This window comes from Homalodisca vitripennis, unplaced genomic scaffold (genome assembly GCF_021130785.1).
Source record: "Homalodisca vitripennis isolate AUS2020 unplaced genomic scaffold, UT_GWSS_2.1 ScUCBcl_942;HRSCAF=3924, whole genome shotgun sequence".
NCBI lineage: Eukaryota > Metazoa > Arthropoda > Insecta > Hemiptera > Cicadellidae > Homalodisca > Homalodisca vitripennis.
This window is the reverse complement of record NW_025777055.1, coordinates 1-72089: the sequence shown is the minus strand read 5'-3', so window position 1 is coordinate 72089 and position 72089 is coordinate 1. Positions and strand designations below refer to the sequence as shown.

The 72089-nt window shown below is 33.8% G+C and overlaps 3 protein-coding genes across 3 annotated transcripts in view; 1 reads left to right on the top strand and 2 right to left on the bottom strand.

Moving 5' to 3' along the window:
• LOC124371109 overlaps positions 1-26452 on the bottom strand; it is a gene marked incomplete at its 3' end in the record, with an annotated part of 59429 nt that extends 32977 nt beyond the window's left edge. The window contains exons 1-2 of the mRNA XM_046829422.1: positions 26325-26452; positions 16726-16879 (exon numbers count right to left, since the gene is read on the bottom strand). Of these exons, the coding sequence (XP_046685378.1) occupies positions 16726-16856 (131 nt within the window). The remainder of the gene's footprint in view (positions 1-16725; positions 16880-26324) is intronic.
• A 14825-nt stretch (positions 26453-41277) lies between these two features.
• LOC124371108 lies at positions 41278-43541 on the bottom strand. Its single transcript, XM_046829421.1, has 2 exons — positions 43527-43541; positions 41278-42113 (listed from the first exon to the last, which is right to left on the bottom strand). Exons 1-2 carry the CDS (start codon positions 43539-43541, stop codon positions 41364-41366), a joined length of 765 nt encoding a protein of 254 aa, XP_046685377.1. The 3' UTR covers positions 41278-41363.
• A 1926-nt stretch (positions 43542-45467) lies between these two features.
• On the top strand, positions 45468-59958 carry LOC124371107 (deoxyribodipyrimidine photo-lyase-like). The gene is given in 12 exon segments (XM_046829420.1): positions 45468-45487; positions 47964-48073; positions 48361-48487; positions 49592-49717; positions 51028-51119; positions 51121-51231; positions 54053-54214; positions 55619-55798; positions 55800-55815; positions 56417-56609; positions 57590-57831; positions 59140-59958. Coding segments are annotated over 11 exon segments (1518 nt in total). The 5' UTR covers positions 45468-45487; positions 47964-47968; the 3' UTR covers positions 59304-59958.
• The last annotated feature ends 12131 nt before the right edge of the window (positions 59959-72089 follow it).

The following is a 72089-nucleotide window of genomic DNA, read 5'->3' as shown; positions in this document are numbered from 1 at the left end:
GGACGTAGTGAAGCTCCACAACAACAAGAGTGGCTACAACCAAAAAAACTCTTTAATTCTAGTGACATCAAATGTGACTTAAAATCAAGGATATCAGCATCGGATGTACAAAAGAATAACCTAAATTTTAAACAAAAACAAAATAACAAAATTCCGTTTTCACAATCAAAATTTTCTGTTGTGCACCAAAACGCACAAACAGCTTCTAATAAAGTTGATGAGCTATCGCTCATGGCTGGTGAGCTCCATCCGGACGTTTTCATAGTCACTGAGCATAGCTTCTCACCTGAAGCGGATATTGTGTTTAAAATTGACAATTTTCAATTGGCAGCAATATTTCACCGAAAACATTGCAAAGGCGGAGGTGTGGCAATTTTCGTTAAGAAAAGACTAATATTCCAACCCTTCAAGGTTGATTACAGCTGTGATCTAGACTTTGAAGTGGAAGGTATAAAAGTCAATCTAAATTCCGTAGGAAAAATTACAATCATTGGCTTATACAGATCCCCAAATGGTTGCTCAATAAATTTTTTTGAAAAATTTGAATCCCTTCTAAATTTTCTCTGTTCTAATTCGTTGAAGTTTATCATTTCAGGTTACTTTAACATCGATGTTTTGGACCACACCAACCCCCTGACCCAGCGGCTACGCGATATTCTCACCTCTTTCGGCTTAGTTTGGTCCGTGAACACGCCAACACGAGTGAGTGCTACATCGAGTACGGCCATCGACAACGTCATTACAAACGTATTAGACGTTTCGGTTTCCGTTCTGGACGCGGCTGTCTCCGACCACTTCGCGCAGGAGGCCGTGATCGGGAATCTCAGTCCGAAGATCGAACCTCTTTCGGTAAATATAAGAAGAGATCTTAAAATTCAAAATATCCAAATTCTTAACAGATTTCTCCAAGAAGAATCCTGGTCTTTTATTGATAGTTTTGATAATGCGGAGGAAGCGTTTTCTGCGTTTACAGACCGTTTTAATTTTTATTTGAACATCACTTGCCCTTATAAGTCATTCAAAGAGCGATCAGACAAAAAACACAACACTTGGATAAATCAAAACATTCTCAATTTAAGAAAAACATTAAAATTTTATCATTCAATTTACATAGAATCGACAAATGAAGAATTCAAAAATTTCTTTCGAGCATACAAGCTAAATTACCGCAAAGAAATAAAAGCCGCTAAGGCTCGGGATATCGAAAATAGACTAATGAATTCTGAAAATTTTTCAAAAAGTGCGTGGAATATAATTAAAAATACAACTCAAACACAAGTCCTAAAACATTTCAAACCTAACCTTAAAATACAAGGTAAAATAACAAAAAACCCGCTTGAAGTAGCAAGTGAATTTAATAACTTTTTCTCCACGGTTGCTGGGCCGGACCCATGTTTTAGTGGGAACAGCACCCGAGAGGACTCATTTATGGGACCGGTCTCGTCCATGGTCCTGTCTCCTGTGAGCGAGGCGGAGTTGGTCCGTGTGGTGCGGGAGCTGAGGCCGAAAAAGTCTGGTGACATCAATGGGATGTCTGTGTGGTTACTTAAGCGCTGCTTTAAGCACATTTCAGTACCACTCACAAAATTGATTAACCTGTCGTTCGCCCAAGGCGTTTTCCCGTCCACTTTGAAGGCAGCAAAAGTCATTCCAATTTTTAAAAAGGACGATCCTTATGTCGCAAGTAACTATCGTCCAATTTCCATTCTTCCGGTCCTCAGCAAATTTTTCGAAAAAGCCTTCCTTCGACGATTAGAAGATTTCTTCAATCGCTTTGAAGTTATTTGTAATGAACAATTTGGATTTAGAAAAAACAAATCGACTATTGATGCTGTCACGAGTCTCATTGATTCTGTTGTCGATGGTTTGGAGAGGCGGGGGGGGGAACATGTGCTTAGCATATTTCTCGACCTCTCAAAGGCCTTTGACTGTGTGCATCATGAAATACTGTTGCACCAGTTATGGTCAAGCGGTGTTCGTGGTTTGCCTCACAAATCGCTCTCGTCATACCTAAATGATAGAGAGCAGTGTGTGCAGATCGCGAATACCCTCTCAGGAAAAGTTAAAATGCCCTATGGAGTCCCACAAGGATCGATTCTAGGGCCTGTCCTTTTTCTCGTCTACGTCAACAGATTGAGTTCATCAATCCATAATGGAAAGATGATTCAGTATGCTGACGATACGACTCTCTGCATTAGATCAAAAACCAAACCAGATCTTGAAATCAAAGCCTTTGAAGAACTCAACTCATGCATTGATCATTTTTTCAATATCAATTTGAAAACAAATTGTTCTAAAACAAGCGTGATTAATTTCTGTTTTCGGCAACATGAAAACGAAATCCGACCAATTGTGATGGTGGATGAAACCATAATAGAAGAAGAAGAATCCACCAAGTTTCTTGGGATGCACCTTGATCGAGGGCTGACATGGGACGTTCACATTGAGAGTGTCTGTTCAAAGGTTGCTTCTGGCATTTATGTCTTACGCAATTTGGCAAAATTCTGTTCATTGGATATTCTGAAGACAGCTTACTTTGGCCTAATACATCCACATTTAGCTTATGGTCTAAGATTGTGGGGTGGCTGTTCTAGATACAAATTTAATAGAGTGTTTAGAATGCAAAAGAAAGCTGTCAGAATCATTTACAAATTAAATCAGAGAGAGTCGTGTAAATTAGCCTTCGGGGAGCTTGGATTACTCACTTTGCCTAGCCTCTACATTCTCGACGTCGTGCTATACTGCCGATTCAAGTGCGTCTCACTTCGGGGTAGCGACGTACACCAATACGGAACTAGAGGCCGGGACAACTTTCGTATGGCACAGCACAGAACTACTGTTTTTGAACGCTTGCCATCTCAGGTTGGTGTGAGGCTAATCAATAGGCTCCCTGAAGAGATCAAACGCGTCAATAACCACAAACAATTTAAATCTCGATTAAAACACTTCTTAGTGTCCAAAGCATTTTACTCAGTTGATGAGTTTGCGATGGGTCGCTGGGATAGTCTTCACCAACATTTAAAAAAATTCCAACTCCCCTTCTGATATCCATGAAAATTTGGCCACTATCGAGAAAACGGCGGCAGGTGGCACATACCCAAAAAGTAATTTTTATTTTAAATTTACTCGAATATTTTTTTACTCAGAATAAAAATTAATTGTGTTAGTTATTAGATTAGGACTTTTATTTCTATATGACGCTTGCAATACAATTATTGTTAATTGTTTCCTGCAATAAAGAATATTATTATTATTATTATTATTATATAATCGATTTGTTAATTACGTGTATAAGTTGTTAAAAGAGGTTTGTTAGCATTGGATAGTTTTAACAGTTTAAATTAATCTATGGTCAAATATCAATGGAATGAAACTTAAATATTCTAACTACAACTATAGAAACAACAGTGAGGTAGTCTCAGGTAAAGGCTCGGGTGAGGTGGTTCCTTCCTCAAAATGGTGTCGTTAGCAGACAATGCAATAGTTTTATTGCAACCGGTCTCGAGATTACGTGTCCCTTCTGAATGGGTCTAATGAAATTACGTGGAAGGGGTTATAAAACTATTCTCAGAAATTCCGTGAGGGTAAAGAGATAAGTCTGCATAATAGCCTTTCTTCCATATTATAACATCTGCTCCTACCTACCAGGTGTCAGCAATAAGATAAATTTCTCAAGCCTCAACCACATCTGACACTGAAAAATTAGCAGAAATTAGGGAACCCCTAATATCCTATATCACACGACATTTAAATACAATAAAACCCTGCGATATAATAACTCTAAATAAGATTCAGTGATTACAAAAAACCCTCAACAATAGTTAAAAACTTTACAATAGTAAAAAAATTGATGATACATTTGAAAATAAATTGTTGCAGATAAAAACAGAAATAAACTGAATGCAAAATAATGAATGAAATTTAAAATAATTTGTTTTTTAAAATATATGTGAGGTTAGAAAAAATATATTGTTAATTAGCCTACAAATTTTACTTACTATTTTCATGGATATAAGAGGCAACGTCATTTAAAGATGCAGCGAGCACAATCCGACGTAAGACCATCGAGGTATATAAATTACAGGCTCGTGCCGACCATCAATGACACTACTGAATTTATGACATCTCATGAAATTGAGCGGCAGATTAGCGAAATAAAAATGGGCCTCGCTTTAAACGACGAAGGGGCTTCAGAACCAGGAAGTGGAGACACGCGTTGCAACGTGTGTCTTACGATGAAGGCAACCAGGATGGCCACACCTTGTGGACACAATGTAGTGTGCAGGCTGTGCGCCGTCTCTATGACCGAGTATGAAATATTTCATCAGGTCACAAATGGCGATGGAACTATTTACAACACATATACGCCTGCCACTAACATGTCCTATTTGTAGAGCAATTGTTGGTGCTTTTATAAAAACCATTTTAATCATATCTTTACCGTTTTAAAACAATGTAACTGTAAAATATATTGTTCTATTAAAAGTGTCTAAAAGAATGGTTTTCTTCTTTGCACAACTAGTTCGTAGTTACCCGTATTACGAGTATGTATCTATATATATAAAAATGAAACTGTTCGTGTGTAACAGCATCACTCACAAACGGCTGGACGGATTCGCCTAATTTTTTTTTAAAATTTGTTCGTCTTGATCTGTAGAAGGTTATAGGATACTTTTTATCCCTTTCCCGATTCAGGATTCCGCCCCACTGGTTACAGAAATACCCGTAAGAAATGCATTGCAGCAAACATATGTTATTAAGTGAAAGAGTCTTTTCAAATTTTTAATCAGCTGTTCTTTGTAAACATATATAATGCGACAAAAAAATATATTTATATATAAATTTCTTTACACTTATAGTTTTAAAGCATAGAGTAAGCTTAAGAGAAACGACAAATTTTGTTTAAACTGTTTCTGCAATCATAATATATAAAAATGAATGTTTGTGTGTTTGTCCTTTATAGACTCAGAAACTATTGGACCGATCACTATGAAAATTTGTATTTTTCTATGTAGAAGGTTTATACGCAATGCCCATTGATGTAACTAACCACCAGGCTGTACTGCAAGATATAAAAGTTATCAAAGCGCCTGCACATTATAAACTGCAATTACAACACAGTAGTTACGTATATTAAAATATCCAAACACTATTTGAAGGCAAAGAAATATACGGGCAAAGCTTAAGAGACGCGTGCGAAGCCGCGGGAAACAGCTAGTATCTTATATTTATTGCAGCGTGTTATATATTTTGTGCTAACTAATGCTATAATGTATATATCTATTATATATAATATAATGTCAGTTTGTTCTCAAGATGTCCTGTGACGGAAATAAATAATATATCTTTCCAGCCCTCATAGGCTTTACTGCGTTCGGCCAATAGAAAACCTTTATACTTTAATTGCTTATTTATGAAACGGGTGTAAGCATTATTAAAGATTTTGAAGACTATTTTATTTCATCTATACTAATAGATCCAACTCTAAATAGCGAAACATTATCCGAAAACACATAAATATTTTTCCAACTTTTTTCCAAACTGCAGACATAAGCATTTTCACAAACTAGCCATTAGCATGAGATTTTTTATAAACAAACACATGTTTTTTCGATTAAATATTAAAATACAAATAATTTATATATACTATCTGACATAATTAGTTTATATAGTTATTAACTATTAGTATAGATGAAATAAAATAGTCTTCAAAATCTTTAATAATGCTTACACCCGTTTCATAAATAAGCAATTAAAGTATAAAGGTTTCTATTGGCCGAACGCAGTAAAGCCTATGAGGGCTGGAAAGATATATTATTTATTTCCGTCACAGGACATCTTGAGAACAAACTGACATTATATTATATATAATAGATATATACATTATAGCATTAGTTAGCACAAAATATATAACACGCTGCAATAAATATAAGATACTAGCTGTTTCCCGCGGCTTCGCACGCGTCTCTTAAGCTTTGCCCGTATATTTCTTTGCCTTCAAATAGTGTTTGGATATTTTAATATACGTAACTACTGTGTTGTAATTGCAGTTTATAATGTGCAGGCGCTTTGATAACTTTTATATCTTGCAGTACAGCCTGGTGGTTAGTTACATCAATGGGCATTGCGTATAAACCTTCTACATAGAAAAATACAAATTTTCATAGTGATCGGTCCAATAGTTTCTGAGTCTATAAAGGACAAACACACAAACATTCATTTTTATATATTATGATTGCAGAAACAGTTTAAACAAAATTTGTCGTTTCTCTTAAGCTTACTCTATGCTTTAAAACTATAAGTGTAAAGAAATTTATATATAAATATATTTTTTTGTCGCATTATATATGTTTACAAAGAACAGCTGATTAAAAATTTGAAAAGACTCTTTCACTTAATAACATATGTTTGCTGCAATGCATTTCTTACGGGTATTTCTGTAACCAGTGGGGCGGAATCCTGAATCGGGAAAGGGATAAAAAGTATCCTATAACCTTCTACAGATCAAGACGAACAAATTAAAAAAAAAGTTAGGCGAATCCGTCCAGCCGTTTGTGAGTGATGCTGTTACACACGAACAGTTTCATTTTTATATATATAGATTAACAGTAAACCTTTTAAGAAAGGAAAAGTTATTTGTTAAAACACCTTTAACATTGCAACATTAAAACAAAAATATTTGAAATGTTACTCTATTTAATCAACTTTTTTACTATTGTCGAGGGAACTGCAGAGGGTAAGTTAACTGTTAAAGGTAATAATTTAAAATTTTATGTTATTGGGGGATATTTTCGTTTTCTAGCCATTTTCCAAGTTCTTTTCTTTACATAATACTATAGGTTTAGTTATATTTAAACCATTTTCATAAAATATGCAAAACATGCTGTATATATGTAGTGATTTTTAATTCGTAAAAAATAAAATAATTAAAGTACAAAACATAAAATTATAACTTTTAAACATACAAATTTTAAAATTTTGGTGATTGTGTATGGAACTGACGAGCGTATCAAGGGAAGTAACATTATCTAATTTAAAGAGAAAGTAATTAGAAACATTTTGATTGAAAATCGTACTTCTAAAATTAATATTAAAGTCGGGATGCTGGTCGAATACTGGAATGGGCGAGATATATCCAGACATTTGTCTACTTCGTAGTTGATGAGAGAGAAATTCGCTTTATTTGTATTACTAAATGCATTGACTGAAATAACCTACTGATTAAATTATATACACCCAAACGTGTTTTTACTGCTCAATTACTAAAATAACCGCATATGTATGTAACGGTTAAAAAGGCTCAATACTTATTACTGTATTTTTCAATAATTTAAGTGATACAATTGTATCAATACTCAATTTTAATTGTTGTTGTCAATTAATATATTTTATTTGTTATTTATGCTAGTTATCTTTTAACAATTTCACTTTTAGTGGCTGTTATTAAAATATGAGTACAATTGGTTGCATGTAACACTAGCTACCCTCACTGATACCCTTAGATTCACACTCAATTTTGCTCGCATGACAGATGCGTTACGGAAACATTCTTTTTAATGGCAAAACAGGCATTTCCGACATAAATGGTGGTTACGAAAGAAAATTCCACGTATAAATCCATTTTCCACTAATTACATATGACAGTAAAGATGTTTTAGAATTCTGAAGTCGGAAGTGAAACATTTCTATTTGCACTATTTAAATAACTGAAATTTTGCTTGCTTGATCAGTTTCAAAGATTCCAATATTAATGAATTGTTAATAAATAATTTTAGATCAATTGGTTGAATACTGAGGTCTAAGTCCATAGCCCTTTTGCAGTGGACTCTTGTAGTATAGAGACCTTAGAGAGCTGGAACGTTAATATATAACATGTCGTAATTCTTTAATGATTTGTTCCTTAGACTAAGTATATGGTTAGATCTCTGGTGATTTGAAAATAATAAATATATTTAGTATTTATATCTTTTAATTTAACTATAAACTGACAAATCAAATAACAAACCCCAAGGATTAGATCGAATCATAATTTTAAGAGCTAATGCTAGAATCACAAACTAGCAAAGAAGAATCACAAAATGCTAGAAGGGGCATTTTAAAATTATAATAACATTTTGTACTACATGATTTCTATATGGTGGTTTGAAACGGAAAGAGAAGTTTTATGATGTAACATATTTTTAGCTTCCATAATTTATTTTTAGTTATTATTAGTCACATTCTAATACATTTAGCATATAACTTTATAGGGATTATTTTCAATTCTCCTTTTTAAAAGATGTATTGACGATACGTTTTGTCGGCATAGTCGAAATGTAATTCTCCTCATTTAATTAATTTTCTACAATGAAGAATGGTTAAATGATGGTAGCCACTTAACCTATTCTTACAGTTAAGATTCTCCTTAGACCACTAGATACGATTATATCTTAATATATTAAATCTTAATCCTCTAAAGAAATTCTCCATGACTTCTTTTTCACCTCAAACATTATTAATAAGCATAAATGTGAATGAACATGTATATATCAATATTCCGTGCAGGTATTAGAAGCATTTATTAAACTTCAAGTATCAAATTTATTCAATCCACAAAGTAAATTATTTCTAAATTAAGAGATATAGATAGAGTTAATAACATATTGAAATTAGAAGAGGAGTGAACGAAAAATAAAAGTACAATTTTGCTGTGAACAGCACTAAAATTCTATTAATTTGTTTAAATATTACAAATAAACTAATTTTATAAAATTATATATTTATTTGGCATGAATTGTATAGTTTATATAGAGAATCAAACTAATTCGTAAAAATGTAAGTTTTAAATAATGAACATTTACGTTTTTAATAATTCATTTTATATAAGCTAAATTACTGATTACTTTCAAAATTGTATGTAATTTTTATCTACTATTATTAATTTGATCTATATTCTTGATATTTAGAATTGCTATTTATCGTTACAATTTCCATTTTTAATATTTATTTGTATTCCATTTTTATCACTCTTACTTGGTAATGTCTTATCATTACTGCTTATAAAGTATATCTGTATCCGGTAAAAGGGGTTTATATTAATATAGTTTTAAATTAATACAAAACAAATTATTACATTTGTAAATTTATAGTGGCAAGAGAATAATTTACGCTACATCAATACGAGCGCAACATTCAGCGCCGTACGACTGGTGCGCGGCAACATCTCGCCACATTGTCCGGCTGCACGCAGTTGACACAAAGACCCTAGTAGACTAAAAGAACCTCTGAACAGTTTAAAGTAGGTCGTTGTCTCAACGACCCTCTTACTATATTTTATCCATTGAGTTGAAAAATGGGTTGTTGTCGCTACGACCCTTCTTCACATTGCTTATACATTTCTCCATTTTGGTCCGTTGACACAAAGAATGGTTGAGTAAAAGACCTGGTTCTCTCAATATAAGCATTTAATATAATTTAGGGTCGTTGAGACAACGACCCATCTTTTGAAATATTCAACTAAACAGGCAAAAAGTGGCATTGTTGCTACGAACCCAGTTGAGTAATTGACCCTTTTCATTCATTTTACTGGGTCGTTGTCACAACGAACCTATGTAGAAAATCTTAAATATAAAAATGGGGTCGTTGTCTCAACGACCTGTAGACTAAATGACCCTGTCTTATTTGTTATTTTCTCAGAAAGGGTCGTTGAGTCAACGAATAGTAGTGTAAAAGACCCGTCACCGCAATGAACATATTGTTTTTAAAAGGCATTCCAAATAAGCCTGAGATAAGTAATCACCGGGCTATTAGTTAATAAACTTTCTAAAGATCTTTGACCTTAGATAGTAACAAGACTATACATGGCATACATATCATTAGTTTTATACTTGGTTATTACTTGATGTACAAGTCAGTAGGCAATCTTACAAGTAATAAATAAATGAATAAGTTTAAATGAACCCTAAAATTATAATTGGTTTTGTATCTAAATACCTACCTACCTATAGATTTATATGAGCACCAAATGAATTAGAGCAACCCACACCAAAATAGTCCAATGGTGGCTGGTCCAGTTTATTCCCCCCTCTATGTGCCTGTGCTCAACACTGCCATTTTTAGATGTATGAAAATTACTGATCTATCTCAAAATCAGAGAACAGCCAGTGGTCAGCAGCAATGATATGGCAATGACGCCTCAAATGTTATAATTATGACTATTTTAGTGCAGGCTGCTTTAAATGTTAGTGTGATTTTAGTGACTGAAATTGACATTCTTACATTTGAATTTTGAGTTTCCCTCCAGTTTACCTTCCTTTAATTGCAGCGTCTGGTATCTGACGCTGTCTAAACTTGACTCCTGGAATCTGGGAATCATGTTCGTCTGAAGAGATCCAAAGACAGTCAAAGTCAAAGTATCTTTATTACATGATCATTAAGAACAGTAGTTTGTCAGATTTTAATACTAAGTTATTATAATACAATTATAATATAATAGTTGTGAGTTAAAAGTTGGTGTTTAAATGTTGAACGTCATGTGGTTCTGGTATATGCAGATTCCAGAAACTCTTCTATAGTGTAGACAGGTTTCTTAAGCAGAAATTCTCTGCGAGTCCTGCAGTTTGTCACCTGTCAGGTTACAGAGGAAGTTTGGAAGGAGGTTTTTAAATTTTCCCCTACGTATAAAGGTTTTTTCGCAGAAGGCTGTTCTGTGTTGTGGAAGGGCAAGCCTTGGGGCATGGCGTGTGGGGTTGGACGTCCATGTGAGTCTGCAAGTGTAATTTGTCTATGTGTGAGACCACTTCATAGATGTAGAGTACAGTGTAAGTATGCCTAGGGTCTGGTAGTTGTGTCAATTTTTATAGCCAAGTCATTTAATTTGCTGTAGGCAATGACATTTTGTAAATTCTTTAGCTGAGCCATTTCTTAAAAGGAGAGTTGTATTGTCTTACATTATGCAGCTGGTACTGTTATTTTTGATTAAAGCTGGGAGATCGTTAGTCAGCAGAATGAACAGAATGGGTCCCAGTACAGATCCCTGTGGGAGTCCTCTTGTAATTGGTTTAGGGTGTGATCTGAACATGCTAGTGGGGTTAGATGTTGTGTGCTTAATCTCCACAACTTGTGATCTTCCTTTTAGGTAACTGTCAAACCACTTGTTTTCTAAACCTCTTACTCCCAAGGCTACAAGTATTTTGGAAATAAGATTGTGTCCCAAACAGTCGAAGGCCTTACTGTAATCTAGAAATAATGCAGTTACAAATAGTCCTTCTTCTATACTGTCCATTATGGACTCAACCAAGCTTATGATGGCAGATAAAGCTGATTTTCCTATTTGGAAGCCATGTTGACAGCCAGAAATTAGGCCATGTTTAGTAAGATGTCATTAGCATCTTCAATACAATGTTTTAATTTTTGAAAATGTAGAAATTAATAATATGGGTCTATAATTTTTGGGACTAGTTGTTGGCCTCATTTTGTGCTTGGGATATACCTTGGAGATTTTTAGTTTTGTAGGAAATTGGCCTAGGGAAAATGATTTATTTATGGTTGATGTAAGAGGTTGAGTCAATTCTTCTGTGTAATGCTTTACAGTTTTGGAAGAGTAATAATCTGTACCACTGGATGATTTATTTTTTAGGCTGTGTATTACTTGTTTTACTTCTTTAAATGTTGTGGACGTCAGATGAAATGGTTGTATTAAAGGGGGGTTTAGATCCTCTCCTAGTCTGCAATCTCCCAATTGTTGGTTGTTTAGCTGTATCGTCAGTTCTGCTATTTGAGTACCTAAAATAAGAGTTTAGTTGTTTAGCTACCTGAATAGGGTTGAATACCACTGCATTGTTAATATTTAGCTTAGGAAAGGTTTTACTAGGTTGTTTAGCATTTATTAGGTCCCATACAGCTTTGGAATTGTTGTCAGATGTCATTATTTTCCGGGCATTTTCAATTTGTTGTAGTGCTTTTAGTTTATTGTCGTACATCTTTTTTATATTTACCATAGTTTCTCTGTCTTGCGCCTTTCCAGTTATTTCATAGGTGTTTAGAGCTCTTAAGTAGACAGCTTTCATCTCGGCTGATTCTTGGTCATAATAGTGAATTGGTTTACTCTTACTTTTATTTTTCCTTTGAGAACAAGCGATGTCAAGGGCAGTTCGCAGTACTCCTAATATTAAATGCTAACTCTGCATCTTCAGCATTGTGGACAATATCCCAGTTTTTAATGGAAAGCAGTGACTTGAGCCGGTCGAGGTTTCTCCTTCCCATTTGTCGCCATAGAGTTTGTGTACTAGTATAATTTTTACTACAGTCCACACTGCACATTTGAGCTGTATGATCTGATAGTCCAGTTTGTAAAATTGTTGCACTAATGTCACGTTCTGGAATATTGGTGCATATACAGTCAATTGAAGTGCTTGTATCAGGTGTAATGCGAGTTGGTGGTAAAGGGAGCTTTCTTATGTTTTGTGTTGCTAGCTCGTTGTCAAGCATTATGTGGTCAGGGTGGTTGGGTTTTAGTCCATCAATATTTATGTCTCCTATCATAATAAACAACTTATTATGTGCTTGAGTATGTTCCAGGATGTGTGATAGAATTTCCAAGCTAGTTTGAATGTTTACCCCAGGAGGGCAGGACATCTAGAAGGTAAAGATGCTTCCCTCTGATTGTTATATGAGCCATTGCAGCCTCGAGTAGTTTTTCTTCACAGTAGTTTATGTCAATAGCTTCTATACTGTTTATTAAGCTGTCCTAACAATAAATAGCAACTCCCCCCAGTTTATGTTATTTTCTGCAATATCCAGCTATGAGAGTGTATCCTTGAAGTTTTGTGTTTTCAATATCACTTTGCTTGAGACCGTTTTTTGTTAAGACTAAGAGGCTGGGACAGTAGATGGTTCAGCCAGTTTATTTTTGAAATTAGACCTCTTATCTTTTGATGGTATATTGTTAGGTTGTTACTTTTCTCTGCTGAGTGTTGCCTAAAATACAGTTTGTTTCTATTGACTCATAGCATTATGAAATGTTGCTACTGCATGCTTCTGTCTTTCCTTTTGATGTCACTGAAGGTGTGATTGAAGAATTGAGAGTCCTTTCATCTTTTTGTGATTTGTTTTGTCGTCTCCCACAATAATTATAGTGCTTTGTCATGTGGTCAATGAAGAAGCTTAAGTTTTTGTCAAAAAATGCTTCATTGCTTACACTTTTATCCTCACTATAGCGTTTAGAGGATGGGATTTGTTTCTTTTGTTTATTGTTGTCCTTCCTGGTTCATTTTGTGTTGGGCCTGGTTCAGAGTTAGAGTGGCAGACCTTTGTATCCATTAGTTTTGCTATTTGCAATGAAACACTGAAGAAGTTTGTTGTCTTCTTTTTGTCAACTAGCATGGTATTGTCAAAAATAGGGAAGGGAGGTTTTTTGTTATGTTTTTTAGTTGGAGTTTGGCTGATTCTCCCAGTTAATATCTTATTGAGTTTGTTGGTCGGGATTTTAGAATATGGACAGTTATCTCCGCCAAGATAGAGGGTATGGTTTTGTTGGTGAGTATTTTCAAGAGTAAAGTTATCTTTTTTGTTGAAGTGGTTAATGTGTTCTTCACTTTTTCCTTTTACACTGATTACATTTGTGTTCTAATAGCGCTATACATTAGTTAGGAGAGATGTGAGATAGGCTTTTGTTTTGTCTTCTCATTTATGAATTTTTTGCAAAATTTCATCATAGTTTAATTTGAGTTTGGTGAGGAGGTTGGTGATGTTTTTCTTCAAGATTAATTTTAGTTGTCCTAATGTTTAATAGTTTGGTCGTTAGTTTTATAACTTTAGAATTTAGAAGAGACACTTTTTTATTTAGAGATATGTTTTGACCTTTAATATTGGTTTTTTTTTATTATCAGCCTGTATTACTAATTCTTCTTTAAATATTTGTTAATGAGTTAAGTTATCTTTTAGGAATCTAATTTTGTCTTCCAAATCAGAACATTTTTTAACAAGGTCTTGAATTCAGTTTTCATTAGATGACAGTTTTTCTTCCATTTCAAGTTCATATGTTGATTTGGCTACTTTCAAGTAGTGTAAATGTTTATTTAAAAAGTGTTTCTTCCATAAGTGTAGAAATTGGTTGTTTAATACTCTGTTTCATTGCACTTGTCATTAATAGTATTTTTGAGTTTAGTGTTTTCCAGAAGTAGAGAGAGCATTTTCCGGAATTGCTACGGAAGTCTCAAGTCAGTTTCCTCAAAAGAGTGGTAATTGTTAGTTTTTTCTAACACCTGTCCTATGTTATTTGGTGTGCAACTGATTGCTGAGAAGTTGTCATTTGTTAAGATGTTCAGGTTATGAGAGCTAACGTCACTGTCACACAAGCATTGATTGGGGTTCAGATATTTTTCTGCTTCATCCAGTGCTTTATTGGAGTTTTTATTTCTAAAATGATCTGTTTTCGGTAGCCCAAATACTTTAATGTTTTTCTGTGTAAGAATATACATGTATTTCATTACGGATTGTACTGTCAAAGGTTCCAAAAAACGATATATGGTTTTTTGTAGGTTTGTACCTGCCACCCTCTTCCACTTTATCAATTATCCCTGGCCAGTGAGAGTATCCTCTGACCTAGGCAAAGACTTTATCGCCTATTACAAATTTAATCATTTTGGTTGTAGCAATTCCAATGTTTTTTCAGTTAACTGTGTATTTTTTATTTTTCTGCAAAGTTTGGCTTTTCTCTATGTTAGTATGTTATAAATAACAATTTAAAATGCAATAAATAATAACAACAGCAAATAATTTAAAACTGAATAAATAAATAAAAATTGAGCAATAAACAAGTAAACAATCTATAATCAAATAAATAAATTAAAATTTTTTCACATATAACTTTTATAACATTTTAATTATAAAAAGTTCACTTCCTATGGTTAAGACACCAGATAAAAATAACTCAGTTCACAAAACCATGTTATTTTATTCCAAAGTCAGATTGATGTAAGCAAAAATATTGTGTCACTGGAGAGATTTGAACCTGGTACCTCAAAAACTGAAGCCTGACCATTTATCAACTGAGCTATGTTGACTTAAGATAACTGATAAGATTAGTTTCACTTGGCCACCAGCAGCTGCTTTACAGGTAGATAATGTATCATTAAGGAAAGTCCAGTCCTATTTCCTCAAAGTCACAATATCAAAATCAGCTGATATCGAAAAAGTGTAAAAGTTTTGTTTTGAGCTTCTTTGTAATTGACTTTCTTTGGATCTCTTCAGACCAACATGAAACCAGAGTTCAGGAGTCAAATCTGAGACAGCGTCATATACCAGAAACTGCAATAAAAGGAAGTTGAAATGGAACTAAACTCAAAATTCAATTGAATCAACCCTTCCCACCATAGCTATGTTATTCTTACATTACTGGTAACTAAGACTCGATGATAGCTCCTAACCAGTCGTCTAGTTGAGTTTAAATTATTGAGAATAGGACCAGCATGAGAATACAGAGTCAAACCTCATTACCTATTTGTTTAAAGTTTGATATTGACAACTGTTGATTCGAAATGATAACAGGATTTTGGACATTTACTGTCAGTACATTTTGCAAAAAGAATTATGTTTTAAGTATTGAAATCCACCTTATTCTTCAGGTGTTAAAAATCCCTAATTTATAAACATGAACAATAAACTAAAAAACTAAAAAGTTGGGCAATGAATAGCCACTAAATAAAATGAAATAATACATGATTAGCAGGGTTATTCAATTTCAAATCAACCAATAACAAAATAATTTTGGATCTTGACACCTCACACTTTAATGAATTTTTTGTATTGGAATTGTACTTAACAAGACTAGTTATGGTTTTTTGAGTGACAAGCTTTTAAAAATCCACAAAAAGAAGTTTTTGGTTATTTTTTAGTATTTTATAAACAATGCAGCTAAAAATCTATTAAAGCTAAGGGGTGCTTAAACTTGTGGAATTCTTTTCAATTTGAAATGCTCTCTATTTGATATACTACATGACTATGCTTTGAATTCTTTTGTATCCTCACAGTTTGAAAATCTCAAAATACTTTCCTTCAATTAAAAATAAGTTAATACACTATATAACTGACACTAACTATGTAGATACAAAATTTCAGAATAGGAGGACATTTAATGGGTTCTAATTAAAAAATATTTTGCTACTGGAGTACACACCGGTTTGGTTTGAACTACCATTGCTATGCACATTAGGTAAGGTAGTTACTGTGTTCTGCAATCACTTAGGTGTGAAATTATCTCCCTTAGCCAGTTAATGTTTTACATCTAATTTGGTTAATAATTTTGAATTTAAGCTTCAAAGCTTTTATTGTAATAGGCTACTTTTTTGTATACATCTTTTTGTACTACTTTTTTGTTTTATTGTTTTCTCTTACAGAAAACTATTAAATTAATTAAAAACCCTTTATATTCATCACAATTATTAAGGTTTTAGACATCTGAAGAAGAGGGTAGATTTAAATCCTTGAAACATAGCGTTTTTTTTAATCCTTTCCTTTTTATAATATATATAGATGGCAATGTCCAAAATCCTATTGTCGATTCCAATTGTTGATTCCTTTCCATACTGGCCTCCAAGAGACTGCATAATATCACTAATTATGTTATAATTAAATATAATCCAATATGTGATGAATACAAGTCAACTTTACAAATCCAAATTTTTACAATAAATTAACGAGTGAAAATTTACATATTGTACAGACATTCCAAAAATAACTTCTTACCAATTATTTTCTAATCCATTAATAGGAACATTATCTACAGTTTCTTGATGATTTAAAGTTGCTTGATTATTGAATTCAACCACTAGGACAGCTTGGGAGTCAGATGTGTCAGTCGTGTCTTCAAAATCCATCTGCCACTTCCCCTAGAACCGATCTGTAATTGGACAAAACATAATGTAAAACATCACATCATGAGGCTCTTAGAAGTGTGCCAGACCAGAACATCCCCTACATCTGTTCCAACTTTTGCAAACCCGACATCTTGTAAAGTGCTTATTATCAACGCTGTTTAGATTTTTATTCTTATTGCCACATTTATACAGGTTTTATTGTGAATTTAAAAAGCCAACATAATGGATATTTTATTTCACAACAGTATTAAAATGTACAATATTTTTAAAAGGAAAGTGAAAAGGTAATGCTTAACAGCTCCAACAGAATGAGGTGCTCAACTTAATGGTTAACCACCAACAAAAGCGTTTTATTAAAACATTTCAAATATTAAATGGAATAACTGCTGTAATAAGTAGAAGGGGGTCATCCTATTCAGCATACTAATGAAAAGGAAGAGAATGCAATAAACTTTCCATAAGTATAATAAACTATATTTAAAAACACACATTAAAAAATAAACAAATTCATCTTGTTAGCTTTTATAATTCACAAAAATGAATTCAACCATTTAAAAACAAATATTACTAGAAGAATCATGTTTAAACCAAGGTAAAGGCTTATCCTTATCACTGGCGATGATATCATTGGATTACACTGTTGGCAACATTTGAAAGATATTTAAGTCTACTGGTATTTTCAATACACTAATAAGATTATTTGGAAATAATATAACAATTCAAGTTAAATTCTGACGGATTTTGAGAAATGTTGTATCATTAGTTTTGAGAATACAGTATACATATGTTATTCATTTATTGTTATTAGTCAAAATCTTCCAATACTCAATCAATTTGGTAATGATAAATTAAAACTGTGCCATTTCATAACTGTACACAGTATTATAATTTTAATTGTCACTAGGCCACTATACTTAATCAAATTGAGAAAATGTTCACCAAATTCAACTCTTGAGTTGGCAGCAACTTTACTGTGGTGGTGAGCCACGTTTTAGCATTTGTACATTTTTAGACTCAAATTAATTTTTAAAAATCAAGATTAATGTTTCTTGCATTATGTATAATTTTTTTCTAAGGAAGATGTAGAAAAAAAAAATATTAGGTAGATAAAAAATTAACGTTTTGGTAACACTAGATTATATATATATATATATATATATATATATAAAACAATATTTACATATAATAACAACTACAATAAGGGAAGACCAATATCTGAAAAACCTCTTCATTCAAAGATATTAAAATTTGTAAGTAAACCAACATCTACAGAATTATATATACACTTTATTTGGTTTCCAAATTAAATTAACACATCTAGAACAGTCACGGTTAGTTAGAACATTAAGCAAACTAGATGGCCGCTCTTAAAGTCCAAGTGTTACTTTGTAACTCGACTTTAATCAGATCAATCCAAACATTTGTTCAAGTATCATCAGCGTAAACATTGGGTATGTTACAAATTTACTTGATTAAAGTTTTAGAGGCCTTTTTAGGTACCCTCTACACCACAGCGACAGTGTGAATGTTAAGCGCTGGGAGCAGGGGTGAGTATGTGGTACGATGACACTGTCAATGCGTTGAGGGTTTAATGTCAACATGGATCATATTGTCCCATCGTTGTATATCTCCATCCTTATTCCTCGTGTATAAAACCTTAACTTATGTCTATCAGTAGATCACTCATTCATCATTCTAGTTTTGAAGTTTTTTTTTGACACTATAGTTTTTATTACAATATCTAATTAGTTTGATACGAAAGCAACTAGTACTTCAGTTTATATTTGGGATAAAATAAATGAACATGAAATATCCTGTTGTATTGGTAATTAGTCACGTTATTTAAACATGACATGGAATAATTTCTGATTGTAGCATTTCTGTCTGGAGGGAGAGGGGTAACGAACAAGTTGATGGTAGTAAGAAGCGGTAAGAGTATTTTAACTAGGGCACCAGCCCTGGCTGTGGTAGTACTGTATGTAAGATGAATTAGGTGACAACATATCTAGTAATCAACCATCTAATCGGGTCTCCAAACCTTTATATTCATGGGTCAAAATGAAATATCTTTGGAGCCAGGCAGTCCTAGAACTTTCATGTGTATTTCATTGAAAGACAATGTGGTAATAAGTATGTATACTAACTACCAAGAACTGTAAGTTCTATAGTAACTGAGACAATGTACAGTTTCTAGAGAAAGCTGCCAAAAGATAAAATAGAATAGTATTCATATTCAATGAAATTAATATTCTTTACAGTTGCTGACAAAACATTAGTTACAATTTTATATTGAGCTTTTAAATGATTTATTGTGTATGTGAGAGTTTTATGCGGTTGTTTTTGTCCAACAATGGTCCAATATTACCAAAACAAATTGTAGGTGTTAAAATAATAAAAAAATTGCCCTATAATTAAAGATATGACACATTATACACATTGTAAATGGCTATACCATAGGAAATAAATTACCTATTGCTATTTTTTCCTACTTTATTGAAATATTATTCTAGCATGCCTATTAATTGTGATTGACAATAACAAATTTTGCCTGTAGAAAAGAGAGAAGGCATATTGAATTTAAAGATACACTGGTTACAGATGGGGAGTGTGTTGTAAATGACCAAGTGTTATGTCTGGACAACTTAGAATGTATTGATCCCATGAAATTGATTCAGGCTTGCTTTCTTCATGACCTGTAGAAACTTGAACAGGCTGTGGTTAACATTCTTTTATTCTGTGCTACTACAAGGAGGTATCATGATATCATGTTGTTTCTGTTTTTGCCAATTACAAGCCTAGCCTCTAAACCGACTCTCATTTGCCTTGACCTAGTTCTCCTCATAGTCACCAGGTAAATACAATCAATTAGTTTTGATGGTTCATGAGTTTTCTTCTTTACTACCCTCTTTAAACATAACCTACTACTCATCTAATAGCCTTGATATACTTATCCTTGCTGTTCATTTGCACAATGTAACAAGTTCATCTGTAATTTTTATCTTAACCCCAATCATAATAACGAACTTGATATTAACAATAAAAATGTTTGTCCAATGTGTCACTATTTTTACAGTGAGACGATAACATGTGAAGATGGTTTCACTCATACTGTGCAAAGTTATCATATACAGAATATTCTCGCTTGTTAAATGCTCGGACAAATGAGTACCACAAGTGGGTCAGCAGGGATGATGACTTTATTAGTGCTAATAATCAACCTTTAAACATATTAATAAGTTATCAGAACTAACAAGCAAGATATCTGGCCTCCCCGCTAAAGTCGATACTCCTATCCCCTTCTTACCGAGGTGGATGAGATGAAAACTCAGGTCAATAATCTCAATGGCAACTTAACGTCACTCAACAAGAGACTGAGAGACCAAGAAACCAAAGTTAAACAGTTGGAAAGCTAAGACGCTGACATTGTGAAATCAAATAACTGAAGAGACAATTGCATGCACACCAAGCCTAAAACATCATGGTCTATAATCGTGATATTTAAAATGAAAAGAAACACAATGTTGATCTTATTGCCAAACGTTTTCCTAACTATCTAACCTGATTTTAATCCTGCTGGAATCAAGGCCTTCCGGGTTCGTAAAAAGACACCTCTAAACCTAGACCTTTGAGTCATTATGAATAGTGTAACTGATGTTCCAATAATCACCCAACACTTTAATCAAGAGGAAGTGGCATGAGTGGATGAGTGTTTTTCTATAATAAAGATATTTAGATATATGACTTCAAGTGAGCAGGATTTCCTGTGATCACTGAAGTCCCAGCTGCAAGAGTGTGCGTCACAAGGTGAGAAGATTTTACCATTAAGTATAAAAACAATGTTCCTTACCTCACTTCACTAGGAAATTCAAAAAACGAGTAAGCAATGATGACCCACCTCAGCAACTTTTATGTTTCTTTCTAAACACTAATCGATTGAAAAGTAAGCTCGAAACCTGAGCTAAATCAGTAGCAACTTATGACATTATTACCCTTGTTGAAACCAACTTAATCTCAGATATCAATGATTCTGAATTGGCTTCACTGATTTCTGTGTATTTCGATATGACCACTCATTCATGATTAGTGATTAGTAATGGCAACACACTATTAGTATAGCTGTGTGAGATACTATTCCCTGTAGTAAATTAAGTTCTGCTGTGAATAATGTGCAATGTGTCTTAGTCTTATATAAAGTTCCCTGCCTCAAACTTTTCCTCGGTAATGCCTACCTTTCACTTAACTGTTCATCATCTGGTTATTCTAACATTTGTAATGCCCATACCATTCAGCCCAGCTGTTACTGAAATAACAGTTTTGCTAGTAACATGTTATCCTGGTAATAAGTTACCACTAAATAACCTGTTACTGACATTAATACTTCCCATCTGTAATGGCCACAAGTACATGTTTTATTTGTGTCACAAGGCGTCAGACACATTTATCCTTCAAAGTAGTCAAAAGTAAGTAGGTAAATATGACACTGTTTTATTTGATACATTTTACAAATACACATGACCTAGATAGTTTTTATTCATCATAAAATTATTACTTTAAGGAATAAAAACAGCCAAACTGTACTGTAATAGGTTAATAAGGTCCGGACCCGATTTGATTAATAAAAAATACGGATAATTGGAATTTTTTCAAAAAAGTCTCTTTAGGAAAATACTTACAAACAAAACACAATGGAGAACATACAGTGGAGTCCCGCTAATCCGAACACGTGTAATCCGAACATCGGTTAATCCGAACAGGTCCAGGAGGAATTATTTATAACGATAAGGAATAGTTATAGGAACTAATTACTTAAAAAATGAAAATGGGTGCATCATTTCGTACATAAACAAAGAAAACTTTAATTAAATAGACATATAGTATTTTATTAAGACAAATTGTGTACGGTACAGTACATAAATAATGAAGTTAAATACGTACCAAATTGACACTTATAGGTTAAGTATGATTTAAATTACGGTATTAAGAAGTGAAATAAAACAAAAATTGGACGTACAGTACTGATATTATTATTGAGTACAATATTAATTGTTAAAAGACATAAATTCAGTTATTGTCTTCTGTCGCATTGAAGAGAGTCTATTGGATGACGCGTAGTTTCGCCATCGTGTCATAAACATGATATAGGAAAGTGTAGCAGTAGCCTGTTGCTCTAAGTATCGTAGTGCAAGGTTAAGCGCTGCTGCACCGTCTGCGTGTGGCACCAACCCTCCTTTATCACCCAGGTTCTCGTCGTCCCGTAGCGCGTGGACCCGTACTATATCCAGTACGCTCACATTGCTTAACAATAGAACTCTCACACTAAATACGGTAAATATGCTTATTATTCGCAAACACGTTTATTTGTCAGAAGAAATACAATGCAACAGTCAGAAAACATGTTTTAATAAACAATGTTGATAATTCTATAACAAAATAGACCCATTCTCAAGTTTAAAAACCGTATTTTTCTGTAATTCTGGCTAATCCGAACAATCACATAATCCGAATAGGGCTCGGTCCCAATTAGGTCGGATTAACGGGACTCTACTGTATATGGTATTTATTATGAAAAAATATCAATGAAAATGTTTACATTACATATTATTGACAAACAATACACTAAATGACAGTAAAATTCTTTATATTTTTGTACATAACGATTCTATGCCACCAAGTCTCACATTCATTTGATAGTGAGCAGTTGCAGATGGTCACACTCTGGTTGCCGCTCCATCCATTTAAGCTAGGTGTCTAGGCCTGTGAATGCGTCACTTGCAGTCAGCCCCTTCTCTGGTTTGGAAATGAAGTTCTCGTCTTCCGGTTACAGGGTCATCACTTCCTGCTGTCACAACAATTTGTACGAGTTTATCAACATTGAGAATGTAGAATCCAGAATCTGTTGAATCACGTAACAGCCACTCGTCTACTTCCTCTGTACTGAACTCAGAACATCTAGGAATGTTTATGATGAAATCTTTGATTTCTTCAACTGTAAATTCATCATTTTTCTCTTCACTCTTCTTTTTGGCGCTGTTTTTCTGTAGATACTCCTTAGTTGAAATTTCTCTCAATTTTTTCCGAGCCCTCCTTAATGCTGTCACCCTAACCATATTGTGCGCCTCCACCACCATATACGAGCAATATTTTTAATTAATTTTTTTGTAATGAGACACAATGCCTTCTTTATCTTCATTCTCTAACAGTTTTCTAATCAATTGCCTCCTGTAATGATGTTTCATTATTTCGATAATCGACTGGTCCACTGACTGTATGAAACACGTTACATTTGGTGGCAAAAACATTGCTCAAAATCGTCCCACTTTCTAGAAGGTTTTCAGTGCGGTGGATGAATGCATTATCAAGAAGTAACGTCACCTTGCTGCCTTCTCCTCCTAATGCCTTTCGATGTACTTTAATTTCAGGTATGAATACTTCATCAAACCAATATGTAAATAAAGCAGAAGTCATCCATGACTTTTTCAGTTTTTGAAGATCGTGAAAAGTTTTTTTTTTTAAGATTTTCTAATGCCCTGGGATTTTTTTATATTTTTTATCATGAGTAGCAGTAATCTGTGATTTCCTGTTGAGTTAGCACAATTACGGTTTTAGTCACACAATCTTTGCTGTGACCAGAAGCATTTGATTCTCTTTTGGAAGCCAATATGGTTTTTGGCAAGGCTTTCCAATTTAGGCGTTTCATCTGTGTTGCATAAAAACTCAGGGTCATAAGAAGCTGATTCAATTTCAAAAGTTTCAATTAAGTTTTCAGCAGATTTAGGGCCTGCTGAAAATTTCTCTCCACTTAAATCCAACTCCCTGATCCTGTGTCTGGCTTTAAAATTTTATAGCTACCCATTACTTGCTGCAAATGAACCCACAGTGTTCTTTTTCTCTGCAAAAAGCATGGCTTTTTTCACAAATAATCGGGCCTGAAAGAGGTTCCCCAATGTTGGCTAATGCATGAACCATTTAAACACAGCCTTTTCCACTTATTTATTCTCTGCTGTTTTGATAGACTTCCTCGATGAACTTCCATCTTCATTCTCGAGGACAGATTCAAAGTTTAAATGGAGGATTGATTTGTTTTAAATGTCCAATATTATTGTTGTTGGGTCATTCCGTATGAAATCAATACATTACAATAAAAAAAATTTACTTGATCTCCTCAGAATTTCATGAAATTTGGTAGGAAGATAGTCGTAACATAGATTAGGGGAATTGCCAACCCCCCCACCGCACCACAAATATTTCAAATGGTTTCAAAGTTATGGCTATGTAAAGTTTTTCAAAATCTACCAAAAAACCAAAACCAACATATTTTGAAATCACCATAGCTTTTCTCCTAATCAAGCTAGAGAGGTGGGAGTGGGGTTATTTTACTCAGTTATAAATGTTCTTTCTTATTATGTGCAGTAAAACGTACTTTGTCACAACTTTATTTTTGAAAATTCAATTTCAAAATAGTATCATAAAAATGACACACTGCCTCTACACCAATATCTTGTTTATAATAGCATAAGTCCTACTTCAGTTGCTTATAATTAATAGGCCTATTAGTTTTTCTCATTTTTACATTGATTAGCACATCCATCTGAGTAATCACAAATTTTTTTGACACAGACTTGAAGAATCATCTAGATCAGTCTCCTGAGTATTATTTACGAGTGTCTCCTTACATTGTCAAACAAAGTGTATTATAAAATCAAAACAATTTTCAACTAAAAAACATTATTTTGTAAATAACTAAACTGCTGTCTGAGGGGCAAACCTCTTTTAAGTATTCAAAATATAATTACGTTAATCATCATCATTGAAATTAAGTTAAGTAAGGACACAAAGTATGACATTTTTACAAAAACTTGTAAACACCCTTTCTTACATTATTATCTAACTATGAACCCATTAACCTCCTATTTTGAAAATCGCTTAACAAAAATATAAACTATTTAGAGAAAATATTTGTAAATTGTCAAAAATGCATATTTGAGAAAATTAAAATTTTGAATTTGATTACAAAAATTTTGTTGTGCATGACAAAGTTATGTTGTGTTGTACATAAAAAGTAGGGGCATATAAACCTGAATAAAATGACACCACTCCCATCTCTCTAGCTCAATTAGGAGTACAGTTATGGTGAATTCAAAATATGTTTTCGGTGGAATTTGAGAAACTTTATATAGCCATAACTTTGAAACTGTTGGAAATATTTGGGGGAAAATTGGTAACTTTCCTAATATATATGAGGGCTACCTTCATACCAAATTTCATCAAATCCTGGTCATATTTATATCCTGTGTTAATGTGATATGGAATGACCCTGTTCCCACTTTGTACTCCTCGGCTAAATGTTTACCCAAGACACCTTTGTCCAACTGTTCGATAATTTTAATTTTATTGGCCAACAATAATACTACACGTTTCCTCTTAAAACACATCGTAGAACTGCACACGATTATCAATACACTACGGAACATATATTATTAATTTTGAATCAATATATTAATTCACCCTACAGCTGGTTGAAGAAGCACTGGCTGACTGTAGTAAGTGACAGTAGCAGAGTGGAGAAGCAGAGCGAGTCATTCCTCCCCATCCCCCCCCCACCATCTGCTATCACTATACACTAAGTTGGCATTTAGAAAGATCAACAACTGCATGCGACTCTTATATATTCATTACTCAAAGAACAATGTGACAATGTACCTTTAAAAACATGATTTAAAATATTTTTCAATCTCATTCGGATAATTGGGGTTCTACTGTTATGTAATTTGGTTTATATAGTTATATCGAGGATCGTTATTCATGAATACTAATTTGAATGTTGGCCACTGATTAGGATACACTGCAACCTTAATATGCCTAAAAGTTTTTGAAAACATATGGAAATCAAACATTTACAAAAAGGGATTATTGTACCTCACTACAGGAGGTGAGTCAATTTACGTTGTATATAACTATTAAGCATACGAACACAATTGCAACATTTCAAAAACTGGATTGTGGGGAACAGACTAACTCCCAGAGCTGCAGGGCCATACATAAGCCTTATCTGAGGTTTCACCACCCTACACAAGTGGAATTTTCACCCTTGAAGGGTACGTTTTTTTATAGTTTTGAAAGCCTTTCCTGACTTATGTAATAAATATTGCTATCCTAGTCACTCTACAAAAAATATTTTAGTACTTTCTATAAAAAAATCCACAAAAAATGGGAAGTGGTTTCTCATAAACTGGTATCAACATTTAACATACTACAAAATCACTAGCTTCTAAGTGGATAAAAAGCTGTATTAAGTCTAATGTTCTTAAAAAAAAACTGTACAATATTAATGTTTTGTATCATAAATTGACTTTATCGTGAGTTCAGGGTTAGCCTATAGAGACAAGAGCTGAATAATACTTCTGTATTAGAAACATATACTGGAGAGCAAGAAATTAAAAAATGTAGAAAACACTTCAACGTACTTACGTTAGTTTATAATTAAATTGTACTTCTATTTTTCTTCAAGAAACCCTTAATCAAATGCCAACCAAATAAATCCAACGAGTACCTAACCTAACTACAGCTGAATGAAATGAAAGAACAAACTGGGACATTGTGATTCAAGTCCACAGATTGCGAAATATGAAGCAAAGGCCAAGGAATGAATTAATGTCAATTGCAAACCAATATAAATATATAACAAGTATGGCTAAAAATCAGTTAGTTCCTACTTATCTCGCGTCATGAATCTAAATATTCTCTCTGCAATACATTTATATATCTACCAAATCCTACTATATGAAAAGGAAAATATAGACAGTTTCCCCACTTGACAAGAAAACACATTAGTACAATATTATGGGTAAAAATTAAATTTTTGTTCATTATAGATTATATGTTATAATTAAGTATTTTGACGTGACAACGTATTAAATTAGGTTGCGGCTCGGAGTCTCTCATGAAAAAGTGTAACGCCCGGTAACGTTACGATGCCCGTCCAGTGGGTCCGCCGCACGGGATAAAGCAGATAACTATGTTTATTCGTGAAAATGTGGAGTGCTTAGATTCGTCATTTACAACAACTACAACAATAAAGGTAAATAATTGTACACTGATATTTCATTATCGTAAACTATGATTGATTGATTAATTGTTAGATTGACACAAAAGTTGAGAAACTGAGTTTATAGGTTATGTCATACTATTGACAAATGTTGATAGTGTTAAGTAAATTATTAGTTTAAATCACTCTGCAATCAATCGTAATTCAGTCGATTGAGAAGAAACAGCGCGTATTGCTAGTCAAACATTTAAAATAACAAATTATAACCTCTAACCTGTCATAACAATGCGACCAAACAAACGAACTAAACCGACCAATCACCGCGCGCGGAGTTAGAATTTAACTGTGTTTAGCAAGAATTTCAAATTCCAATTTTAGTAAATGTTTTATTCAACTTTACCATTTACAATAACAAATTTTAATTAATTTAAAATTGTGTACAATGTTTTAGTAAACAAAATATATTTCTATAGTTAAAATTTGTGCAATTCTTATTTTCATTCAATTCCTTGTTCCTATTGTGCAATTTAATAATATTCATATCAATAAATATTCTACCGAGAAAAAGACGTTGTCACGTAAAATCTTCGCCCGTAAAACCGACTTTACAGGCAACCATAATGTTTTTTATTTCAATTGTACTAGATTATTATATGAGGCCCACATTTGAAATCTACAGACTGGTGTTAGTTGGTTTACATTCATAACAGCCAGCCAAACATGTCATCTATTTGCTAAACTTGTGATAATACGCAATATAAAGATACCACTTTACAGTTTGTTACATATCTTGTCCATATGGCGGTAATATTATTGATGGGCACCACAGTCACACTGAAGAAGTCCGGGTATACGTTGTGACAAGTTGTTGTAGTTGTTGGTGGGACACAACAGGGACAACAGATTTCGCTATTATTAAGCAGTCCCAAGATTTTCCACTCTCCTCATCAATCACACATACACAAGTTACAGATAAACACAGTTAAGAAGACGCTGTCACCAATCGTCGCTGATTTGGGGGAGGGAACAATTCAAGATTCAAGGTTTTTATTGTTGTAGACTGTACAGCATAACAATGTGTAATGTATTGAATTACAATAATAATTATTATACATATTATAAATTGTTACTGGCAAGTTAAAGCCACAGCCAAAGACCAACTGTATGATCGTATGATGCTGTGACGTCATATGGGGTGATCAGTTTGAATAAATGCCATTGGCTGTTCTCATCACGCCACCAGATCATACCACCACTACCACTTCCAGTGTCCTGCCCTTGTCTCTCTCTCAGTTACCCTCCAACCTTAACCGAGCACAGTCGATGATGTAAACTAATTCAGTCTTTTATTCCGATTCCCCGTAACCCGTACACAACAATTGGCGACGAGGTATTAATGCGATCCCGCGAGTGCAATGCAACCTGTTCGATTGTGCGTAAATAATTTCTCCGAAAATTATAGTGGGAGGAAGTGTGTCTGTAGTTTGGCGTCACGTGGACTCAAAATCGGTACATTTTGATGTTGGAAGACAAGGTCGTAAATTGGAACATTTCGTCTTTATTTAGTGAAACAGTAAAAATGGCGGGAATTATTGGCGGAATCGGTGACTTCGACAAGAGTGCAGAAACTTGGAATTCGTATGTTGAACGATTTGAATTATTCGTTGACTGTAACAGTATTAGTGACGACAAAAAGGTTAGTACGTTACTAACAGTCGTGGGTGTGAAAACGTACAGTTTGTTACGAGATTTATGTACGCCGGAAAAACCTTCAGTGAAAAAGTTCGATGAATTAGTGAAGTTAATTCAGGACCATTTGTACCCGAAGCCATCATTAATAGCTGAAAGGTACAAGTTCAGCAAAAGAAATCAGCAGGAAGGAGAATCAGTCGCAGAGTACATCGCCAGCCTCAAGAAGTTGTCTGCATACTGCGAGTTTGGCGCATCCCTCAACGACTATCTCAGAGACAGACTGGTGAGCGGCATCAGGAGTGAGTCGACCAAGCAGAGGCTGTTGGGAGAGACCACCCTAACCTTCGACCAGGCTGTGAAAATCGTCTGCTCAGTGGAAGCGGCGGAGAAGAATGCGGCGGCATTGACAGTGAACGGCGGCAGCCGGGTCCAGCGGATGGCAGCGCATCACCACCCACATGTGAGAGTCGGCGGCAGCGGTGGCAGCGCGAGCTACAACGCAAGGCACGAAGTCAAGGTGCAGTGTACGTGCTGTGGGCAGTGTGGTCACTATAGGAAGCAGTGCAAATTGTTTGGTGTTGTGTGTCACAAATGTGGTAAAAGAAATCACATATCTAAGGTATGTCGATCTACTGAAATTAGTAAGTTACCAGACAATCAGCTTTCGAAAGTTAAGAAAGGTATATCTTATCAGTCTAATTTTCAAACCAAGAAAAACAAAGATTATAAGAAACATAATTTTGTAAATGATAGTTCAGAACTGTCAGATTCAAATAATTCTAAGAATTATGTTCAGAGTGATGAAAATCTTGAGAGTTATGTCGAGGACATACAGAATTTATTTAAAGTAAGGTAGAAAAAGAACTACAACGCTTAGTTGACGAACAAGTGTTAATTCCAGTAAGCAGCTCGGAATGGGGAACGCCCATTGTACCAGTATTAAAAAAGAACGGTGAAATTAGGCTATGTGGAGACTTTAAAGTTACTCTAAATCAGTATCTAGAAGTAGACAAGTACCCTATACCTAGAATAGAAGATTTATTTGCAAATTTACAGCATAGAGAACGTTTCTCTAAAATAGATCGTAGTCAAGCCTATATGCAATTAAAGTTAGACAGTGAGTCACAAAAATTATGTACAATTAGCACGCATAAGGGTCTTTTCTCATATTGTAGAATGCCTTATGGAATCTCATCAGCCCCAGGCATATTTCAAAGAGTTATTGAACAATCTTTGCATAATTTAGAAGGCATATCAGTGTTCATGGATGATATTCTTATCACCGCACCTAATAACGAAACTCATGTAAGTAGGTTGCAAGAGGTTTGTAAACGCCTGAGTGAAAAAGGATTTACCGTAAAGAAAGATAAATGTACGTTCTTTGTAGACAAAATCGAGTATCTTGGTTTTAGTATCGATAAAGATGGACTGCATACCTCTGAATCTAAAATTAAAGCTATAAATCAAGCACCTGTACCTAAATCTGTCACTCAAGTCAAAGCTTTTATTGGCTTGGTAAATTATTATGGAAAGTTTATCAATAATTTGTCAACAATCTTGAGTCCGTTGTACAACTTGTTAAAAAAGGACGTGACATTTGATTTTGATGAAAAATTGTCTCAAATCATTTAGCCATGTCAAGGATGTTTTGACTAAAGCACCAGTTTTGGCGCATTATGATTCAAAGTTGCCTGTAAAACTAGCAGTAGAAGCAAGGTCGACAGGGCTGGGCTGCGTACTTAGTATCATAAACCCCTGAAGGCGTTGAGAAACCTATTGCATACCACTCTCGTACTTTATCACCAGCAGAATGTCAATATTCACAAATAGATAAGGAAGCTTTAGCAGTAGTATATGGAGTAAGGAAATTTCATCAATATTTGTATGGCCGAAAATTCACATTGTGTACTGATCACCCCATATGATCACAAACCTTTAATTAGCATATTTGGACCGAAAAAGGGTTTACCTGTTTTCGCAGCAAGCCGATTACAAAGATACGCATTATTTTTAAGTGGATACAATTTTGATGTACAGTATGTAAGGTCAGAAAAGCATGGTAACGCAGACGCATTATCACGCTTACCATTAAGCACTAAACACGTTTTAAATAATAACAATGAACCAAGGTGGAAAGGTACCTATTTACACTGTATCGCTGAAAGTTCAGTACCTTTAACTTTTGAAGATGTAAAAGCTGAAACCCAAAATGATCCTATTATAAAACAAATACATAACTATGTGATGTACGGATGGCCAAATTTTTTGTCAGGAGAGAATAGGGAATTGTTACCTTATTTCCAAAGGAAGGACGAGCTAACAGTTGAGCATGGCATTGTTATGTGGGGATATAAAATTGTTGTTCCTAACAAGTTGCGTAGCTACGTATTAAATGAGTTACACGCGAGTCACTTGGGAATTGTAAAAATGAAGTCAGTAGCAAGATCCTATATTTGGTGGCCAAATATAGATGAAAACATTGAAAGCCTAGCGAACAATTGCTCTTCCTGTCTTATGGAACGTTCTAGTCCTAGTAAGAGTAATCTACATGTTTGGCACTATCCATCTATGCCATGGGAAAGATTGCATATTGATTACTTGGGTCCTTTCAAAGATAAGACCTACTTGGTAGTAATTGATGCTTACACTAAGTGGTTGGAAGTATTTGAAGTAGGCTCTACTTCAGCTAAGCTAGCTATGAACTATTTTCTAGATTTGGATTACCTGTCACTATCCATAGTGATAATGGACCACCATTTACCTCAGTTGAATTTAAAAATTTCATGCAACTTAATGGTATAAGACATACATTTTCACCAGCTTATCATCCTCAGTCTAATGGTCAGGCTGAGAACTCAGTTAAGTATGCTAAACGTAAAATAAGATTGGCTTTTCAAGAAAATATTGATACTAAAGTAGCCTTGAATAGGATGTTATTTGATTACAGAAACTCCGTTCATAGTACTACTAACGAGACACCTGCCAAATTAATGTTCAATAGACCACTAAGATGCAGGCTAGATTTACTCAGACCTAATGTAGCCAGAACTGTGCAATTAAAACAGGACAAACAAAAAGAATATTTTGGCGGTAGAAAAACGAGAATTATATTTCCTAATCAATCTGTATTAGTGAGAGATTATCGCTCTAAAGACAAATGGATAGAGGGCATTGTAATAAAACAGTTAAATAATGTGATGTATTCTGTTATGACAAAAACTGGTTTAATTTGGAGTAGACATATTGATCAGCTGATAGGACTACACAGTAGTATTGTTGACAGTGACAGTCAAATTCCACCATCTCAGGACCGTACAGTTGCGGAGCGTGAGACAGGCGCTCAGTGTCCGCCAACTCCAAGCCCAGTCAGAATTAGTAACACTGACCTCACTAGATCAGCTGGTTTCTCCCCCTCCTCACCGCATCATACCTCTCCATGTCACATCACTACCCCTCATTCTAGACCACGTCTTTCTCTATCCTCAGCTGTTCCTTCTCCTGTCACTAGAACAGCTGATCATACAAACAGATACCCAACTCGTACTAGGAAACCTGTAGAGAAATTAAACTTGTAAATAACTTACAGTACTTAAGGATGACATTTACTAATGATATGTGTTATTTATATTTAAATGTGTTTATTATATATTTATTATTACACTTGTATTGTTTAATTTATCTATGACTTGTGTGAATTAAATTTATTTTGGAATTTGGAAGGGAGGAAATGTAATGTATTGAATTACAATAATAATTATAATAATAATTATTATACATATTATAAATTGTTACTGGCAAGTTAAAGCCACAGCCAAAGACCAACTGTATGATCGTATGATGCTGTGACGTCATATGGGGTGATCAGTTTGAATAAATGCCATTGGCTGTTCTCATCACGCCACCAGATCATACCACCACTACCACTTCCAGTGTCCTGCCCTTGTCTCTCTCTCAGTTACCCTCCAACCTTAACCGAGCACAGTCGATGATGTAAACTAATTCAGTCTTTTATTCCGATTCCCCGTAACCCGTACACAACACAATGGTCAAAGATCACTAAGGCTAGAATATTTTCCAGTTAAAGTTAGATTTAACTAAGTCAAAATACTCACAGACCTCATATAAACAGTTTTCGACTAGGAAGCTCTTAACTCCTAATTTAAATTTATTGTACGGCAGTTTCTTGATATTATTTGGTAAAACATTGTACATTTTTATATCCATATATTCAAAACTATGTTGTGTACTAGTAATAGAGTGCGAAACAAATCATCCCATATAAATAAAAAAATAATTAAAAACATATTTTACTACATTCTAGCGTATTTTTTAAGCGAGTTTGGTGTGATTTTGGAGACTTCGCATGTGTTATATCTAACACATAAATGCCAAAAAGCGCTAAAATAGCTAAACAAATGATTCTCTAGTTTTTGGTCTGGTAAATGGGTAGAGTAATTACTGGTACATACTTTGTTATTGCTACCTCGAACATAGATACCAAACAAGAAAAGGTAAGAAACAATTGTGATACGTTTGTAAATTGTTTTTAACAGGTGCCGCTAACTCACATGGCTAGACGAACATGAGATGCTAATGCAGTAATTGGTAAGTAGCGTGAAAATCATTTTGTACAAAAATAATAGGTACTACGAATTCGTGCACACTAACGAACCTCTAATTTAGTTTTGACGTTCGTATGATTTTATAGTCCTTCTATTTGTTTTATCGCACACATGAAATGCTAAACAAGCGATAACATAGGTAAACAAACAATTCCTCTAGTTTTTGGCCAAATAAATGAATTGTTCCAGCAAATTTAAAGCAACGCACTCTGTTTTTGTTAAATTATGAACAGACTTCTTAGTTTTTTTAACTTGTTAAAATCTAGTAGCTACATAGCCATTAATGTTTTATGCTAATAATGTATGACAATTTACAATAATCGAACGATTGGAGCAAACTGTTTACAAACAAAAATTTGGTATAATTATTACTAGTTTTTTGTAGTATTAATTTGGTATTAAAATATATGAAATTGAAGCCACGTGTGAGGTGTCTGTAAGTGGGGTCCCCAGTTTTCAGTTTCCAGTAAACTAGAGTGAATACTACAACGCGAGAGTGCCTTTTTACTCATTTTCAAGTCTTAGCGTTCAGTTATGCAGGTTTCTATGAACATTGTATATCGTGTCTATAAAATATTGGAACTCCCTAGGATTTTTATCGGTGACCTCTAAGTTAGGAAGCTTAGACTATATCATTTAGTTTACCGTGAAGGAGGGTGTATTGAAATCAGATCTTTGTAACGACTTTAAAACTGACTTTCCACTCTATTTTGTTTTGTAATTTTTACACTATGAGTTGTACTTATCTGTGATAATGTTAGTTATATTTTTAGCTTTGACTTTTATATTTTAGCGTATATACAGTCAAAGGTTGTATAATATACAATATTTCATTCTTTTTTTGTTCTGTCATCTATGTTATTTTTATAGATTTGGATTATTTTTCATTTATACCATATGACTTTAATTGTACAGTCAAATCACAGGTTATGGTTCTACTTTTGTTTACCTTGGCCAAAGATACCTTAATGTAAAGAATTAAAAAAAAAATGCCTTGCTGTTGTCTTGTCAGTCACTTATGCCAAATTGTTCCACTGTTTTACCTCCAGACAATAGTCAGTTCCAGTTCGCTCTTTGGCGGTTGCGCAATCAAAATAAGCGGTTGTTCTCTATTTTCTAGATTAGTGGTTATTTAGATCTAAGTTAACTTTTTGAATTCATTCCCGCTCTAATTTCTTGCGGAGTTAGTTCAAAGTCCACACTGTGATAAGTGAAACCAACCTACGTTGTTGAGGTTATGACTGCATGCTGTCTGTCCTTGAACTGTGCACGTTTTCTGTGTTAAGTGTTAATAATTATTTTAAATGTAAATTTATGTTTTGCTGTTTTTTGGTGAGTGGTTATTTATGTGATTTTCTCACTCTACTTTGGTGGTGGTTTCAATACTTAGTATATAAGCAACTTTCAATTTTAGTAATAGCTGGTTTGGGCCCGTCTCAACGGGTCCAACCATAATGGTTGGAGGAAAATCTGATCAGGAATTACAGATTGCTGTACACAGCATTATGGAGGTTAATGATAGTAATAAGGATGATCAGAATAATCCGAAAAATAATAAACGTAAACATGACAGTGAGTCTGATGAATCTGGTAAAGATGATAATTTAGTCCCTAATAACAAAGATCAAACAAATCAGACCAAAATGTCCAAAAAGACATTTGATCAGAGGTTATATAAAGCTTCTGCCACCGGACCTTTTGAGGTTATAGTTAGCTCTACTAACAGGACCAAGGTTAATCCATTCACGGTGGGTAAGTTGCTTCAGAAAAATGAGTCACTTATTGATTGTATTAATCGTAAGGGTAGAAATGTAGCTATATATTGTAAGAATTCTGAGTCCGCAAATAAGCTGATAACCAATAACTCACTTCCAAACTACCATATCTTTATCCCCTCTTACAGAGTTCGGATAACAGGCGTTGTCTATGCAGAACCCGATATTGACCAAAATGAATTTGTTAACCATGCCTGCAGTACAGTACCTATCCTGGAAGCCTATCGCATTACCAAAAATTCAAAAGAGGGTCCATACAGGACTCATTTTGTTAAAATAATTTTTGAAGGCAATACATTACCAGAAAGAATTATACTAAATCATGTTATTGTACCTGTTGAAAAATATACTTTGCCAGTCAGACAGTGCTACAGGTGCTACTCGTACAATCATGTAGCCAGTTCTCCATGTCAAAACGAGAACTTGTGCGGAACATGTGGTAAAAAGGCACACGGTGACCACTGTGACAAAGACCCTAAATGTGTAAACTGTGATGGTGACCATGTAAGTTTCTCGAAAGATTGTCCAATGTTTAAACGTCAATTAGCAATTAGAAATAGAATGTCAGAATATAATGAAGATTTTTTCACAGCTTCTCAATACTTCCCAAATCCAAAACAACCTTTCCACCAAAATCGGTACCATAAAACCTATGCCTCAAAAGTCTCACCAGATGTAACTAGTTTAACAGAATTCCCTCATATGTTGGCCAGACCACACCCTACTCCAGTAGGAAATTATTTTGACCCCTTAAGTTATGCTCAAGTAAATGAAGAGAATGTAGGGCAGTCCTCTATATTCAGGAAGCCAAGAGATAATTATAGGCCTAATGGAAACAACACAACTAAGCAAAAAATTGTACACAACACACCAAATCGCTGGACAAGGAACAAAAGTAACAAATCTGATAAAAATGAGAGGTTAGGTCTCTCTATGACTTCAGAAAAACAAATAGACAGTGTTAAACTAAAACAGTCACTTGAAGACTTTAAAGCAAAGGCTTATTTTGAAAAATTGATGTTGGATGCATCAATAGCCAATCCTGACCCTCTAGAGATGATCAACATAGTACTAAGGAATATAAAGAGTATACTTTTAGACTTAAGTATTGGCACTACCGTAGACACCTCGCCCCCTGATGGAAGTACCGGCAGCTCCAATTAAAATACTGCAATGGAATGTTCAGTCAATCAAATCAAAATGGGCTGAATTATCCTTTTTTGTGTGTAAGTACAATATTAAGGTTATTGTCTTACAAGAAACATGGCTAAAACCAAATGAAACAATATTGTTTAAAAATTTCTCTGCTGTGAGAAATGATAGGTTTGATGGTTATGGTGGGTCTGCAATTTTAATCCACAAGTCGCTCACGTGGAGAGGTATTGACTGTGAAGCTGTTTTGGGTTTGGATGCTCAGGATCCAATTCAGGTGTCTGGAGTCACGATCCGGGGCCTTTCAAGGCCTCTTCACATATATAGCATTTATTGTTCTCCAAAAAAGGTAAGGACAGAGTTATGGAAGAACATTTTTTCCAATAAACAAGATTACTCTCTACTGTGTGGCGACTTTAATGGTAAGCATCCCTATTGGTCCGCTGACTTACGCCAAGACACAAGGGGCAGTCATATATACAATGCGTACAGTGACTCTCCACTCATACTTTTAAATGATAAGTCCTTCACCACCACTGGATCTCCTGGCAGAAGACCTTCAACTTTAGATCTTACTTTTGCCACTGTGCAATTAAAAGATAAAATATCGTCTTGGAAGGTAATGAGTGATTCAATGGGTAGTGATCACTACCCTATTATTTTAGAAATTAATGGTAACAAATTGTGCTCACAAACTGTTTTGGGCTCAAAAAAGTCGGGTATAATAAGTTTCACTCATAAAAACTTTAAAAAAGCCAATTGGGGTAAGTTTTCAGAAATAGCTGATAAGACTGCATCCAGTATACTCTCAAATAAGAAATCTGATGATATAAATATTAAGGATCTCAATAAGATATTAAAGGTAGCAATAGAAGACTCAGTCCCCAACTTCTGTCACCAAAATAAGGGAGATGGCAAGTTTTTTAACGCAAAATCTTGGTGGACACCGGACTGCTCTAAAGGCAGTCGCTATAAGAAGAAGAAACTTCAAACTCTTCACAATGAAGATGACTCCCCTAGCATACAGGCAATACAGAACTACACACTATGAGGCTGTGGAGGTGATCCGTAAAGCAAAAAGACAAGCTTGGGTAAGTTTCTGTGAGAACATAGAAAATAAAAATAATACACAAATTTGGAGCACAATTAGAGGTATTAGAAGTGGAACCAAAGATACTTATAACAAGATTTTGCTCAATGATAAAAACTTAAGTTATAGCTTTTTAAAACTTACCACTCCAGACTATGTTCCTATGAAATCTGAAATCAATCAACCGATCTTTACAAAGGCTACAAACCAACTTCCATTGGAAGAAAAATTTAGTCTAGAGGAATTAGATATGGCGATAAAATCTAGAACTAAGCTAACAGCTCCTGGTTTGGACGGGGTAAGCTATTTAATCTTAAAAAATGTTACCCTTTTCAGCTAAAACTCTACTGCTTAATGTTTTTAACAACATCTGGTCCGGAGCCGAGATTCCGATGCAATGGAAAACCATCAAGGTAATAGGCATTCTAAAACCAAACAAAGAAAAAGGTAAGGAAAGCTCATATAGACCCATCTCTCTAATGTCATGCATGATAAAAAATCTTCAATTTAATGGTAAAACACAGATTGGAATGGTTTATCATTAAAAACAAACTAATACCAGACTACCAATTTGCCTACCAAAAAAAGAGAGGTTGTAATGATTTCCTGTTAGCATTCATGGCTGATATTCATGTGAATTTAATGCAAAATAGGATTGCAGCTGCTGTCTCGCTGGACCTGAGCAGTGCCTATGATACGGTTTCTCTGCCCGCTCTGGTGAGTAAGATGTTTGTCCTGGGTATTCCCCACAGATTTATAACTCATGTACATAAATGGTTAAGCTATAGACAATTGACTTTTGTCGGAAGCCAGCATACCCTCACCAGGTCTACTGTCAAAGGACTACCCCAAGGTTGTGTGCTCAGCCCAATCTTGTTCTCACTTTATATATCTGATGTGGGAATTCAGTTACCAAAAGAGATCCAACCCTTTTTATATGCAGATGATCTCACATTAGTCTGTAGTGGTACACGGTTTGACGGTGTTGATGCTCGGATGCGAGAAGCCCTGTCTAGTCTTACCCAGTACTGTCAACTGCTGTCCCTGGCAATCAATGTAAATAAGTGCAAAATAATAATCTTTAGCAGGAAGAGGCAGACAACAAACCCAAATTGGACTGTAAATAATGTAAGTATCCCAGTTGGAGATTGCCTCAAAATTTTGGGTATCATTTTTGACAAAAAACTGAATTTTAAACAACATGTAAGCTGTTTGGTGAGTAAAACTCTTAAGGACCTAGACATTCTTAAGTCACTGGCCTGCGGAAGGAATGGTGTACACCCTCAGCTACTTTTAAAGGTATACTGCAGTATAATCAGAGCTAAACTAGATTATGGTGGCTTTTTGTTTGGGCATTTACCAAATAGTGTTTTGAATAAACTAGACATTATTCAAAATCAGGCTCTCAGGTGCATATTGGGTGCTATGAAGTCAACCCCAATTTTAGCTCTTCAAATGGAAGCAGCAGTACCCAACTTGCAGACCAGAAGGAAAATGTTAACTGAAAGACTAGTTTTCAAAGTACTGTCTGAACCTAACCATCCAGTTTATGTAAATTTAAAGTATTTAAGTATGGCAGCAAATCATCACGAATACTGGGCCAAGAAGACCACACCACTGTATATAAAATCAGTAAGTACTGTAGAAAGGATAGTAATCCAAACCTGTGTCAAAGAAACTAGACTAATTGACAGTCTGGAGAAGCCAATTACTATGCTGGATTTAAACTTATGTTGCAGGGTAGATATTAATCGGATGGAAAATCCAAAATCCGAAATTCCTCCTGAAACACTCAAAAAATTATTTATAGAACAAATAAATGAGGAATTTTCAGACTACATAAAAATTTACACAGATGGATCGAGAAACGCAGAGGGTTCTGGAGCAGCTGTATTATTACAAGGTAGGCCTAATCATCTTAGTTATAAATTCTGTTTACCCAAAATAGCTTCCAGCTACACAGCCGAACTTTACGCCATAAAGAAAGCAATCGAGATAGCGAATCTTCAACCAGGTAACAAAGTACTAATTTGTTCTGACTCAAAAGCAGCCATCCATGCAGTCAAAACAGCCTGTAAACTTGATTATATTGATAACATTACATCCCAAATCGTGGAGGAGGTCCTTTCTTCAGAAAAGAAAATAACACTTCAGTGGGTTCCTGGTCATGTGGGTATTACACCAAATGAAATAGTAGATAAGCTGGCGAAAGAGGCAATTCAGACAGGAAAAGTAATCAAAGATCTGGTCCTTCCGATGGGTGACTTTGTCAGCCATTTAAAATGTGAAATGACATCCTTATACAAAGCTGAAGTAGAACAAAGCAATAAAGCAAGATGGTATAGGGATGTGCAGCGGGACCTTCCTATGGTCCCATGGTTTAAGAATGCTAAGATAGGAAGAAGTAAACTAGTCACAATAATTAGGCTAAGACTGGGTCATGCACAGGTAAATGAAACTTTATTCAGAATAAACTGCTACTTTACTGAAAAATGTCTCAAGTGTACATTGAATGTGAAAGAAAGTCTTCAGCACCTAATCTTTGAATGCCCAACATATGATAGCTTCAGAGAACCATTAATACAACATTTAAAGGAAAAGAAAGTAAGGCCACCATTCTATCTCAAAGAGCTGTTGGTAAGTTTTGACTTAGGCGTATTGTTAGAAATAGTAAGGTACCTAAATAGTATAAATAGGTCAATTTGATAAAGGCAATTGGGTGTTACTAACATTCAAGTATAGAACTCTTCCACACTATCTTGGAGTCATATTTGTTACCTACTCCAGGTTCTAACAATTTGTATTTATCTCCAGGGTCTGAATCCTTTTCGGAGTAGAAAGTCGCCTGGAGGACCTCAGGCGTGAAGAAAGTCTGATCAGTGGGCCCCAACCATTTCCATTGATCCTGTAACCTAAAAGCCTTTCCTATAGCTTGTCCCCCTCTGTGTGTAAATAACTGAACACTACAGGAACAATTGATTGATAACAAAGTCAGGTTATAGGCAAATACTAACATTTATGTGGAATTGTAATTAACTTCCCCTTCCCATGAAAAGAAACAGTGTGAAAGTGAAATAAAAAAAAAAAAAAAAAATTAACACCCTCACCACAAATCAGTTAAATGCAATACATACAGTGAAAAGTGAAATAAATAGTAAGGGTTATTCAAAACATTCAAAGTGCGATAAAAACAGTGGAAAGTGAAATAAATAATAAAGACTATTGTGGTTCCATGCCCATATGGTAGCAGAACCAGCTACATTTTGGTAGCTAAGAAAGAAAGAAAAAAACTTTTTGAATTCTTAAATTAACCAAGCATCTAACCTGGTACCTGGTTCTGTTTAAATCTAAATTTCACCGTGGTGAGTTTATTTATTTAATTCAAAAAGGAAAATGCACTAATACTAGGAGAATATACTAATCTACCTTAGCATAGATAACATTGTGCAATAATAATGTACAGTATTAATCTTGTATTTGCCATCTTTTGAGATATTTCTATCCTGGGCAGTAACTAAAAGCTAGTTGATGTGTTGTATGTTGTTTATTTAAATATGAACAGTAGGCCTATCTATATAAATTTATATTTATTTAAATGTATTTATTAAATTTTAATACAAACAATGTTTGTATAGTTTGGAAATTTTTGGGATGGAATTAAATAATAATTTTACTCTAGGAAACCAATTTATTTGGTTTATTTCTGCCTACAAATTTATATATATTACTAAAATAAAAATTATGGTGATAATGTTTTACTTATACATGAGGATAATAAAATAAGTAAGCAATAAAGTAATTAAGTTAAGGATAAATTTTTATACGGTATTTATTTACAAAACCGTGACCATGGAAAATGGACTTTTTTTTCATGGGTTGGGCATTTATAGCCTAGCATTATTATCACAGGTGCATATAAACTGGGGGGAAAGAATATTATTGTATTATATTGATGCCTTTCGGGCATTATTGCGTTAAGGAGCAGGGGCATCACGTGATCTGGGATTCAACTTTTGCAAGCTCGAGTTAATTTTTTTTTCTAAAAGAGCAAGCAGTGCGCAGCACTGCGCAGCGGGCAGGCATCGTTGACAGGATTAACGTACTAGTCACTTAAGTAACTTATCACTTACCTTAATGTTCAGGTGGGTACAGTTTTGCAGCCGCAACCCAGAAATGGTGGATCCGCTCATTGAGGTTTGGGTATTTCGCCTTAAAAAGGTATTCACCCAAATACCCCACAAAATGAGTTTTTTTCCTGCCGTAACGCGGAATTTTGTCTTTTACACTTCTCCACGTCCGCTCGATAGTATTTGTGTGGGCGTGAGTGCGTGGGTCCACAAACTCCTTTGAGTGGTTAACTGTCTCATGCACAAACCCCTCGTCCTCCAAGCAGTCGTACGCACGCCAACAATCACTAATAATGGTACTTCCCGGTTCAATTTTTTCTTTTATTACTTTTAAGAGAGTTTCCTTGTCCCTTTTCTCTACCGGCACTAAAAATGTTTCATGTGTGGTACGGTCTATACCACCAAACACCCACTGCCCTTCAATAAGTCTTCCTCTATTATATTTTCTTTTACCAAATTTTGCCTCGTCAATTTCCACAATGTGTCCAACTCCACCTAATGTAACATCATTATTGGCCACATGGTCAACAAATACCTCCCGACAAAACGAATACCAGTCTACAGCTGTTTTTGAACTAATATTAAAGTTCTTTTTCAGGTAATCTTGTCGCGGCGGCACTAGACACAATATTGACGCAACAATACAAAAAATGTCCGTCAATGGTAAATGTGCGCTTTCAAAGAAAGTTCCCTTTTTCGCACTGGCAGTAAACCGGCACTTAATTTTCTTTCGTTTCGGTGCAGGCGTGTAGTACTTTCCACACCGAAAAAAGAAGTCCCCAAATTCGTTAACAACGAGTTCGTTGCCACACTTCCTATTTCCACAACGCCTAGTCCGGTTGTAAACCCCGTGGTTTACATAAAATTGCAACACTCCATACTCGTCTTTACGAATAGCTTCCACGTAAGATAACGAACATCCAACACAAAGGTGTGCCATTATCACTACTGAACTAGTTTAAAATGGCGTCCCTTCTTCATTTGAGAGAGCCGCGGAGTAATACCAATCTGTCAAATAAGGAGGTTAAGAATAGACACGGAGGAACAAAATAGTTCAAAATGGCGTCCCTTCTGTCAAATATGGATAGAGGTACTGTCAACAACAGAGTTTTCTGAGAATTTCAAAAATTCGTAACTCCTTTAATTTTCGTTGCCGACGAATTTTTTTTTCACTATTGTTTTCAGGAAAAATTGTAGTTTTCAGGAAAAAAAAAATGAACATACCTTTCCATGGTCACGATTTTGTAAATTGATACCTTTTATACAAAGAAGGCAAATAATTTGTACAATATATTTTAAATGTTTGTTTATACACAGGAAAGTGTAAACATGAATAGGCTGACTAAATTTTTCTTTAATTTACAATTCGTTTGCTGAATATTATGCAACCAGTCTATCCTTGATGGATAAAAATAAGCAAACAATGCGGTATTTATTTTACAATACCGTGACCATGAAAAATGGACTTTTTTTCATGGGTTGGGCATTTATAGCCAAGTGTTATTATCACAGGTGCATATAAACTGGGGGGAAAGTATATCATTGTATTATATTGATGCCTTTCGGGCATTATTGCATTAAAGATGGAAAATAACCGACAAAATTTTGTCGAACAACACTTGGAGGGTTAAGGATCAGGGGCATCACGTGATCTGGGATTCGACTTTTGCAAGCTCGAGTTAATTTTTTTTTTCTAAAAGAGCAAGCAGTGCGCAGCACTGCGCAGCGGGCAGGCATAGTTGACAGGATTAACGTCATCATTTCAGTAAAATTGCCAGAGGTACTGTCAAAAACAGAGTTTTCAGAGGATTTCAAAAAATCGTAACTCCTTTGATTTTCGTTGCCGACGAATTTTTTCTTCACTATTGTTTTCAGGAAAAATTGTAGTTTTCAGGAAAAAAAAAAAAAATGAACATACCTTTCCATGGTCACGATTTTGTAAATTGATACCAACAATGCATGTTGCTAGCTGTTGCTTTGTAAAGGAGCTGATTAATACATTCAGTGGAGTATAATGTTACTAATGACACAACATAATATTATACGAGGCCCTAAAACACGATTACAGCATAAAATTATCAATTAGTACGCTAAACAAAAAAATATAAAATCCGTAAAATTACACGATCCACACTCAAAAGCGTTCAATAAATACAAGAGTTTTTACCAATTGTACACCCATAGCATCGACACTTAAATGAGCCGATGGACTGGCTGTCAATTGATATTAGCCTAGGTTCCAGTAATCTGTTACTTTGGTTACATGTTACTAGCCAAGCAAGCTGTATAATTGATTTCCCAATAATATATTACCAACCATACAGACTGTTATTTTGTTTAGCACTGGGTATTAGCGTTATGCTGTTTCTGACTGACATTGGACTAACTTTATTAAGTTGCAAGTAAACTGAGATAGATCTACATGCGTGAGTTATTCACACATTTATTTATAACACAAAGTAAATAAGTTTATGGATTACATAATTTGAACTGTATTATAGGATAAGATATTTGTATGTTAGGTTGCAAAAACAAAAACTTCAGAAAATCTAATAAAAAAATTCTTTATGAACACATTTATCATATTAAAATTTATGTTGCAGTAAACATGTTTTTGTAACAAATTATGTAATATATTTGCGGCATTACAAAATATACTACCACTTGTGTATCTACACTGAGCTTTCCCTACCATAATATTCTAACAATTAATTTATATATTGAGATTCAAACAATCAGTTTTATTTATATTATTGTACAAAATATTTACTATATCACAAAATAAATCACTTACATGTAACATGAGCTTTTCTTGGCTTAGTGTCTTAACCCTCCATCGGGCGCTTAAAATTAGAAACACCATCAGGCGCTCACGGAGGTTTCCTCCAGGTTAGTGAATAATGGATATTATAGTCGTTTAAACTGTTTTTATTTGTTTAAATATTCATACTGATTTAATTACAATGTAATATATTCATTTTTAGAATTTAAATAAAAAATTACTACTCTCTTATGTAATGAATTTTCCACATAAGAATTTTGAAAATAAAAAAAAATGTTATTGTACAGTAACAACATGATTTATTTTAAGGAATAATGCAATTAATTGTAAAAAATGTTTAACCTTCTGTAATAATATATGGAAATTAACTTAGTTTTTAACTTCTTACAAAAACAACTTACTTCAATTCTTGAGATATTATACAATTGTAATGTCAATTATTATTCTAAAATCAAAATTTATTCTTTACTAAAAATTTTTTAACACTACACAAAGTTTCAAAACATTTTCCTTCTGGTTCTTATAACGACAATGTTCACTCCATAAACAGTACTGAAATGTTCCCTAGCACACGGGTACTGTACTGACAAGTCTCTCGTCTTCATTCTCCATTTCACAAAATTCAAATAAAATATACTGTAAAACTTAAAAAGAAACCATCACAGGTCAGACATTTAGGCACACACGGATTATTACTCCATAAAAACTAAACACTATAAGGCGCTCACGGAGATTTCGTTCAAGGACTACAAACACGACATCGGGCGCTCACGGAGGAATCGTCCAGTCTCGCTCGGAAGTAGACCTCATACTGACAGATTTTGACAAAGATAAGCGGGAGGCTATTGTTTCGCTTCTCCGAAAGATGCTCGTGAAGTACACTGCAGGACACGACTGCCAACATCAGAAAAGTAGTACTATTTTTAATAATAAAAAATACACGGAGGAAAACTCTGTATAGCGCCTGATGGAGTGTTAACATACACCGATTCACACATTTGTTTAGAAGAAAAAGTGGTATCAATTTACAATATCGTGACCATGGAAAGGTATGTTCATTTTTTTTTTCCTGAAAACTACAATTTTTTCCTGAAAACAATAGTGAAAAAAAAAATTTGTCGGCAACGAAAATCAAAGGAGTTACGATTTTTTGAAATTCTCTGAAAACTCTGTTTTTGACAGTACCTCTGGCAACACTATCCATATTTGACAGTTTGGTATTACTCTGCAGCTCTCTCAGATAAAGAAGGGACACCATTTTGAACTATTTTGTTCCTCCGTGTCTATTCTTAACCTCCTAGTTCAGTAGTGGTAATGGCACACCTTTGTGTTGGATGTTCATTAAGGTAAGTGATAAGTTACTGAAATGATGCAGACTAGTACGTTAATCCTGTCAACGATGCTTGCCTGCTGCGCAGTGCTGCGCACTGCTTGCTCTTTTAGAAAAAAAATTAACTCGAGCTTGCAAAAGTTGAATCTCAGATCACGTGATGCCCCTGATGCCCCTGCTCCTTAACGCAATAATGCCCGAAAGGCATCAATATAATACAATAATATTCTTTCCCCCCAGTTTATATGCACCTGTGATAATAATACTAGGCTATAAATGCCCAACCCATGAAAAAAAAGTCCATTTTCCATGGTCACGGTATTGTAAATAAATACCGAAAAAGTAAATAAATTTGTATTGAAATATTTAAAATGAACTACAAAAAACTGTATTACATATATTCAATGGTAAGGCGATAAAAATACTTCAGAAAATTTAATACAATGATAATTATTTTTATACCTGCTAATCTGTTGCGCCACTATGTTATTAGTTTCCCAGTTACCTAATACCAGGATAGCGAAGTGGTCCGATCCTAGCCACTTATTGTTTACGTTTTCTATTGCAATTAAAATATTACAAAATATATGTATTCGTTTTTAATTGGTCATACTGTTTCATCAGAATGAAAGTAGGCTATTCATTATGTAATCATGTGTTACCGATATTTTGATGATATTTTTTTTAAGTAGGTTAAACATACAAAAATATATTTAGAAGGTTATGATTATATTAGTTTTGCCCTTTATTAAATTAGTGGTGTTATGTTAGTTGTAGCCACATTGCCTAAAACAATCTAAAAACCAATTCTAACAATTTCTTAAAATAGTATAATTTTGTTTTTAGAAAGAATTTTTAGGTGTTCGTTAAGCATATATTTGGTTATATCTCAATTAATCTATCAATCTAGGGGATCGGGGTTTATGTGGAAGCATAACAAACTAAAGGGCAACACAGGTGTAAATAAAGGGGATAGTAGGGTTATCAATATTAATGAGAGAATTCAAGTGGGAAGAGTAGGTCTACCAACTGCATTTCAAAGTAATTTTTAAAGAGTTTTATGATCCTTTGTCTGTTTTTCATCATTTTGGCTACAGTTTCTACCACCATGGTGAAGTTTACAATTTTTCCCCTGTTATTTCAGTCCTTTTGACGTTGTGCAACTACTTCAGACATCTCGGTGCTGCTTTTCCTAAATGGTTAGATTCCTGAATGTTTAAAGAAATAGCCATTCTTTCTCTTTTCTGGTTTGAGTAAGTGATGTTATTCTGCATATTCAATGTAAAAAATAGTGTTACATAGAGTGCACTTTAGTATACTTATTATTGTAACAGAATGGACAGAAAAGGCATTGTGTTGTTTTCTTTTACTTCGTAATATGAATTAAAATTCTATGTGTACTTTTAGGGTAGTGGGGAGTTGTCGGTAATTGCAATGGTACTTAGGAATAATATTTTTAGATGAACTTATAATATTTTTAGCTCTCAAAATTTAGATATCAGTCTTTGGGAATTTTATATTCTACTAGCTGTTTCCCGCGGCTTCGCACGCGTCTCTTAAGCTTTGCCCGTATATTTCTTTGCCTTCAAATAGTGTTTGGATATTTTAATATACGTAACTACTGTGTTGTAATTGCAGTTTTATAATGTGCAGGCGCTTTGATAACTTTTATATCTTGCAGTACAGCCTGGTGGTTAGTTACATCAATGGGCATTGCGTATAAACCTTCTACATAGAAAAATACAAATTTTCATAGTGATCGGTCCAATAGTTTCTGAGTCTATAAAGGACAAACACACAAACATTCATTTTTATATATTATGATTGCAGAAACAGTTTAAACAAAATTTGTCGTTTCTCTTAAGCTTACTCTATGCTTTAAAACTATAAGTGTAAAGAAATTTATATATAAATATATTTTTTGTCGCATTATATATGTTTACAAAGAACAGCTGATTAAAAATTTGAAAAGACTCTTTCACTTAATAACATATGTTTGCTGCAATGCATTTCTTACGGGTATTTCTGTAACCAGTGGGGCGGAATCCTGAATCGGGAAAGGGATAAAAAGTATCCTATAACCTTCTACAGATCAAGACGAACAAATTAAAAAAACAATTAGGCGAATCCGTCCAGCCGTTTGTGAGTGATGCTGTTACACACGAACAGTTTCATTTTTATATATATAGATAGATTGATCTAAAGGTATATTTTTTGTTCGTCACTGTCAGTACGAACTATGACATTGGCAGGTGCAGCCCCATGCAGTTTTGTGACAATATACAAATATTGTATCAATTTATCCATTGTAATATATTTTGTTTTAAGATAACAGTTTTATGAGTACATAAAGTTATAATCAATGGAATTTTCAGCATGGAAGTTTATTTGTAAAAATAGACCAAATATAATAGATGCCTTAATTTGATCAAATGTAGTATCATCTAACTAAATTTGTAGTGAATACTAAACAAGTTGAATATATTTTTCAGTTGTAATGGGGAGTGAAGAGCCATCTCCTAAGAAGCTTAAGTTATCTGGTGATGTCAGCAAAACTGAGAAGAGCGATTATGTGCGGATATTGGCAGACGAAAGAAAAAAAGTAAGATATTGGTCTACTATAAAGATTGTATTGACGATTTAACCATAATTTCACATTATTGGCAAAATGAACTACTAGATTATATTTAATTTCAATTCAACCATCTCTCTCTGAATTTCTTGAGAAAAATCTAGTACTAGACATTCTGTCATATTTTATTGAACTAGTGTATTTATATGTTGTGGATGTAAATGGGATGAATAAAACTAAGTCTGGTACTTATAGGTTTAAATTACCAATATATTTAAAAACAACTGAATTTAAATTCTGTATCCAATATATTACAGGCAGCTGACTCAGTTTTAGAATTCAAGTTCAACAAGAAACGTGTGAAAATCCTGTCTTCCGCTCAAGATGTGCCTGACTGGGCTGAGGGAGTAGTGTATTGGATGTTTCGAGATGAGAGAGTGCAAGGTAATTTTGTATTACTATAGTGTGTAATTAAATTTTCCTTCATATTTTTATTTTTTGTATTATGTATATATTGACATTTAAGGCATTGTGTTTGTTGATAACAGCAGCCTAAGAGGTTTCTAGAAAGTAACCATATCGAGGATGGAATAATGTTTATCTATCATTATCTATATCTTCTTCAAAATTCATTCTTCGATGCCTACTTCTCTTGTGCAAACCATTCAGTGCACTACTGAAAGTTATTTTCAGTAAGGGCGTTGTTCAGTAACTTTCATTGCTTTCACTGCTTACACAGACAAATTTGTACTCGTGTGATGTGAAATTTATTGATTTAAATACATTGTAAAAATGTCATACTCTGTTAAATTAATTAATAGAATCAGAGTCTGAAGTTCTATTTTTTTATTATTATTGCTTGGGTAAGAGCACTTTGATGCAGTAATGCAAGCCAGGATATTGTCCAGGTAAAAGAAGGATCCATGATAATTGTTCACAAATCGATATGTTTTTCCACACATATGTACTTATGTAAGATTATCGGAACACAAATAAAATATTTTTAATATACTGTTTGTTAACTTAGACAACAGCAACTTAGACTGCTCTAATAGTCTTATAAAATGAGTTTGTTTTTTTTTTTGGGAACTTTTTATGGTTAAATTTATTATATTGATTAATATTTAAAATAACTGTTGTTACAAGTCAACGAAAATTAATGTTTGTTTTACTCATACACTTTGATTTTCATGAAAGGTTTGACATTAGAAGAATGAATGCTCTAAAATAGATCAGAAGTACAAAACAGTGAACAAAGTCTTATTTTTTTACTTGATTTGTTTTCTTAATAATTAATCTCTATAAAACAAAATATTACATTGGCTCTCTTTTACTTATATATTTGTAACAAGTAAATTCCTTATCATCTGTAATTTATTTACTGTATTCACGGTTTATATTCAAATTTTTGTTCATTTCGATCACTTCCAGTCCCAATTCATCTGAATAACGATTGTACTGTATTGTTATTTATTTGAATTATGCAAATATTTCCTATAGGAAAAATGTTTTTCAGAAACTGTCTAAAATATACTGTTTTGTTTTCAGATAATTGGGCTTTCCTATTTGCTCAAAAGTTGGCGCTCAAGAATGAAATACCTCTTCATATATGTTTCTGTGTGAAGCCAAAGTTTTTAGATGCCACAATAAGGCATTACAAGTTCTTATTTAAAGGTAAAATTGTCTAATAAAATATTTCTTCTAAACAAATCCTTCTAAAAAAATATAGTCACCTTTATTGGGGGTAGAATACTTAATTTATTCATAGCTCACATATATAAGTAGATGACTAAATATAATTAAAAGACACTTTAAATATAGTATCTTTAATTTTAATAATGTATTAATAGCTTTGTATCTCTCATATATTTAATTTGTTACAAAAAAAAGAAAGTACGTTTCACTCTTTTATATGATAATTGTTTTATTTACTAATATAATTTACAGTTTGGAGAATTGAAAGAAGTTGATATTTACAAATGCATTAACTAAAATGACGAGTGTCCCACGAAGATGTTTACATTTTTGAACAGCATCATAGCAAATTTGTTTATATATTTTTATATAAGTTGGAAACATATTAAAAAGTGTACCTTCTTCTTCTAAGGGGCGGTCTATTTCCATGCACTTAGCCTAAAGGGTTGCAGCGCACCCCGAAAGTAAACCATGAGGCAGTTCTACAAACCGCTGAGAACAAACCATCAGGTCCTCCTGTGGAAATTCAACACTTTTGTCCAGAATACCAAAGATGGTGTAGTGATCCCTAATTTCACTTTCTCTTTCTTTGCATGGTAGTTGGCAGCCACCATTTTGTTTCTGTTGCAGATATCAATATATCAAAATTTTAAGGTACACTTTTTCAAGTTTGCTGCGTTTATGTATACATTCATACAAGTTGGCTGAGGTATACTCATCTGCTGGTTGTTAAAAATGTAAACCCCTTTTTATAGGATACAGGATGCTGTATGGGGAATTTCTAGGTTGAGGCAGTGCAATACATTTTTGGTTAGTAAAATATTTTTGTATTTAAAATTTACAGATCTTTAGCTTTCCTTATGACAGGGAGAGTAGAAACTTCTTTGTAATAACTCCAGGGCAATTACAGGCATTTAAAATTGGAAATTTAGGAAATTTAGTAATTAGGGCCAAATAAAAACAACTGCAGATAAAAATGTGAAATTTTTACCATATGTACACAAGTTATGGTTTCAGAGAGTGATGTGTTATTTATTTTCTAACAAATTCTAAATTCCTCAAGGAATGAATTATTACAAAAACACAAAAAATATTTTTTTGAGTTACAAGTAATTAAAAAATATAATTTATTTGAGTCATAAATGATTAAAAAAGCTTCCAACTTATTTATTTATCTGTGTTGTTTATGTACTTGGAGGGAAAGGGTGAGACCTGACCCTATTTAATTTGGTAATTAAATTATTTGTTTTCCTCAAATGTTTGATGCGAGTTAAATGCCCATGTTCCAGGTTTGGAAGAGGTAGCATCTGAGTGTAAATCACTCAATATTGAGTTCCACTTATTGATCGGGAATGGTGAAGAGGTGCTACCAGGTTTTGTTTGAGAAGAACAAAATTGGAGCTGTAGTTGTGGATTTTATGCCTCTCAGAGATTGTCTCAGCTGGGCCCAAACATTGAAGAAAAGCTTACCTAAGGAAGTTCCTCTCATTCAGGCAAGTGATGCTTAGTACAATATTGAATTTCTGTACAATGTACAATCTGTTTGAAGAAGTCAATTTAAATAGTTAATTGAATATGGGGGAGGTTATCTTTAAAAATAAAAGTTTTAACTACACTTTCTCAAGTAATACACTTGGTTATTAACCTTTAAAGTAGAAAAGGGCTCATTTTGAGCTCTTTGAGAAGATGTTTTCTCGATTGTAAAGTGCCTAAAAGCTACTAAGAATTTTCATATTTTCAAAATATCTACTATCTTTAAATTTTAACTTAATGTGATTGTGAACCCTTTTTCGTACCCACTAAATTCGTACACTAAGGCTTACAAGTTTGACTACGTCTATTGCAACTACTGTTGATTAATGACAATAAACATATTTCATTTCATAAAACTTTTCGTGTACCCTAAGGGTAAGGAAGAGGGAGAGATTACGAACCATTGAAATAAGGTATTAGGACTATAAGAACAGTTTTCTATCAGTCTTGAAATGGATACTTACAAAAAATTGTTAAAATTTATCAAAATAAAAATCTTGTTTTGTTCGATAGTAAAAAAAATGTACTCCAGTTTTTATTTTACTCTTACTGTAGATTCCAGTTTTGAGAAATAAAAATAGTTGAGTCATCCACAAATTTATTTTAAGTGTTAATTGATATTGTGTATTGATGTTTAAAGAAAGTAGAATAACATCAATTACTTATACTCACCTCACCTATGTTGAGTGTCCAATCTATCACTTCCAACGTAAAACTTGTATGTATGGAGATTCTTTTGCATTTAGTACTATACTGAGTGATAAGCATTTGAGAAAACTACTACATTTTTAGTTGTATCTACAATCCTACATTCTACAAATATAATCTACAAAAAATAATTTACAATTTTATATTTTTTGTACTGTTGTGTACGAAGTGAAATTCTGCCGCAAAAAAATAATTAGGCCTGTTTTAATTCTTACAGAAAAATATATTGAACCTTTCTTTACATGAACATAGAAACAAAAATAATTGTAATGTGGCAACCTTCATTATTTTTACATTTACACTTACGACAGGACATTACATGAAATTAGAATTGGAATCAAAAATTGATACTGTGATTGCTGGATCAGAATTAATGTTGGAACTCAGACTACAAATAATTTGATGATTAACAATTAATATTGCAGCAAAACTTTTCAGTCCTCGGGTTTATTCATTGTATTTTGAGATCTTTCAACTACTATGTTCTCTGAGAACCCTTTAATTCACTCAGGTAAGTTGTGACGTTGGTCACCACACCAAGCTTACTTAAAGGATTAAGTGAGAAGTTTCCAGCTGTTTTCTTTGCTTTGGGGGGGGTCCTGGATTACCCCACCATACGTTGTTAGGTTATACTTATTTCCCTCTCGTGGAACTGTTATCTCTCCTGCATTTATTTACCTTTACTTAGAAATAAGGTGTGTGATGGAAGACATGTTCCTACAACAGCTAGTCCTTCAGGACTCAATTGTTCTGAATCTCCTTTGAGAAAGCAACGACTGGCATAAGATCGAGAGACTCTTCTAGACGGTTGTTATCACAAATTTATGACAGCAAAAGCTGTACGATATGGGTTCAGAAACAACACAATTCCTGAGGACTTGTACACCTTTTGTTTAACTAGTGACTCCTTTACACGTTGATCGTTTACAACAAAAAAAACTATTGTCTGTTTTATCTACAAAAGTATAAAAGCTGTCAATATTACGCATATAGTCTGATGTAATTTTGTGTTTTGTATTTTTTTCCTTTTTTCATTCTCTGATGTTTTGATATTGTTATAGTTTATTTATGATCATAAATAATAAAATGCTTTGTGTTATGATAAATAAATATTTGTCATAACAAATTTATAAATTATGTTTATAATTTATAAATTTATCATAAATAATTTATTTTTGCAGTTTAGCATGAATTCAACATCTTGAGTAATAATTATCATTATATAACTTTTTTTGCTTTTGCCAACTATTATTACTTTTCATAACAGATTTGTTGTATATTGTTACATGTATTGGAAGAGTTAGGATAATAATAATTAATATACTAATGTTCTGTGAGTCCGGATCTACTAATTCTGACATCTTCCATGAAAAATAAATCACAAGCTCATTCAGGTTCCAAACTAAAAAATTAATTTAAATAATTTAATTTATTTTTTTTTACTGAGATGAGAACAATGAATATTTAAACAATATTATACACTAGAATAAGAGATTTTAATGGCTAGGACAGATTAGGCTCATTTTTTAACTCATGAAATGACAGTTGTTCTCAACTAAAACAACTATGGTCATAGATAGTGTCCATGAGTCATGCTCATATACATGCTCTAGTGCACTCATCTCTTATTACAGTTCTTTCATTTCAGAAACACCATTGTTTGTCTTTTTAAACAAGAAAAGGACACTGTTACATAACATTGGACCTGGTATGAACATTTGGGGTTTTACATAAACAAAATTGTTCCAAAGAGTATAACAAATCTTCACTTTTCTTCCTCTTATCTTCAAGAATGGATTTATTACCAACTGCAGACAAAATTAGAATTTCAAATTGACCTTGTATAGTGTGTAGTGAACTTAACCCGATTCTCTGAGTTCTTTTTATTGTAAACTACAAACCTTTAATTTAAAACGGACAATAATTTGTATTGATTTACTTACTCGTCACTACATAACGTAACCATAATTATAGATTAAAAAGAAAAGTATATATTGTGTGTTACATTGTGCCATATTCGTTGTTTCAGAATGTCATTGAGCTAACCACTGTGTGCACTCTGTTGCAACTTAGGTGGATGCACACAATATCGTGCCTTGCTGGACGGCGTCTGACAAACTAGAGTATGGGGCCCGAACTATCAGAGGGAAGATTACCCGCCAGCTGCCGGAGTTCCTCACCCAGTTTCCGCCCGTTGTGAAACATCCGTTCTCTGGAAAGCTCAAGGCTGATAAGGTGATGAGCTTTTAAAGTAATAAGACATTTTATTTATCCTTCAGCATGCAGATAACATACATTGCAATAGATATTGTTGTTTTGTTTAAACAATCATTCTCAAGTTTTTTATCCTTAGATATATTCGAGTATTAAAAAGTAGATATAATACAAGTACTAACCATTCAGATTAAATGTTGTGCAACTTCTTACTACTTCGTAGGCTACAATTTCATATCACATCTTTGATAGTTTTATGATATTCGTCCAATTTATAGAATGGATTTCTAGATAGCCAGTCATGTAACACTACTGAAAATTTGTTTGTCTTATAAGATGGCTCTTGAATTGGCTGTTTTGAGATGTAGAAGATAAGAGGTAAGGGTTGATGATGAAAGATTATTACATTGGCTATCCACTACAATAAAGTTAATTCATAGTAAAGTTAGTGACTTGACTTCAATAAATAATACTTTTATCAAACGGTACATATAACGGTTTGGTAGTTAAGATAATGGGACAACTGGATTCATGGCAAATCAAATGTTTATTTAAGGTGATGTAATTGAATTTGGTACAAATTAAAAAAAAATGTATATCTTTTACTATCATTTCATATCCCTACTGTATTTAAACTATTTAAATTTGATAGAAAAACCTTGTAATCAATGGTCCAATTTTAAGTCCCAATTATCATATTTTACGTAGTTATCTGATGCTATCCTTGGTCCATTTCTATTTTACTTTTAACATTTATAATAAACATAACTTCAATGAATTTAAAGAGTAGGATTCAAATATGTGCTCAGAATGTTGTTAACATGTTACGACGATATGTATCCCATTGGGTACTTGTGATATTACACAACAACCATTGTGTATACGTGTTAAACACACTCCTAATATTTCCTTTGAATTTGAGATAAACTACATTTTGAAAGGTTTATATTATGGGCAATTTTTTGCTTAACTTACTGGCTTAGGAGCTACAGCCCATTAAAGTTTTTGTGGAAATGACAAGTTAGGACAAGTTCAAAAACTGTTGTGTGAGTAATTTCAGATATAACAAAAAAAATAATGATTTTATTGTTAAGTGTGGACTATTAATATTGTGTCCAGGTTCAGCAATAAACTTCAGTATAAATAATAAATTACGCTCAGGTTTCATTACTGATCCTGGACATGACAATGATAGTGTTCACTTTAACAATAACATCATTAGATTTTTTATTAAGTTTTAATCACTCACACAATTATTGTTCTTGAACCTGTTAAAAAAATTTTATTTTAAAATCTTTTGTAGGATGTAGATCCTAAACAAGTAAGTTTAAATTTTAATGTTCATGAGTTATTGTTGATATTTAAAATGTAGGATAGGGCTTCTCAGTACCAACTGATTTCACACGACACTGGGATTGTTGTTAGATTGACTGGGAGGCAGCAGAAAAGAGTCTCCAAGTGGACCTCAGTGTAGCACCAGTGACAGGTTTTGTGCCTGGCTACAAGTCTGGCATCTCTGTCCTGCAGGAGTTCTGCAACAAACGCATCAAAATGTTCGGCTCCAAGCGCAACGATCCGACTGTCAACGCCCTCAGCAATCTGTCTCCCCTATTTTCACTTTGGTTGGTTGAGTAACAAACATCTGTCAATCAGTTAGTAGAACCTTCATCATAAGACAAAATTTAACTAAGAAACCTTGTATTTAAACATAAACTATGAAATTATTACCAAATCAATAACGTAGAACTAAGAATTTTGAAATACTAATAAAGCATTACAAAAAACAACTAGAAAGAATAAAACTGCCAAATACATTAAAATAAATATCTTAAAAACTATAACGACAAGATCATTGTTATTAATGCATGAAAGATATTAACTGGCATTTAAAACTTCTATCAATCTTGGCTGTATAATAAACAAACCTAATAAAATTCACAAAAATAATTTAAAACTACTTGCCAAAATTAAAACACAATAGTTTTAAAGTTATCTGTTATTAGTTGTATGGTTGCTCATTAAAAATTGGATTTAGTAAAAACAAATTAATCATCACTACGCATACACAAAAGAAAAGCATAGTTAGAAAAGTTGTTCAGAGGAGTACCTTTTTCACAAAATTTACTTTATTTTGTTTCCAAATTCTTAACATTACATAAATATAGGTCATTAAATAAAAACGTACACACTATTTTTTAATAAATGTGTATTTACATGTTGCAGGCCAAATTTCAGTTCAAAGAGCAATACTGTGTGTGAAAAAGTTAGGTTCCAGCCACAAGGAGAGTGTTGATGCATTTGTAGAAGAAGCAGTCATCCGGCGAGAACTGTCTGACAATTTTTGTTACTACAACAAAAAATATGACAGCATCGAAGGAGCTTATGACTGGGCCAAGAAAACACTGAACGATCACAAGTAAGATCAGAATTTTGTTAATGTAATTCTTGCAATTCTTAAATTATAATTTTGCATTTAAAAAAATATGATGGTATCAAAGGAGCTTATGACTGGGCCAAAAAAATACTGAACGATCATAAGTAACATCAAAAAGTAGCCCACCAAATTAGTGTATCCTTATTAGAAATGAGACAGATTATTAATCTTTGCTAGCCTAAGCAGCTTTTAAGAGCTCTAGAATACCGAAAGTGACAACTTAGGTTAGGTTTAAAAAGTGGCCCTTCCAACTAGCGTATCCTTATTGGAAATGAGACTGAGAATATTAATCTTTGTTAGCCTAGGTAGCTTTGAGGAGCTTTAGAATACCATAAGTGACAATGATAGGTTAGGTTTGGTTAAAAAGTGGCCCTTCCAATTAGCATATCCTTATTGAAAACGAGACTGAGAATATTAATCTTTGTTAGCCTAGGTACCTAAAACGAGTTCTACAATACAATAAGTGACGATAGGCTACGTTGGGTTAAAAAGTGGCCCTTCCAATTAGCATATCCTTATTGGAAATGAGACTGAGAATATTAATCTTTGTTAGCCTAGGCACCTAAAACGAGTTCTACAATACCATAAGTGAAAATGATAGGTTAGGTTGGATTAAAAGGTGGCCCACCAAATTAGCATATCCTTTTTGGAAATAAGACTGAGATTTATTACTGTTAGCTAACCTAGGCAGCTTTGATGAGCTCTAGAATAATACCATAAGTGAAAATGATAGTTTAGGTTGGGTTAAGAAATGGCCCACCAAGCGTATCCTTATGGGAAATGAGACTGAGAGTATTAATCTTTGCTAGTTTAGCAGTTTTAAATGTACCAATTTGGCATTTATTATCCATAACGCCTCAGTGTCATAGATAGTAGAGGAATGACATTTTCAGTGAATATTACACGCATGCAATTTTGTATCTTACTAATATGTTGACTGTGACCATATTGTAATGTTACAGGAAAGACAAAAGAACCTATGTCTATACAAGGTCAGAATTGGAGGAAAGCAAAACACACGACGATCTGTGGAACTCGGCTCAGATACAGCTGGTCCGGGAAGGTAAAATGCATGGATTCTTGCGAATGTACTGGGCCAAGAAGATACTGGAGTGGACAGCTTCGCCTGAAGAGGCTTTAGCTTCAGCTATTTACCTCAATGACAGATATAGCATGGACGGCAGAGATCCTAGCGGTTATGTTGGTAAGTATAACTTGTGAATCAAATTCATTTAATATTTTAAGTCATATATTTCAATTTTTTAATATATAAAATTTTTTAAAAGTAAACAATTTTTGTGAAATTTTTCCATCATCAGTTACAATAGGTTATTTATTGTGAATTATATTACAGTAATACAAATGTTATTACTAAATTAGAATTTATTAAATCAAACTATGTTGAAAAACTATTCGGAAAAAAACCATCTGAATTAACAACAAAGCTTGAAGAAATATACAATTGAATCTTTAGCAGAAAACATGTTTGCAAACAATTGCATATTGATTGTAATTAACCCTCTCCCGCTCCCATTGTTTCCAGGCGCTCATGGTGCTTCTAACCTCAATTAATTCGCTCTGCCGGTCGGGCTCGGTCAAAATACGCGGCGTCTCAACTTACATACGTTCTGTCATTGTAATTAACTATAATTATATATATTAATTATTTTACTATATATTGGTTCATTGAAGTTGATTGTACGAGACCAGGGAGGGGGCACACGGACAGCTGGGCGCCGGGTTGTTTGTTGCGCAGTTACTTGGTGAAGGTCATTGTCTGGCTCGCCGTCACTGCCCCTGCCACTGTGATCACTCCGAACTACATCCTCAATGCCACCAACCACTTCACAAAGCTCTGGTACATCACTACACTCACTTGAAATCGTCGCAATCACTACTAATAACGAGATCGATTTCACTGTCACGAAGTGTACGACTACAACCCGCCATTGTTTCCGCACAACTAATATAAATAGCAAAATAATGGAATAAATCTACTGTAAAAGTAAAGTAAATGGTCTCCTGATAGCAAACAACCCTTAGTAGTACAAACTATTGCTACTCGAGAGCAGCACTTATCGGCTCTAGTAGATAAAGCAGTGCGTGCCGATCTGTGCCGTTTAGGCTGCAGTGGCTATGTTGTGGCCGTGCCGATTCATGCCTTGCGAGCGGGAGAGGGTTTAAACAAGTCCACATTGTTACAGACAAATTCTTATGCTTAAACAATTTTGTAAGGTATAAAGATGGTGCAGTTTCTCAATATTTGAAAGTACACTTAACATAGCTAGGAAGGGTTGATTCAACTTGAATGTCTCAACTAATAATGTATCTTCAATTTGAAATTTCGAGATGACAGCTACATGTAAAATCTCTCTTTCTTCAGATTAAGCAGGAAGGGATATTTATTTTTGCATGCAATTTACAAAATGGTTTGATCTATTTTGTATATAATATTGTTTTTATGTCTTCTGTTTTTTTATCGAGTGTTATATAATATTGTCTTTATGTGTAGGCTGTATGTGGTCAATCTGTGGTATACATGACCAAGGCTGGAGGGAGAGAGAAATTTTCGGGAAAATCCGCTACATGAATTATGAGGGCTGTAAGAGGAAGTTCAACGTGTCTGCTTTTGTGGCAAGATATGGAGGGAAAGTCCACAAGTATATTAAAAAGTGAGAAGACAATCAAAGTTAACACTCTATTGAACATTGTCTCCGCTGTTATAATGAAATGTGTGCAATTCCTCAGATGTATTTGAAAAGTATTAATCAAAGCAAACCAAAGACATTTCTGTATCGCTCAAAGCTTGATATTTTAAATGTGTTCATTTTTGTTATTAAGTTCTAGAATGTCTCTAAAATGTTATTGTTAAATCTATAATAACAATGTACCCTAACAAAACTTGATTGCCTTCAAGTAAAGTACAAAGGTTGCTGTTCTTAGGGTTGGAATCTCTTAGATGTAAATGTAATAACGTTTAATTCTGTGAAAATATTTAATAAATCTACTCTTAATAACCTCTCATCTAGATACGCCATAAAGATTTCCATTCTGTCATTAAGAAATGTTTCATTTAAATATGCAATAAAATTTTGTCTCCTAAACTGAAAGAAATGGCCTTCAAGAAAAGTACAAAAGCTTCCTGGAAATAAAATGTGGAAACATTTACACTAGCTGATACTTATTTATAAGAAATCAATTGTGTGTCTTAATACTTAAGAGTAATTAAAAGCACATCATTAGTATTAGCGTAAGCCATAAACAATTTATATTTAGTTTTAATATTTGATACCTTTATATTTTTTATTTTGTAGTAAAACACATTATTTTAAACTAACGACTACTTTTTCTTTCTGTTTCCCCTATCTTGTAACAAGCTTTCATTACCAATATTAAATTACAACTTCGTTGTTTGACAATTCATTGGAAGAAATTTAACCCTTTCTGGACAAAACACGGATGCTGTCCAGTGTGCTGTAGTTCCGCTAGCGGATGAATCACAGACACTGCATGAGTGGCGTACTACGTTTTATTTCACTGACATATGGGCATAGTTTGGTGGGTTCTACTGACTCTGCATTGTGTTGCTTCTTCTCTGTTTGAACTATTTGAAACAATATTGCAGCCGTTTTTTTTGCAGTACATTTACTGGTTTGTTGACGAGCAACAAAAATTCTGCCGATGTAAACAAACTAGTTGAGCCACTGTGAATAGGGGGTTCTTTGTACTTTTATTGTTGTTTTCGCCGTAATACAAATTTGTTTAAGTTTTTAATTTTTTTGTTATCTCCGTTTATCATAAAACTCTATGAAGAAAGTTTCTTTGTATAGATTATTTTTTATATTTATATAGTATGGGAGGCCATAAAAACAAATATAACCTTGTAATATAGAACCTAAAATTATGTGAATTTGTAAATGAGCATTAAACGCAAAGAAATTTCACTTTAGTGTAGTTCATGTCATTATATTTTGTTAGTGTTGTGATTCTGTTTTTGTGGTGTAACTCGTTAGTAAAAGTATTTTAACCTTCAAAGGTTGAGCCTGCACATCAGCATTTTAAGATAGGCAAAAAGTCATGCAGAGCCATTGGACTATTGTATTCAGAATAAAACTGTGGTTTTAAACAGATTAAAAACTATGTAGCATACAGAACACTTGTTGTAATGAAATATTGAAAAGAAATTATACAAAAATCAAACAGACTAATTAGCAGTAATGTTGAAAATCAATATAAATATATCTACATTATTTTTAAAGTTACATTAAACTAATCCTAAAGAACTAAAAGATCTGTATAAAAAGTAATCCTTACAGATCCTTTTCATTAAATAAATTTTGTTACCCGTTAATATACAACACACATACTTAAACTATTGTAATTATTATTAGGCCTATTCTTACTCTGAAAGTCACAAGGACTCTCTTATCCCAAATGTTTGTTTTGCTATTTTCCAGGAGCAAAGTGAAAAAAAATGAAATGACATTGAGCCTGATTTATGGCCTGTTTTAGTCCTTTTTTCCAGTAAATCTCGAGATATTATGTAACCTCCTATAAACAATATTAATGTTCTTTTACTTACACACTGAAGAAAACCAAAAGATAGAAAATTAAACTGAGCTTTCACTATTTTTGAAATGACATTAATATAAAAGGAATACTTGTTTCCTGAGGGAAAGAGGTGATTGTCTCCACACTTAGTCCTGAAAGGACCTTTGTGCCTTCCTAATATATATTTGTATTCTCAGAATCTGAGACTTACAGAAGACAATCAGACTTCAGGACTCCTGTTCTTCCTGATGCTCATGGGGCTGAGGAGATATACCCCTAGGAATCTTTTCCAAATTTTAGATATAGCAGGACAGTTTAGTCAAATATGCTACACTGATTCCTCCTCTTCTCTGCAGAGTTTGCATTCATCAGTCTGGCTAAGGCCCACCTTCATGAGGTGTTTTCTAAGGGGGCCATGTTCTGTCAGCATCCCTATTATCATCCTTATATCCTTCTTACTCTGATCTAGGAGAGATGCCCGCCTTTTAGCATAAGGAGTGATAAGCATTTTTGATTGTCTTAATCCAGAGTCCCTACTCCAATTAAAGTTTCTTGTCCTCTTTTCCCAATCTTTTACAAGAGCTTTCCTGTAGGAGAAAGCTATCCTGCAACCCGGCTCTGGCCTCACAATAAAGGACTCCACTCCCTTTTTGGCGAGGGTATCTGCTTTTTCATTACTATGAATTCCCTCAAAGCCCAACTGAATTTTACTCTATTTTCCTTAATCAGTTCTACCAGAGCATTCTTGCATTTCCAGACTGATTTCGAATCAAACGAACAGGTATAAAGTGCCTTCAGTGCTCCCTGGCTGTCAGAAAAAGGAATACATTAAAACTGAAGCTTTCGTACAGGACAAAGTTTTCATTATAAAATAGCAGTTACCCACAGCCTTGCATGCAATTTCTTAACCTTTGTATATGTATGAACACTTCTAGTAAATTATACTTCCGACATCAATGTTGAGTTTGCTTTGCTACCACAAGAAAATAGTAAACAGGTGTGTATTTATGGCCATTGTAATTTACTCATGTATTAGTATTTTTTTGTGCCATAGTTTTTGTTGCCTTGTTTCCCTGAGCAAAATATGTATATACATACACAGATCTGAGAATTCTACTTCTGTTAGAAGACAACTCAGTTGGGTTTTATCACAGTCTTTAAAGTTAACGTGAAAGTGTCTTTAATATCTGCATTACAGCTCTGATCAAGCTGGTATACTTTAAATTACTTAAAATTTACAGTTAAAAGAATATTTTTAATAAAACTTAATTTTTCTCATCTAGGTATTTTTTTACTCTATGCTTTCAAGACTATAAATATATTATACAAATTGAAAATAGTGGTTAAATGAATTAAATATATGGTTGTGCTGTCATAACACAATGTTTACAAAGGACAGTTCATTACATTTTACAGGCTCAATTCTTATTTAATGTTTGTTTAGCAAAAATATTTGTTTATTTGTTAGGTAGTATTTCCCCAGCCATTTTTCCATGGACTTGCCAGAAAGCCCATGGCGATAAGGGACCGTAGTGCAGAATTGAGGGAAAATTCATCTAGTTTTCTTATTTTTGAAGATAATTTTTAGGTTTTTGTTTTAAATTGTTCAAAAATAAGTGTACTCTTAGATGTAATAGTTTAAAAAGTACTTTTACAGAATGATTTCTTTTTTTTGCGTATTTATACATAAATTTTTTTTTATTTTTTATAGTTTGGACATACATAAACGGTAGGAAAAAAAAATTGTAGCCCCTGAAAAATGAAGCAATTTTGTTGTACACATATTTCTTACTACACACACAAAATTTTAAGAACTTTCCTTGATAAATGCAGGAGATATATACAATTAATTGTATTGCTGCATAAGCACTTCTTCATATATTTCCACATACACGTCAGTAGAAGTATACAGATATGTTTACTTGTTTTTTGCACTTTTGAAATAATAACAATTGTAAAATAACACAAACTAATTGTAATGGTTTGTAAGACTAAAACTTGTTTTAATTTTTCAAAAAAGTAAAAGAAATAATATTTACAATATATACATTTTATGGTACTTTGGGAATGGGGTAAGATTCCGTTATATGCCACCAACGCTTAAACCTTTTTCAATGAACTTAGAACGTTATAAAACGATGTTAGTTGAGTAACAGAACTAACATTCCATTAATCAACAAGAATTTCCAGGTATTGTGATCGGTATTTTTGTCGCTGTTATCTTATCTTTCTCGAGAATCCCGATTACGGCAGGCCGCGCGGCGGGACTCTGCAATCACTTATCTACGAGACCGCTCGACTTTGACCTCTGTCTGAGGATGGGGAGGGGTTTGCGATAAGACAATTCCTGTTTTATATTGACGAAATATTGTTCTACGCTAATCTAGTAATCAGTAGAAGCAAAATGTCAAATAACGATTCATGTATGGGTGTGGTTGGTATAATGCCAAAGTACCAGTGTTTATCAAAGTGTTTTCACTCACTGGTAACTTTTCTCTACGACGTTTACTAATGTTTTTTTACTAATAATACAATAAATCACACGAAAAAACAACCGCTTTCAATCACGCAAACTAATTGAGGTTATAAGTCAGCATACAAACAACAATGCAACTGAAGTCGTCTGACAACTGACATCGACAAATAAACTACGCTCAATGACGACGAAATACGATGCCAATTGGAAGGTTTATTGTTTTTGCATGTAGTCCGTTTCTTCACCGACTACTATACCGAAACTGATGGCATTTGGACATATTATTAGCCAGCTACATTAAAATTCTCGAGACGTCCGGTATATCGGACGTTGGGCATTTTAGCTAGACCACCTCTGTCCGGTATATCGGACGCCGGGGCTAAAAGGGTTAAATAATTTTTTAAATTTTACTTTGTCGAAGGTTAAGTCTAAGAAAGGGCCATGCAGCCCTAACTTTGCGTGTATAAATTTAAAATGGTTTATTTTCATTTCATTTACAGTAATGAAATTTTAGAAACCAAGATGGGATTTTCCAAAACTCTTATAGACCAATGGGGCTAAGCATGGAGGGATTTTTTTAATAAGAATATGCCTATATGTCCATTTAAAATTTCCGTACAATCGGTCCTGTAGTTTTTACGTGATTGAGTAACACACACACCATTAGGGCTTTATATAATAGTATAGGCAATACCCACTTATATTAAATTGGAAGTAATTAGTTTCTAGTTTAATCTTTCAGGCATTTTGCCGTGTACTAGTACAATAAATATACTGTAATGAAATGTTACCAACTCTTACAAAATATTTCAGTATATATTGAAACAGTAAAAACAAAAATCAAAAGATTTCATCTTAATTTAAGAAACATGCCATTAAAACACATTTAAAGAAGTATCAAAGACAATATTGGCACACAAAGTTGTAAGTACACAATAACACTCACTTTTTAAAGTATTTTTACAAATATGTTATTTTTTATAAGGATAAATATTATTATTCATTTCAATTTAATCCATCACATGACTGTACAATATTTGTTTGCTCAATACATCATTAACCATCAAAAGATGTCGTGGAAAGCTCAAAAACTAAAAACACCCACATTGTGAGTATTTAAATACCCTACTGTATTTAAATGGTGACTGTGGTCTCTGTGTGAGTACGATTATTCCTTGCCCATCGGGAGGGAAACTAGCAGTTAGGGGGGGGCCCTGTTCTCTGGATTGCTCATCTGAATATGAAGGTTTGAAGAGATGTACGTTTATTGGTGGACAATATCGGTTTTGATATCTTCGGGGTGACGGAGGCCTGGTTTTATCTTGGCACACCCTCTGACACCTACATGATACCTGTTGCTCTATACCTGAGGGAAGGTATCTTATATGAAGAGCATTTTCTATCTGAAGATGTAGACTCCATTATAGAATAATGTTTTCCTGAGGTTAAAGGAGGTTAGGCTTGGTTTGTGCGTTGTATATTTGTGCCTCCCTATATTAGGTACACCCGCCTAGGTGCTCTGTTGCATGCTTTATTTGTTAACCTAACGATTTAAGTAAACTCAGTGGTATACTTGGAGGACCCGAACATTGATTTTTAAAGTTTAGAACAAGATTCGACTTATATCTCTTTCCGGGATGCTGTCAAGTTACTTCCCGTGGAGGGAGTGTGCAGGCAGCTGTTCCTTCTGCTACTACTTTTAAACTAGTTATTCACACATCTTACATAGCTTGGTTCATTCTTTTGAAAATTGAATGTAGTCTTCACAGTGAATGTAGTTTTTCTACAAAAAAACCACGTGGCCTATAACACGCTGCTTTGATTCTGTTGTGGTCAAACACAATACAACCTATTCTTCAAAAGCAATTTATTCATCAGCTTTCTCCTTATTTATATGGAATCCAGGTTTGTCAAAGGGTCATTGTAAATCATTTCTCAACAATTTTGCTCACTAATAAGAGGTTAAACAATTTATTATGTGATATGAAAGACTTCACATGATTGAACTTTAATGACTGGTGGCCAACCAGAGAGAAGAGAATTGGAGAATTTTGTGTTGGAATTCCGGAACTATCCGCAATCAAGTTAGATACCTTAGCAGCTAGAACATACCTAGGATTAGGTTTGACACTTTAAATTCTACTTCTGTTTTTAGTTATATGTAAAGGTGCCCATAAGTTGAGGTACCAAATATGGGCTTTTGTTAGAGAAATTGCCATGAAGGTTATCTTTCCCTCATTAGGGTTGTTAGAGCTTTGATCTTAAGTATTTCCTCCTGAATTGTTTAGGTTTTAAATTTAAGATCATGTTTTCTAATTAGTTATTTACAATTATTTGACGCATTTTTTAATGGTTACATCTTAAACATTACATAGGTACTGTTGTTTTGACAAACTGCAGCTCAACTTTTTATATAATCAGGAGATTGTGTAGTAGCTTTATCTTCACTGAATCCTTATGTGATTGGTGTTCCAGTATTTTGTAGAGACCATAATCATTGGTTGATCAGTAGTCAGTCTTTGCAGGCAACTTGCGGTTGTAGGCTGCTTTTGTAGGCTTTTCTTCATTAAGCTCGCTGGTAGAGCTGCTATTTCCTTCTGAGTTAGCTTTGTCAACACACAGAATTATGCAAGAATGTGCCTTGCGGTTTTGTTTCCTTTAATTCCCCACAACTCATCCTATAAATAATCATGAACTGGGTAGACTTTTATCGCAAATTCCCATGTATTATATTATATTAAGTTTTGACTCAAATTCGTCTTCACTCCTGTTGATTTAAACATATTTAAATAGATGATATACTTAATGCATTAATTAAAATATTTCAGGATCTGTATTTTTTTGTCTGACTGCCCTTAATTTGTGACAGAGAGATTAAATATAAGAAAAGATCAAGATGTGAATTTATTGCTCCTTACGGTTAAACCTCGACGGTAGTAAACAAATAACGGGAATGTAACAACATAACCTTGACATGCTCCATTACTGCGGTTAAGCATGACACGTAACGGTTGACAATGACGGGAAAATACGTAAGTGTTATCATTTACTACGTAATATAACAACGCGACCTTATAGACAGCGACTTAATAATAATACCAGTGCATAGTATTTAGTATGGCTTCTTAATAGTCAAGGTTCTCTATGTTGATAAACAGCCTAAATTTTCAGTTATAGGTTATGTTCATCATATTGTGACCGACGAGACAGGTGGTTGTTGAAAATGCTGCTGGCTTGTGGTGGCGATTTCCAAGGATGTCACTACTTTATAAATCTTTACTTCGAAATCTTTCCTCGCGTTTATTTGGGTTTTTGACCAGGCCTGCGACCGCCAACATGCTTTACCAGTGACTTTGACTACAACTACCGATTTGACATACAGTTACTTCGTTCAACAACGTCCATGCAAATATTAATTCAATTGCCTTTTATATAATTGCTAATGTTTTTTGAAAGTAACTACTTTCTTTTGGCAGGCTATATATAGGTGTGTTGCACGAGCAAAAAACGTCCGTTTCGCATCATGAAAACTTCACGTCCACGCTTGTTTGATTTCAGTGGCTATTCAGGCGTGCTAGGAAGGGAATATTTAGACAAACTCACTATTTCAAACACAAATTGTGTTTGTTATTGGTTTGAATACCTCCTAAAGCATCAGTTAAAACCTTGCACTAGTTGTAGAAAAAGACCGATGTTATCAACGCAATGGATGTCCAGGAGTGGTACATTGCTTACGGAAAATGGGGTGGGTAAAGGGATAATTTGACCGATTATGTCTAGTTTACTGTGGATGATTGTGGTAGGGTTAGGTTATTCCTTAGTTCAAAAAGGCTTTATAAAGCCTACGTGGAAGGATATCTCCTCCTCTGTCCACTTAGAAGCTGGAACAAAACAAACCTTTCTCTCCTTCTAAGAAGGCATGGCTGAGATAGCGTTTACTGCTCTCTCTTTTTATTGTCCAATGGGATCTCAGCAGGAGACGGTACCAAACCCCCACAGTTATATATCCTGAATATGACGTCACTTCGGAAGGAGCACAGAAGACATTTTGGATTTGAGTTGCATAGAGATTTTTTAACTTATTGACTAAGAAAACAACACCTGAATCAGATACCGCAATATACGTTAGACCTTGATGGTGAAATATGGTCTTCCAATGTAACGAAATTGACTATTGTAACTAGTATTATTGTAGTTGTCTGCGCATTGCTTATAAATTAAAACATTGCAGATTCAAAAAGTTGCAAAAAAATAATATTTGTATAATTTTCTTGCAGGTTGTAGAACATGGTGTGAATTTTGAGAAGTGTTTCATGCAGTAAGAATGAAATACCAGTTGGGTGCATTGTTTGGTTATTGAACGATCACTCATATACCCACTATGGTACCTTGATAGTTTCTGTAAATAAACATAAGCAATCCAATATAAGAGATGGGACTCAAAGTAAATCCCCAAAGTCTGCAAATCTTATCAATTTTGATCACAAAATGAAACCATTATTGGAGCTGAAGTTTGAACATTGTAATTTTAGGTTTGCTTGCATCTATAGAAGTGATCTTGAGTAGTTTCGCCTTTTTTACATGGGCGGAACTTTGTAATGTTCCGCAAGTTCTAGACATTGTTCTAATAGAAGAGTTTAGACAATATTGAACTAAGTATTTCAAGTCATGCATGAATTCGTTATTGTGAAACACGGATCGAATCAGGGATGGGTAAAATAAAGTACGAATCGATGGAACTGATCGGATGTTGTGAAACCCTGAAATACTCGTACATACAGCACACGTAAAAGTTGGTCGAATCCTAAATAGAACCAGGAAAAAAGTTGGAAAAGTAGAAAAAGTAATCAATACAAATTTGTGTAGATTTAAAAATTGTATTAATTGTTTCCATATAATACTCTGGATTGTTTGTTTTTTAACAGTGAACAAGGTAGAGAACCGTTCCCGGTATATTAATTGCCTTATATACTATGGAGCATAACTGAAGACTACTACAATCAGGTATTTATGGCATTAGACTTGTAAAATATGCAATTGTATTTGTAAAAACTGGCTTGTGAATTGAAAAACTAAAGAATTGTAACCAATTATAATTTTCTCCAAAACAATCTGATTCTTAAGTTCCCCCAAAATTCACATTAGAAGTAACATGTAATTTCATCGAAATGTTTAATAAGGTTACGATTTACTAGAGACTTGGTAGTATTTTAGCTGTTCATTAAATCAAATAAATCCAAAAAGAGATATATCTGAGTCATAATGTTTGATTTGTTTAAGTATGGGTAGTTTACAGTATTTTAATTTAAACTTGCTGAGTTCGACAATTTATATGCGGTTGTATATACTGTCGAGTTATTATGATATTATATCATATAGGACAGCATAGTCATATGTTTCAGATACATCTAAGAACAGTTTCTAACACGTTTTTGCTATTTGTGTCTAAGCTCAAAAGATGGGTTGTTTGCGTGTTACTATATTATAAATAAAAATGTTGTTATGTTGTTATTTGCATTCACTAAAACCACATTGTGAGTTTTAAAAATGGTAAAAATAGCCTTCCATGAAAGATTTTAAAGAATTTTACTCACAGTAGGAAAAGTGATATTGGTTTGTAATTTATAATTGACACACTTGGTAGTCATGTTTTGTGATGACATAGGGATGTAAACTGTGTGATGTTGAGAACTGGAATTCTGGTCTTGCCGGGGCATACCAGACACTCGTTATAATCTTTCAGTAAAATGTCAAGGCCTGCGTATGTCATACTCGGAACCTATCAATCTCTACGTGAAGCTACGTGACGTTAGTTGTACAATACAAACTCATCACTGGCAAATTGTGAAGGTAGATTTATATCAAGTTTTCCTCGGTAGCTGAGGAGGGACGTGTCCCAGTTAGCACGCCAGTGGTTAGGCAGGCCAAGGGAACTGCTCTTCGTCTTCTTCACGGAGCTCGTCTGTAGCGATATAAAAGTACTGCTATCTCGTGGTCAACTAACTATTTAACACTAAAGAATTACTATCAAGTGTTTTATTTATTAAAAAATATAATTCGCATTAAAGTCAACGTATACCTCGAGAATGTATACAAAGACGTTATACATTTATATGATTTAGTAGTAGTGACTTTTTTTATTCTAACGGATCTGAGCAAGTTACAAGTTTACAAATGAATATCCTAATAGATATGAAAGCATTCTCATTATTTGTTTATTTAGTGTGGCACTATTGCAATATGGTTTGATTACATGAAGTTAAAAAAAACTTTTCTGTGGACTTAAAATAGAAAATCCAAGGTTAACGTAGGCTACAGTGGGAAGGGTTGAGTTAATATGAATCTTGATTTTTAATTCCAGTTCACCTTCTTTCCATTGCAGCGCCTGAAATCTGGCGCTGTCACAGAGTTTACTCTTGGGAATACACGTCATTTGTAGAAAATTCGGTTGTTCCGTGCTTAGAGACCGTGTCTAAAAACATCATAAGCACTCAGTTGTGCCCCTGATGAGACAATGAGAATACCTCTTCACCTAGATTACATTATATTTTGTAGTCTAGGTATCTCCTGATGTTGAAACGATGATAGAGTTTGTTTTGAGCTTCTTCGTCACCGAATCTGTTTGGCTCTTTTCAGACGAACATGACTCCAGATTCCAGGAGTGAGATCTGTGACAGAGTCAGATTTCAGGCGCTGCAGGCAATAGGAAGAAGGTGAACTGGATCTGACTCAAAATTAACAGAAAATAGGTTTTTGTAACAATATTTAAAACCTTGAAGGTTTGATGATTGATATCAATGTAATTTAGATTTTAAAAGTACTAACTGATTTAATCAATACATTAAATACGACCCACAAAATACTACAATCACCCCGGTATTTCCTTCCTTACGCATGCAGAAATAATGTATAGATCGAATCGCACAAACGACAAACAGGAACATTAAAGGACTTTTGGAACATTATTCTGTCAAGGAATTTACAAAATAATCTTAAAATGACAACTGTGTGGGTTTTCTAGGTAGAGCCAATATTTAGAACAACTAATAAATAAATATTATTATTTATAGGACCCCACCCAAGATTTTTTTTAATAGCATCCATATTCTCTGTCTGTCTGTCTATCTGTCTCCCACCCTCCCGTGAATTTAAACGACTGGAAAAAGACTCATATTATTGACCGCAGTGTAACATTTTAGTTATACGATTACTTTCGTCATTCTGACACAAAGGCAAATATTAACTATACAACTTGAAATGTCTTAGACCGGATGTAGATTGCAAGTGCTGATGTAAAACGGTTTTACCCAATGATGTCTTGAAAACCAACATATGTATCTATATATTATTTTTATAGAATAATTTAGACCGGAAGTGAATATAATCAGCCGGACTCTTTTTGATAGCAGTAACTTTTAAGCTGTATGCAAATTATATATTTTCTTTCATCGGAAAAAAGAGGCAAACTATAACATGTTAGATGTTACAAAGGGTGTGTGAGAGATATTGTAAGATATAACGATGGAAAATGTCTGAAATAATGTTATTCTGTCCAAACCTTCCATCGTCAATAACAAACTTTAAACAAAGAATATAATTATGTCACTTGAAAAATCTTAGATCGAAAGTAAATTAAAAGAGCCGAAAGAAGACGCTTTGCGATCGAATTTAGTTTTCGTTTTTGTAAATATTTTTGATTGGGGCACAAAGCAAACTCTACAATGGTAATGGAACTATCTTAGACAAAAAGTCAATTTTAAACAGACGGAATTTGATTCTTTATAACCAAATTAGTTTCTCGAGACTTATCTATATAGAGGAAGTGTCCTGAATTACTTATCAATGCCTAGCAAAAACCATGAAAGATAGAGGCATGAAATTTGGCATATATCTTTGTATTGCGGCCAATAGGTTCACAGAGGATTGACTTTTTCAACGGCATCAGTGCTGGTGAACATTTCCGTAAGAACTACATTGCAGCAAAGATTTATTTATTAAAAGAACCTGTAAAAAAAGTAATCAACTGTTCTAGGTGAAAATTATAATATTAAAACACAATCACATGTTTAATCAATTTAAGTACCATTTTAAATGTATTGATATTTTACTATCTAAAAAGCATACAGTAAACATAAGTAACATTACTTATTTCGATATTTTCTGTAATAACTCTTGGAGTACAGAGGTTATTCAGATAATAAAAATTGAAAGTTTTAGTAAAATATACTTTTAACTGAAATTCTTAGTAAATATTAAGTGTGCAGCGCTTGATCATTAGTGCAATGCATGAATTAAAAATGTTACTATCTGGCTGTTACTACAGGATTTAAAGACTGTTATAAAACCCAACTTAGATTTTTTCGTAAGATGAACGGCTTCTCAGACCTTTTATAGGCTATGTGTTTATATTTTATTGCCAACAAAACAAACTAAAA